This window comes from Mixophyes fleayi, chromosome 4 (assembly GCF_038048845.1).
Source record: "Mixophyes fleayi isolate aMixFle1 chromosome 4, aMixFle1.hap1, whole genome shotgun sequence".
Lineage (NCBI taxonomy): Eukaryota > Metazoa > Chordata > Amphibia > Anura > Limnodynastidae > Mixophyes > Mixophyes fleayi.
Window position 1 is genome coordinate 229,385,485 of NC_134405.1, and position 67,187 is coordinate 229,452,671.

The following is a 67,187-nucleotide window of genomic DNA, read 5'->3' on the forward strand; positions in this document are numbered from 1 at the left end:
AGGGGGGTTGTTTAGTAATTGTGAGATTAGAGAAGTGATGGTGAACAACAATAGCTCTAGTGGTGTGAGGGCGGCTGGGGAGATTGTAGCAAGTGAGACTATGTTGCACTTAAGAGAGGGATAGCTCCATAGTGATTTATCCAAGGTGACCAGACCATCCAAAATATAGCGGGGTACTGTGTCAGTTCTTAACATTTCCTGGTGTAATGCCTGTAGCGTAAACCTAAATCACCTCTTGGTTACCCCAAGGGTTCTCTGGACACTGAAAGCAAATGTAACTTGGGATTTCTTACTACACCCACTTCAAGGGCAGCTACAGTCATGGCCAAAAGTTTTGAGAATGACACATATATTAGTTTTCACAAAGTTTGCTGCTTCAGTGTTCTTAGACCTTTTTGTTAAATGTTGCTATGGTATACTGAAGTAAAATTATAAGCACATCATAAGTGTCAAAGGCTTTTATTGCCAATCACATTAAGTTTATGCAAAGAGTCAATATTTACAGTGTTGACTCTTCTTTTGAAGACCTCTGCAATTCACCCTGTCATGCTGTCAATCAACTTCTCGGCCACATACTGACTGATGGCTGCCCATTCTTGCCTAATCAATACTTAGAGTTTGTCAGAATTTGTCGTTTTTTGTTTGTCCACCCGCCTCTTGAGGATTGAGGGAGTTTCCTGGCCATGGACCCAAAATTTGGATGTTTTGATACCCTGACCCTATAGTTATCACTTTTGCCTTATGGCAAGATGCTCCATCATGGCATTGTTTGTCACCAAACTGTTCTTGGATGGTTGGGAGAAGCTGCTCTTGGAGGATGTTTTGGTACCATTCTTTATTCATGGCTGTGTTCTTTTCACATGCTGTATTGTTTTGCTTCTTGTCTATAAAATGTATTTATATTACCAAATGGATGTTGCCTTAGTGGTTAACCAATCCACCTTCTAACAATGGAGTCATGAGTTCAATTCCTGATTCATGACCTTTATCTGTGTGGAGGTTGTTCGTACTCTATTATGGAAAAGTACGGTATGCATTTTGAAATGTCAATAATATACATTTTTATAAAACACAAAGGTTTATTGTAATATGCGTTTATTCATGTTAGCGATTTATTATGCGATAAATTTGCATCCACATTCTTAGTTCAAAGCAAACACATTACACAATCTTTCTTGTAGGCGTATAAGAAGTTGTGTTGAATTAGCAGATTACAAAACACTGCAAAGTAATTTTTCCCAGGGTCTCTAAACATGAAAGTGTTAAAACAAATAATTATATTATAATAGGCCTGCATAATACACTCTGATTGTGTTTTAACATTTGCAAACAAACCCTTTGCACCTCCAACATTTGTTGTTACGTCATACTTTCTTAAATGAGAAGCGGATCTTAACATGGACTAAACTACTTAAGATCTCCTCGTCTTCATCTTTCAAAGCTTAGTCTGCAGGGGTCAGCGACACACCTATTTGTTTCTCAGGTCTCTTAGCTGTTCTTTAAACTGGACGTATTTATCGTCTTGCCTCAGGGCCTCCTCTGTATTATTCTTCTGAAGTGCAGTGTATCTCTCGTGTACAAGCTCTCTTTAATCCGGGATCTCATCCAGTGGGTCACATTTTAACTTAAGTACGGTCTCCTCAACTGTATCTATAAATTGCTTTAAATCTCTGTTTAATGCAGCGTATTCCAACATGACAGGTTCCATGTTGCCCATGTGTTCCGTGTCACAGTCTGTCTGTAGCAGATTTAATGGCACTCCAGTAATATCCATTCCTGTGTCTACAGAAGTTGTGTGGCAATGTTTCCTAGATGTGCTATGAACTGCCATGTGTTTGTGTTATTGCTCTGTCGCTTAGCATCCAGCCAGGTCGCTGCAGCCTTTGTCCGAAAGTGTATGAAAATAATATTGTGACCTGTGACGTGGTCAAACTTGACTGCAAATGACTTCTTAGTTGTGTGCCATCTGGGGCCTTCTAAGATCTCTGAGATATGTGCTCAATCCGAGCCTCCAGAAATATTTGCTTAGTCCAAGCTTAATCATTTGGTTCCTATTCCTTTGGACGTGAGCTTAATTGTGGCCTTTTGGCAAGATGTCCTAGCTACCATTCTAGTCTGGGATTAATGCTCTGCTGTCCCAGTCTTGGACTCCTGTCCTGCCATGCCAGTGAGGTACTCCTCTCAGACTTGAAGGTCCAGAAACTGCTGCCCAGCTTGAGCGTCCAGAGTCTGCTTCCCAGTCTGGGCCTGAGGACGGTATTTACCTGGCCTTCGGGCCTGATGATGGTATTTCCGTTGTCTCCGAGCCTGAGGATGGTACTTCCCTGGCCTCCGAGCCTGAGGATCCTGTTTCCCTGGCCCTGGGCCTGAGGACTCTGTTTCCTTGGACTCTGGGCATGAGAAGCCTGATTTCTTAGCCTTGTGCCTCAGGTGCCACTGATGTCTGCTCTACCAGAGCTGCCACCAATTTCTGCTCTGCCTTAGGTGCCACCGATGTCTGCACCGCCTGAGATGCCACGGATGTCTGAGCCGCCTGAGATGCCACTGACTACTGTTAATAAATCTTGCAAGGACCAGTTAATCATTTTTGATGGAGACATTACTCAATTTGTGACATTGATGCATCAATCTGTGAGTCAATTTATAGATTTTTTCCAACACCACTCAGCAGGACTTAATTGCCTTCATAATTATTTTATATTATTAATTATTTTAATGGAGAGGCTGTAAGGTGGGAATATTCTCTCATAGACTCCAAAGATTCCATACTGCAAGATCTTACTGCTTTTAATTCTGCAGTCATTAAAACGTTTTGCCCATCACCGGTCCTCACATTTTTTGAGGAAACTGCTTTTTCTGTACCCACCTCAGACCATAAGGATCATAAGAAAAAGCATAAAAAGGGAAGAGCCTGGATTTTGAGACATTGTAGAATCTACTCCTTAAAGGGGGGGGGGGGGGGGGTTGGGGCTATGTTAGGACTCTGCTTATTCTGCATCGTGCCTGCAGTACTTCTGTGTCACCAGAGGTGCTGCTGTTATGACTTTGGACATTTTCTTATCACATGCAGAAGTTAATCTTATTCCTTTGTTGGATCACCTGATCCCCTGATTACTTATTTCTGACCCTCACCATGCATCTTGCTAGTCATTGTTTTTTATTTGCTTTTTCCTGTGCCCTGGACACTCAGTTTATCATTGTTCCTGTGTAATCCTAGTTCTTCCTGCTACCATCATTCCATACAGTTTGCCTGGATTCATTCAGCATCTCATTTGCAGCTTTTGCCTATGCCTTGTAACCTATTTCATTGTAAGTTTCCTTCCTTCCTTGTTCCTGCAAGTTACCTGGTTTCCTGTTTATGTTCAGAGACTGTTTATTTCTATCCAGCCACATTCAAATTCAGTTAAACCTGGACTGTATTCCGATTACCTGCTATTCCTGGATTGTGTTTGTTTATTGCATTGCTCAGTCATGTTCTGCAACAGTGTGTTTGTGCACTGCTATGTTCTATACCTATTCTAGACTACTTTGCTATCATTCCAACACAAGTTAATCATAACAGTAATACAACAGTTAATTATTGCTTGTACATTTGTGTCTGTGTTCTTACTGGTGTGCCACCATTTATTGAAATCTAGACTAATTTAAAAAAAATCCACCTACGGCTGTACTGCATATATTTTTAAACTGATGACACACAAGTAACACCATGACTATTGGCAGATGCAAATAATACATAATAATGAGCAGATGGTTTAGCGTGAAATTTGGATGTATGAAAACGTCTAAATAATACTGTTCCTGGGTCATAATGTAGGAGGACAGAAAACCACCAACACTTCCAGGAACAAAAATATTCAGTAAATAGCAATTATTTTCTTGTGAGTAATATAAAAGACATTTCCATTTGAATAAACAATATTGCTGGCTTACTGGCCTGAGAATAAAATAATACTCATTTAAAATATGCACTTAGATATATAATCCTCAAAAAATTATTACATGGAAGGTAAACAAACCGCAAGAGAGGGCTATATAGATATTTCAAGTCTAAACACAACTTAATATAGATGTCAGAATTTACAGACTCATGGAATTGGCTACAATTCATCAGATTTTATTATAAGAAAACTTTTGTACATATAAACTTGATAAAAATATTAATACAAAATAAAAAAAAATAAAAAGAGGCAAGATATAATATGAAACAAATCTCTTATTAGGTACATATATTATCACAGCATGAACTCTTACACTTAAAGTCTTAAAAAATCATCTTTATTTGGAACTCCAATATAAAAACCACTGTAATGTAGGTAAATAAGAAAGAAAGACCCACTTAGTCACCTATCAGTACAGCATCCAATGGGAAGTCTCTCTAATCCTGATTGTAGAGCAACATTAGCATGCAAATATGTTAGTGTTAACAGTATTATACTGAACAATCATATACAAATCTCAGGATTGCATATAGGATGGAGTTACTAACTGGTTTTGGTGCAACTGAACAGGGAGGCGTGGAGTCTAACACACCTCCTGGTTTTCACCAGAGACCCCCGCAAGGAGGTTTGGGCTTGGGCTTCACTGCAAGAGAGGTACAGGTCACGTTCCTCTAAGACGGTTACCAGTGTAGTAGTGGTGAGAATAGTCAAACAGTCCGGATCAAGCCATTCAAGAAACGCAGTATCAAGGGAGATCCAGAGAGGGAGGTCAGAATAGCCAAGGTCAAACCAGAAGAGCAGAAGTATTAAATCACAATCCAGAAGAAGAGTCAAGGAACATGCTGGGTCAATAACTAGGAACAACAACAGGATACCGGATGACACAAGGAATGCTGGCGACAAGTAAGACCTGATACTTTGGCACCCTAATGGTGTGAGAGCCAGGTTTTAATAGAGGCGGCTGAATGCTGATAGGAGGAAGATGGAGGCCAGTCAGTGATGACACTGACTGCCGACAGGTGCTGATGGTAGCGTCCCTTTGCCTAGCAACAGGGCTCATTACTGCACATGAGCCCTATAGTGCCCCTAGCAACAGGACTCCCCCAGCCAGAAATGACAGGCAGCCGTATCTGCTGCATATAGGAGATGTGGGGACGGCGCCTGACAGTACCCCCTCCCCTCTCTCCATTCAATGTGGACTGGGACCAATTTTATATAGGAATTCAGGTAGCAGATGAGGAGCATGAAGGTCATCTTTATCCACCCGAGATCTCTATTCAGGACCGTAGCCCTTCCAATGAACAAGGAACTGGGTCTTGCCCCGAAGAAGATGAGAATCCAGAATACTTTCCACTTCATATTCATCTCTTTGTGAAATCTTGATAAGGGGAAGAGCAGAGAATTCCTTAAAAAATTCACTGAGGATCAGAGGCTTGAGCAAGGAAATGTGAAATGAGTTGCAAATTTTAAGAGAAGGAAGTAAAAGCAGCTTATAAAAGACAACATTAATGACCTGAGAGATGGAAAAGGGACCAATGAACCTTGGGGCCAACTTCATTGAGGCAACACGAAGGTCAAGATTACGAGTGGATAACCACAGACTATGGGTTTAGACAGTCAGCTGATAACTTATAATGTTGGGAGGCCTCAGAGATTTTGCTTGAGTTTGTCTCCAAATTTGAGAGAAATAAGGATATGACTAGGGTATTGACAGAAGGAAATATTGATATTGGGGCTTCAGCAAGGCTGGGTTAAAGGGGTGTCAGCTGAATATTGGAAAAAAGGTATGTATGTGACTATTATGTGTGAACGCGGCCTAGCAGAGGAGGTCATTCCAGGAAGATTGTAGTTCAGATGAGAAGTTGCGAACGAAAGACTCCAAGTCCTGAGTCACCCATTTTTTTGCCCAGTGGTCTGGGGATGATATCCTTAGGAGAATTTAAGATTTATTCCAAGATTTTTACAGAAGGAATTAGAGAAATGATCTCTTTGAAAGGACTGCACCTATGCCTACCGAGGATGCATTAACCTGCAGAAAAAACAGTTTACCTTGGTCAGGTTGTTTGAGAACCAGGGCAGAGATGAAGGCTTCTTTTAAGGTTTTGAAGACAGAGACTGCGTCCTGAGGCCAGACTTTACACAAATCTCCTTTCCTGGTTAGGGAGATGATAGGAGCAATAAGTGTAGAGAACCCTTTAATGAACTGGCGATAGTAGTTTGCAAAACCAATGAAACTGTCAGGCGCCGTCTTCGCGCCTCCGCTGGGTGCCGGAGACAGACGCCCTCTGGCCCCAACTCACGTCCCATTGCTAGGCAATGGGATGCGATCACATGATTGCGGCGCTCACACCACTTCGGTTGCTAAGCAAACCAGTCGCTTTGCGGCGATCAGCTGAGACTGATCGCCGAAACCTCCCCTCTCCATGTCTTCCTGTTGGCCTCTATTTAAACTCCACTCTGGCACCATTAGGGTGCCAGAATATTGGTTCCATCCAGCTCCAGCATTATTCTCATTGTTCCTGAATATCTCCTGTGTACTGACTCCTTGGCTTGTTTGACTTCTCTCCCGGATCTCCCTTTGTACTTCGCTGCCCGCACTGGTATTGACCCTTGGACCGTTCCTGATTATTTTGCCTTCTCTCCGTGGTACTGCACTTCTCTGGTTTCGACTCGGCCTGTCTGACTACTCTCCATTTACTGCTCTTGTAACTATCTGGGAGAACCGCAACCTGTGCATTACACGCAGCAAAGCCCAAACCTCCTTGCGGGGGTCCCTGGTAAACACCGGTGGTGCGTTAGACTCCGCGCCTCCCAGTTTAGTAGCGCGCCAATACCAGTCAGTGATATTCCTAGTGAAAGACGTGACAGAAACATTGAATGGCTGTGATACCACTAGGTTGAGGCCAGTTGAGAATAGACTCCACCTTCTTATGGTCCATTTGAAGACCAGTACCCAAGACAAGATAACCAAGAAAGGGAACCAAGGGTTGTTCAAAAATGCACTTTTCAAGTTTAGAGTAGAGGTGATTGGCCCGTAGTCAAGAAAGTACCTCCTTAACTTGCTTGCGATGGGTGGAAAGATTAGCGTAGAAAATGAGAATGTCATTGAGATAAACTACCATGGACTGGTAAAGATCTCAGAATATTTTGTTAAAGTTTTTTTGAAATACTGCAGGGGCATTGCAAGATATTCGTAATGCCCATCACGAGTATTGCAAGCGGTTTTCCATTTGTTTCATTGGTGGATGCGTATCAAATTGTCAGCTTCACTGAGGTCTAGTTTAGAGAAAATCTGGGCTCTACAGATACGGTCAAACATCTCCAAGATAAGGGGAAGAGGATAATGATTTTTGACTGTGATGGCATTCAGACAACTATAATCTATGCAAAGTCTTAAGGAGCCATTCTTCCTCTTGACAAAGAAAAATCCTGCCCCCGCTGGGGATGAATATTTCCATATAAAGCCCCGCTGAAGGGTCTCAGATATATATTTGGACATGTCCTTGATCTCAGGTAAGGATAGATGATAAAACTTGCCCCTGGGAATAGTTTTGCTACGAGCAAGCTCAATGGGATTTGCTAAAGACATCAAGGAAATTTGTATAATGCTCTTGGGGAACCACTTGCAATGAGAGGGAGAGATACAGAATTTGTGTACCAGGATACACAATTACCATTGACTGCGGTCAGAACCAGGAGTTGCTGCAGGGAATGAAAAGGTAGATGAAGTTTGGAGGCAAGAGTGGCAATATGAAGCTCCCTGCGGATCCAGATTCAACAAAGGCAGAACATGTGAGGAGACCATCTGGAAAATTGAGGGTGACTGGTATAAGAAAGTTAGCATTCTTTAGAGACCAAGGAGTGTAAAAACTGGTCCAAGGATGACTTTTATCACCTAGGAGGTGGCATATCCTGGTCTCTTGTTGCAAGAAGATAGCAGATGTCCAGCTTCACCACAGTAAAGGCACCAGTGACTTTTAATGCGCCAGTCACGCTCTTTATGAGAGAGATAAGAGTGGCCAATCTGCATGGGTTCCTTCCTCTACAGGAGAGACTGGACTGTGAAAGTGGGGAGACAGGCATGGAGGGAACCAGTGGCCCTGGTCCTTCTCTTGAGAACATTCCTGATGAAGGATGTTCACCTTGATACTATGAGAAACATGATCATCTAGGTTAGCAGGCAGGTCACGAGAAGCCAAATCATCTTAAATACTATCGGTTAACCCTTGCCAAAAGATGACTACTAGGGCTTCATTGTTTTCCCTGCAACTCTGAGGCTAGTGTCCAGAATTTGACTGCTAGTGCTAGGAGAATAGAAGCAGCAGAAGAAACACAACCTGGTTAGTTAGAGACCTTCCGGAAGTTCTCAATGAAAACCGAAGAGTTGTGCAAGGTGATATCATCCTGTTCCCATAAGGGTGAGGCCCACACAAGGGTTTGACCAGTAAGGATGGAGATAATATAGCCTACCTTAGATATCTCAGAATAAAAATTTCACTTGGCTAATTCAATATGAATGGAGCATTGATTATGGAAGCCCCTGCAGCCTATTTCTCAGGAGTTGGGATACGCAGACTCCTGGAAATTGTGGTGTTAACAGTGCTGGTAGAAGCAGAAGAGGAGGCCATAATAGCAGGAATAATCTGTTGGGTGGTTAAAGGTTCCTAAAGGAAATCCAGATGAAAGACTACTTCCTGGATGCATTGAAGTAACTGTTAGATATATTAGGTGTTGGTGAGCGCTCCCTAGTGTATGGGGGTTTGGAAGAGGGGGTTTTGCTGCTCAGGGGAATTGGGATCAGCAAGGGTAGTTCCAGCCCTTAAGTAGATATATAAAGCGTAGAGTGTCCCCTTAGAGCACATATGTAACAAATATAAAAGATTGATTTATTCCAAATAGTATTAAATAGTTACAAATGGTACAGTGATATCACAATAAATGGTTGCAACCTCGACATTGGTAAACAAATATATAGATATATACATTGCACACTGGTAAGCATATATTTACCTTGGCTCAAACAAATAGCGACATTCCCGTTATATTGGACACGGAGGTCCCAGAGGGAGCTAAATGGATAAATGAGTCCAATAAATTGTGCAATGATCCAAGTAATACTCGGACTGCCAGTCTTTGACAAAACAGTACACCAGATGGTGCCTCACAATGAAATGCAATATTCAGAGATTTCAGAAAGCAAAACACATGGTCCGGAAAGCAGGCTCAAAGTCCTAAAGCTGTAGTGTAGGTACAGTTTCGGTGTTCATAGTAGATGTATAATGTGCCAGAATGATGCTGGGCAAATCAGCATGACAATCCCATCCAAATAATGGTTTATATAGGTGCTGGTGGCAATAGACTTACCCCTAAAGGGTTGGTGCACTGTCATGCCTCCCGAGATGACTGCCTCTGTTAAAGAGAGCAGTGTGATCCAAGATAGACTGGTGTAGTCGCGGCCGTGGCTAACACCAAAGTACGCATGCGCATGCGACGGGAGTAGAGCCGGGTGTTGATGCTGTTCCTCGATCGGTTCTGTCCAAGATCAGAGACGGATTGGAGATACAGCTACCCTTCCAACGCGTTTCGCTTACCGCTTCATCAGGGAAAGTGGGTGGATCTTGTAGAGAGGGTCTCGGTCTTATAAAAGCACCCAAAAGGGGATCTATTGCGTGATTGGCTATTCATAGGTATCCTCCCAATTGGTTAGGCATGATGATGGATTGGGAGTTAGACCAATCAATAAGCTGTGTTTCTTACAACAATGGAAAAGAGGCTGTTAAAAATCCACAAGGATACATTGTGTATGTAAAAGAATAATACAGTGCTGGAAAATTGTAATGCATACAAAAAGTGCTGAAATAGTAGAAGCCAGAGTTCTTTAGAGAAAATGGTTCAATTCAAAATCAATGTTTAGACCTCTAGGGACTAGGGTCTGCAGGTTGAAAATAAATTTTGATTCTTCTTGCGAGATTAATCTAATGTAATCCCCACCCCTCCATGATTTCTCTACTTTTTGAATGCCTATAAAATGGAGAAGGGAGGGATTTCTTTCATGATGAGTGAGAAAGTGCTCAGACACACTGTGCTTGTCAAAGCCATTTCTTATATTCCTTTGGTGCTCACTGATACGTGTGTGAAGTTTTCTAATAGTTCGGCCAACATACTGCAGGCCGCAGGGGCACTGCAGTAAGTAAATTACACCTTTAGTATCACAGGTAATCCTACTTTTGATAGTGTGCTCTTCTACAGTACTGTGGGATATGTAGGAGATAGTCGGTTTAGTATTACGTATATGACTCGTTTTACACGCTTGGCATCTATTACAATGATAGAACCCTTTGCCTTTTTCCCCTAACCAGGTGCCTGTAGTGGTTGTGTTCCTGGGGGCGATGGTACTGCTGACTAACTGTTGTTTGATATTATTGGCTCTTGTGTAAATAAATTTCGGTCTTTTTGGGCGAATATCTTTTAGTTTCTCATCTCCTAGTAATATACGCCAGTGTTTGAGAATTATACGTTCTACCTTTTTCGAATCTCTATTAAACTTGGAAATGTAGGGAACTGACTCAAGGGTTGTTTCTCTCTCATTAATTTGTTTTTCTAAAAGTGTATCTCTATTAGTGTTTCTAATCATATGCTCAGCTTCTTGTACAGTTTGTGGGTTTACATATATGGAAAAAAGGTTTTACTACCACACCAACTCTAGAGCCATATCCCAGTATCGAATAATTATATCTCTTAGGGTAATTTAATTCCCTTCTCTAATTAAATACATATAAATATTGTCCTATAACTGGGGTGCAACCTAAAACTAAAGTGACTTAGTAATTGGAGAAAGAAAGAACAGTAGTTGGTTAAGGCTAGGTGCACTACGGATCTATATCTTCATAATAGTATTAAACCATCCCCTTAAAACATAACTTTTATTGGATAAGATTAAAAGCGAAATAAAGGTTGATATCACTCTATTGGTTTAAAATAAAAATTAAAACTGGGAGCACTGTGTGTCTATACCTATATGTTCTAATCCCAAAGAACATATGGTAAGGAGACTATATAGATATAGGTAATATGCAGATATGGTACTCAAGAACAGTGGTCCGTGATCTGCCACTAATACAAATGTAATCAGGGTACCATTAAAAAGAGAGGAGTAGAAACTGTAGTGTTGTATATTCAAATCCTGCTCAAATCATTGTATAGTCTCCATCTTGGAGTCAATTAATATTAGATCATAACTGCTTAATTGTATAACAACAGATCTAAGCTTACACTACAATCAAGATAAATATCTGGCTGGTGCAATACACTGGGTACCTAATAGATACATACATTGAAGGCTGTCTTATAAATTCCCTTAATAATATTAATAGGGATCAGTTTATAAGTGTCACTATAAGACACCAGCTTATGACCTCCGTATAGAACAATATTATGGTTAGTGTATTGCTAACTACCTAACAGTTTCCCCTCTAGCTCTGGAGTTATAGGGGTAAATCTGCATTATCAAACTTCTCCAAATAAATAAACAGAGTGCTCCCAGCGATAATGCCGACGCGCGTTTCGCTGTGTGTTGCTTAGTCAAGGCAAGCCGACAGAATGAACTAACAGTTCTTATATACCGTCAGTTCCGAGCTAACTGAATGATGTCACTAATAGGAGCCAATCAAAAGTGAGTATCTAAGGATGATTGACATCGGCATGCACCAATAAGTGACAAATCCTCCTTAACTCCGCCCTCACTATGTGTACGTTAATTAAATTACAATCGGGTATTTGTATAGCACAGTTATCTGCTCTCTCGGATTACCATAATAAGTATTTATATCAGCCAGTCAAAATCCTCTGTGCCCATTTTAGAGCTATATATAGGGTTATGATTCAGATAGAAACTGTTTTCATACGCCGATCACACCGATCAGATATCTACGATGTACCTTCTTTTCTTACTTAGCAGTTATATCATCGCGAGTACATGTTTCTCGCTCATCTACTTATAGGAACAATTAAAGTTAGCATAATATAATAGGGATTCATCATATAGTGTCAATTTCTTCACAAAATCACTAGATGATATCCTTTAAAGAGGAGTATAGTATGGTTGACAAAGTCGATTACCAATGGTATTCACGATGATAATAAGACCTCCCCATCTTAAATCTAAGCCAATCAGAGAAGAAAGCTCAGTATGATTGACAGTATTGGCCACCAATGGAAATAAATCTCATTTATCCCCAACTTATATTCATTCATATTAGTTATAGCTAACAGAATTTGCGGCCAGATTCGCTATTATTTATTGATATAGAACATTAAGACATCAGTGGTGTCAGAAGGTAAGTAATAAATGTAAATATATATAAAGAAATCTCTCTATATTTCAAGTAAATGTCGGATAATACATTGTCACCAAATGCTAATTAATAAACTATAGTGATTTGACGTCTTATTTGTCTTATTACGATTCCAGCAAATAAAATAATTCTCTCTTTAAATTGTGTTGTCTCTCTTATGTGAAATAAATTTCTCGATCACCTCGACCTTCCGACTTCTATTAACTCAATTTTGTAATATCCATATTTTGTGAGAAAGCCTGTGTTTTGTAACTAACTTTATGGAGTGTCCGTTAGAAATATAACAGACACTCTAAAACTTTATTATGTAATCAAAGTGATTCAAAAAAATTTAATATATGAATATTGTATAGCTAAATAATAATTAAGATGTGACTTGTGTAAGGTCCGTTAGGACTAATAATGTGAAAATAAATAAAGACAACAAAATTACCCTTTTATAATCATCACTTGATTTGCATGTTTAAAGAAATTATTTATTAATACTTAATTCTATCAAGACACTTTTACTGTTGTTTATTTATTACATCCCTATATATAATGGTGTGGATTGAAATTACACCCAACATAGATATGGATATATATCAACAAACACTAGCAGAATTACTTGTTGAATTTTTGTATCTAGTTCTTGATAAAAAAGGACCTTACATGAGAATATCTATCGGTTATTAACCTAAAGAAAGATAGTATAGTTGTTATTCTCATTCAGCCCCATGGGATGTATAGTTCCCATTAAAAATATCATGCGTGCTTCCTTCTTCAGTAATTCTGATCTTATATCACCTCCTCTTACCCCTAGTTTAACCTGTTCCATTCCAAAGGCTGTAATATGTTGTGGATTACTGTTGTGAAATTTAAGAAAATGTTTTGCAACTGTAGTGAGCGTCCTCATTCTTGATATATCTTGAGTTGCGTTCCTTATATTGCCGACATGTTCTAAGATACGCTGTTTCAATGGTCTGTTTGTCATGCCAATATAGCTCATATTACAAGAACATGTCAAGCAGTAGATAGTTCCTTGTGTGTCGCAATTAATGAAGGATTGGATGATATAGGACTTATTAAATCTGTCATTAAATTGTTTGGTTTTCTTAGTAAATTTACATGCCCTGCATTTCCCGCAGGGAAAGAAGCCCTTAGCGGGATTACCCATCATATTGGTTCTCAAAGTTTCTTGATAATTGCTGTGTACAAATAAATCTCGCAGATTTTTAGATCTTCTCCAACTTGTAGATATCTTGTCTCCAATTATTTCTTTTAAATCGGGGTCTAATTTGAGGACATGACTGTGTCTTTGCAAGCACTGTTGGATTTTCTGCCTAGTGAACCTGATTGTGTCACTTTTAGATTTAATGCGACGTTTAGGATAAATTAGTTCTTCACGATCAATAATCTTGATTTCATTAAAGGCTTTTTTTACCAATTTGTGGCTGTAGCCTCTCGTACTTAATCTTTCTCGTAGTTCACATGCACGTTTCTTGAAAGTGGATAAATGACCACAGTTACGCCTGGTGCGCAGAAGTTCACCTTTTGGAATACTCCGAATAGTCGACGGGAGGTGAGAACTAGCAGCATGAAGTATGCTGTTCGTTGCTGTAACTTTTCTGTACATATCTGTAGATAGTTCTTTTTCATCTGTAATAAATATAGTCAGATCTAGGAAGTTTATTTTTTCCGCACTTCTATCATATGTAAGTCTCAAATTCATATGATTGGTCTTAAGTTGATTCAACCATACTATACTCCTCTTTAAAGGATATCATGTAGTGATTTTGTGAAGAAATTGACACTATATGATGAATCCCTATTATATTATGCTAACTTTAATTGTTCCTATAAGTAGATGAGCGAGAAACATGTACTCGCGATGATATGACTGCTTAGTAAGAAAAGAAGGTACATCGTAGATATCTGATCGGTGTGACCGGCGTATGAAAACAGTTTCTATCTTAATCATAACCCTATATATAGCTCTAAAATGGGCACAGAGGATTTTGACTGGCTGATATAAAAACTTATAATGGTAATCCGAGAGAGCAGATAACTGTGCTATACAAATACCCGATTGTAATTTAATTAACGTACACATAGTGAGGGCGGAGTTAAGGAGGATTTGTCACTTATTGGTGCATGCCGATGTCAATCATCCTTAGATACTCACTTTTGATTGGCTCCTATTAGTGACGTCATTCAGTTAGCTCGGAACTGACGGTATATAAGAACTGTCAGTTCATTCTGTCGGCTTGCCTTGACTAAGCAACACACAGCGAAATGCGCGTCGGCGTTATCGCTGGGAGCACTCTGTTTATTTATTTGGAGAAGTTTGATAATGCAGATTTACCCCTATAACTCCAGAGCTAGAGGGGAAACTGTTAGGTAGTTAGCAATACACTACCCATAATATTGTTCTATACGGAGGTCATAAGCTGGTGTCTTATAGTGACACTTATAGACTGATCCCTATTAATATTATTAAGGGGAATTTATAAGACAGCCTTCAGTGTATGTATCTATTAGGTACCCAGTGTATTGCACCAGCCAGATATTTATCTTGATTGTAGTGCAAGCTTAGATCTGTTATTATACAATTAAGCAGTTATGATCTAATATTAATTGACTCCAAGATGGAGACTATACAATGATTTGAGCAGGATCTGACTACACAACACTACAGTTTCTACTCCTCTCTGTTTAATGGTACCCTGATTACATTTGTATTAGTGGCAGATCACGGACCACTGTTCTTGAGTACCATATCTGCATATTACCTATATCTATATAGTCTCCTTACCATATGTTCTTTGGGATTAGAACATATAGGTATAGACACACAGTGCTCCCAGTTTTAATTTTTATTTTAAACCAATAGAGTGATATCAACCTATATTTCGCTTTTAATCTTATCCAATAAAAGTTATGTTTTAAGGGGATGGTTTAATACTATTATGAAGATATAGATCCGTAGTGCACCTAGCCTTAACCAACTACTGTTCTTTCTCTCTCCAATTACAGTTTGTGGGTTGTAATTCCTTTCTAGGAATCGTTCCTTGAGAGCAATAGCTTGTTAATTAAATTGGTTAAGTTTAGAGCAGTTACGTCGTAGTCTCGTGAACTGGCCTTTAGGTATGTTTTATAACCAGTTCTTATGATGGCTACTGCTCGCAGGAATGTAGGAATTAGAGTCTACTGTCTTAAAAAAGGTTCTGGTCTCAATGATGTTATCCTCTATGTAGATCTCTAGATCAAGAAACGGGACCTGTTTGTCACTATAATTGGCTGTGAACTGAAGGTTTAAGTTGTTCTGGTTTAAAAAGATCAGGAACAAGTCGAGATCATTCTTGCTTCCCGTCCAGATAAACAGAACGTCGTCTATAAATCTGAGCCAGAAGAGTATGTGATGGGAGAACGGATTATTAGTCCAGATGGTGAGGTTCTCCCATTCAGCCACGAACAGGTTTGCGTAACTGGGAGCGAATTTAGCACCCATTGCTGTCCCGCGAACCTGTCTATAGAAATACCCCTCTGACCAGAAGTAATTGTGGTTAAGTATGAAGTTGATGCCTTCCAAAATAAAGTTGATCTGTTCGATGGGAATATTACCATCTTGGGTAAGGATGTTTTTAACATGTGCACAACCTGCATTATGCTCAATAACTGTGTATAGCGAGGTGATATCGCAGGTGGCTAGGGTATTACCAGTTTCCCATGTAACATTTTTCAGTACCTCCAATACATGGCTTGTGTCTCTTAAGTAACTTTTTTGTTTTGTTACTATCGGTTGAAGGAAGAAATCTATATAACTTGATAGATTAGTGGTAAGGGATTGTATCCCAGAAACAATGGGTCTCCCCGGTGGGTGGTCAAGCGTTTTATGGATTTTGGGCAATTGATATATTACAGGTAGCCTTGGAAATTTGATGTATAAAAAATCCAATTCTGTTTAGCTAATGATGCCTTTGTCAAAGGCTGGTTTGAGGAGATCCATTAGTTCTTTCTGATAGGTTATGGTGGGGTCACTAGTTAGTAGTTCATATGTACTGGTGTCATTGAGTTGTCTATTTAATTCTTCAAGATAATCTTTCCTATTTAGAATGGTGATCCCACCACCCTTATCTGCAGGTTTGATGATTAGTTCTGGGTTGTTTTTCAGTTCGTTTAGAGCTTTTCTTTCTTTAAAAGTTAAATTGGAGCTGTTTTTGGATTGTTCGTTGATGGGTAAACTATCTAGATCTTTTTCTACCATCTTTTGGAATGTAGTTATAAATGGTCCTTTTAGATGATTAGGATAGAACTTGGATTTTTCTTTCAAGTTAGTCCTCAAATACTCAGTAGTTCTATTAGGTAAGTTCTATTGTGGATAATTGACTCTCTTCTATTTTTGGCTTCATGAAGAATTTTTTGAGGGTAAGTTTCCGAATAAATTGGTGTAAGTTGATGTAAGTGTTAAATTTATTCAAAGGTCTATCAGGAGCAAATTTCAATCCTTTCTTAAGTAAATCTACCTGAGGTTTCGTTAGTTCAGTATCACTGAGATTGAATATACCTTTATTGGTGTTATCTATTTTCTTATTTTTGGTCTGAGCCTTCCTCCTCTTCTTCCTCTAAGGGTTTTGGTCTTTTTCGTGTGTTGGGAAGAGAGGGATTTTCTTTGCTCTGGTGTGGTAAGTCTTGAAGTAACTGTGCCTGATTGGATTCTTGTTGCTCCACTCGCTGAGCCAACTGGAGTAGGAGATCACGTGCAGATGGTTCACCCTGTCCATCGATGGTGCCAGTATACTGTCAGGTTTGCATATAGAATGGAGATAAAAACTGGTATTGGAGCAACTGAGTTTGCCCTTTGTAATATAACTTGATTTATGTTACCTTTGTTGTATTACTACTTGTTTTTGTTAATATGCTTTTCAGTTCTACTTGTGCAATGCAAATTTTTGTTTGCCTGTCTAACCTATGTCTGTTTTGTTTGTACTACCACCCCATAGGACACTGTGGAAATTTGTGACGCCCTATAAATGAATGCTAATAATAATAGTAAATAATAGTAACAATAATAACAATTAACAGCTTAATACCACGATATCCCATTATTTAGAAGTGATTATATCTGTATTTCACAATCTCTTTAGTAAATTCTTGAACAATATAACAGAACAGCATTGTTTTCATGTACAGGGTTGTTCGACACATCTCTAACTGATAAAGCTATATATATATTGTGGCAAGAGCACACTTCTGGTGAAACACACACAAACAACTTCTTGCTTTTAGCTATGTTTTACTGTCAGGATGGTAAAAGTACTTGATAATATAAATATTGAACACACAGTTCTTGGTACCCTAAAGACTATATAAACAGAGGCCAGCTCTCTAGACACCAGCCAGCTTCTCTGACATCAGTCACACTGAACAGTTTTGGAGTCTTGGTTTTACTCGTCTTGTTCTGTACTGTTGTCCCACTGTTCGTACTGTACTTTGTATTTTGTACTTTCTGCGGAAACCTTAGTGGAGCCATATAAATAAAGAATAATAAAATAATAATAATAACAACAGTAAAACAAACAGAATTTTATACATGACACTCCTCCGACAGCCCTAGCTTGATGGGCAGGTGACTCTCCCACCTTTCCTTTAAAAGAGAGTTCTCATCACTTGCTTCTGTTTAATTACTCGTACTGCAGGCACACCCTGTTAGCTTGCTGCATGGAAACAGACACCTTCAAAGCATGCAAGTTAAATCAAACTCCAAACCAGGGGTTTGCAACCTTTTTCTATCAATATGGCGGCTAAAATCTAGTCAAGCACAGGTGTACCAGTTGCGTGTGTGCGTGTGGTTGTACATATATGCTACAATAATAGTACTTTATATTGTCCGTGATAACTTGTATTCTCTCATGAAAGGATTCAACACCAGCAGAATCTGATCTGCGCATCCTTCCCTTCCACAGCCTGATCTCCATAGGGAAATTAATTCCTAAAATGTATAAATAGACAGGGGCGCTTCCATAGTGAGTTATCCAAGGAAAAATTTATTGAAAAAACAGAGTTTGCACGTACCAGATAAAAAAAACAATTCAGGCATAGATCACACAATCCGCTGACTCCTATTTTCCAATAACAGACACCATATGAGGAGCTGCTCTTGTGAAGATAGATCCACTTTCACCTCTACGCGTTCCATCTATTAAGACTTCATCAGGAAGGCATCTATATATATATATATTGTGGCAATTGGGACACTTTGCCACCTTCTAATAGATGAAAGACACAGCCTAAAAGTTCAGAGAGGATTAAATCCACACACACACACACACACACACACACACCCCACCCTCCGCAGGAGACCAGGTGGCACACCTGGTCTAAGTAGTTAAGGAATCAGCCAGAGCAATACCTGACAGGAATTTTAAAAAGTTGGGTTTGAGCTGTGTGTGGAAGACTGGTGTCAACAACTGGCCAGTGACCAGTTAGGGACCTAACTGTGATAGCCAGCGTTTAGGGCTTTGGAACTGTGTTTATTTCTGTGAATATGTTTGAGTTAATTGCTGAAGACACTGCCAAGACTATTTATCCATCCTGACAAGTAAATAAACGTCAACGTGGTTCAGCAGAAATCTGTGTGAGGAGCCATTTGTTTGCACGCTTTTCACAATATATAATGTAACAATTTCTTTTTTTATTATATTAATATCCAGATAATATCAATAGTATTGGGACCAACAAATAAACATTCAAATTATACACACAAATTATTACATAGTAGTACCCTAAATTCATATTATGCTACAGTAGTGCCCCCAAATCATATTATGCCACAGTAGTGCACCCAATTCATATTATGCCACACAGTAGTGCCCCCAGTTCATTTTATGTCCTATAGTAGAGCCCACAAGTCATATCATGACACATAGTAAGGCCCCAGTTAATATTATGCCAAATAGTTATACCCACAATTCATAACATACCACATAGTTGTGCCCCCTGTTCATATTACGCCACAGTAATGTCCCCAGTTAATTTTTTGCCACACATAAGTGCCTGCAATTCATATTATGCCCAACATAAGTCCTCTCAATTCACATTATGTGCAGTAATGCCCCCAGTTGATATTATGTCACACATAAGTGCCCCCAATTCATACTATGCCACACATAAGTGTCCCCAGTTCATTTTATACCACACATAAGTGACCCCAGTTCACATTATGCCTCACATAAGCGCCCCCAATTAATATGATGGCACATTAGCCAATGGCGTGCATGACTTACCTCTTGCAGACACACAAGTCATCTGTTCTACAATGAAGCCCGGGAGGAACTGCTGCACATGTGCATCAGTTTAGTTTCGGCGATGTGCTGCTGTGAAAGTTGTTCCAGTGTGCCAGATTACAGGGTTGCTGACCCCTGCTCTATACCATTATTTTTTCCCACATATATCCTCCACCTGTTTATCTTTAAACTAGGTGCACTGTTGCACAAATGTGTTACTCTGCTTGCATCCTTTCTCTGCAGATTGCCAGCTAAATGTCTCCTTTTGTTACTATATATAGTGACTATTGCCATCTGTTATAGATTCATCTCTAAGGAAAATCACGTACTAAAAACGGTGATTGGCCCAATAATCAGCTAAAAACCATGTGGAGTGTAACCAGCCTATTTTTGGTCACTGCTTACATACTGCCTAACATGGTACAGGTCAATGGAGGCCACCTGCAGTAATTAAATATGTCACTTTTTTGTTTTTGAATGTTGAACGTTTTTATTACATTGATTTAAGCTGCCTAGACATGTGCTTTCCAGCAAAAGTGCAAGTGGAAGGTGAAAAATGTGTCCTGTAATAAGAATAAGTGAAGGGTTGGGTACGATACGCAACAATGAAAATGCCGCCATTCAGAATGACAACACCATACTGTGGACAATCAGGATGTCGACATTCACAATAATAACATGCTCATTATGTCGACATTGTGACTGTTGACAGACTGTAATGTCGACAGTCACCACCACCGGCAATACATAATAAAAAAATTAAACAATCAACCCCACCACCACCAAATGAAACTCTGGATGTTGAGAAAACTTTAAAATTTATTTTTAAAACAGGTGTGTGCGTGTTTTACTTACATTTGTTTTGGTGCACAACAGGTCTCAGCAGGCCCTGGGTGCCAGGGTAAGCTTGCACTTGTGGTCAGCATGTCCTGGCAGCCATGGGTATGCTGATGTTTGTAGTACTACAAGCACCAGCATGCCCAAAGAGTTAAGCAGCCTGGGCTTTCTGGGACCTGTAGTGTGTCAGGGACAAAATGGTTTATTACTATTAATTTTATTTTATTTCCCTACACCCACCGCCCAGAGATGTGGGAGGAGCCCTTGTACTTTCAGCACAGGGCTGCGGACCCCAGCTCCATAGGGAATGCAGCCATTTCCACTACATCCCTAAGTGCAATGTTGTATTGCATTCAATATAATGTCTAGGGTGCAGGCTACAAATAAGATAAAATATCATCAGAGACCTATGAAATCTGCAGTCAGCTAGTAATCCCAGAATGTCAGATACTGACACAACCATCACAAACATTAATTAGTGTTTATCACTCACTAAGTGTTGAAGGAGAGCTTACTGACCATAGCAGAGTTTCTGACTCAGATGTCAAGAGGTTTTCAGCAACACTGAATGTGTGAAACCGTGGCTAGATATCTAATATAGAAATCTGACAGTGCTGGAACCATCTGTGTGGAATGTGAATGGAGGAAGTCACTAATAGCTATGCTTAGTAAGCAGGACAAACTCTTCATATCATCAAAGGTGAACACCTGAGCAACCATCGCTGCATATCAATGTCTCTCCATCCTAAATATCACAAGAGATGTCAACACAATATCTAACACCATATGGAATTATATCTGGCCAAAAAAATGAGTTATCATGTGTCAAGAAGCAACAGCATGCTCTGTCATCCACATAGATAAGTACTGTAAAAAGCACACAAACAAAAATCCTTATGAGAAAGCTCTGATTAGCTAGACCCCATGTGGGGTCTCAATGAACTACATTGTATCAATGAGGTTCAATGAGTTCCCAAGTACAGTTTAGCCGCAATTAACCAATCAGAGACTTTACACGCTCTGACCAATCAGAGTGAAGCAGCTCTATTTTGGTTCGTTGCTGACAGGACTCCTGGCCCGCCATTCACTTTGGGGCTGCAAGGCGCAGTTCTGCAGCATTCATATGTTTTTGTATTTTTCTTCCTTTTGCTTTTTTACAGTATTTTTCTGTGAGGGACTACATGTCACAGAGGGCCCTGGATGCCAGGGCATACTGGTGCTTGCAGGCATAAGGATAGTCAGGTACATGCACAAATCTTACTACAGAAGTATGCTTGTGTATTTTGTCGAAGTCAGTAAATTGGATAAAGTCATTTCAATTAAAGTCTAGCAAACTTGGTTGTCTTTGTCTGAAAAGATGCGTACGGTACGCTACGGCGTACAAGGGCACGCTACGGCGTGAAAGGGCGTGCGCATCTACTACACGTGGCAGCAACAGTAATCGGTCTTTTACCACACATTCGCACTAACACGCATACTTATAAAATAGTACACATTAATGGTAGTTGCAACACATAGTCAGTTATGTCGAAATATAGTTGTATTTATATGTTATATCAGAGTTACATGCATATTAGTGAAATACACGGAATGGGTTGAAGGAATAACATCATGAGTGGTATCATAATGAACCTTGTCACATATCCTACTGTTGGTTCACTCTGCGAGGGAATCGCAGAGTGCATACGCAAGTTATGAATGATAGGGAATTATGAACTATTTAAGACTAAGGAATCTTGGCGGGAAGAGCAGAGCATACCCCCTGCTGAGATGACCCCCTCCTTTGGATTCCTTTGTATGAACTGGCCAATGATGACGACCCCTTGGACCTTCCTGAGACCTGGACCAATAGATGCAAGCTATTCCATCTACATTGTATTACTGTATGAGATTGTGTATATAAGCAGCAGCTTGTGGTCCTGAGTGCAGACTTCTTGTCCCCAGACTTCAGGATTGAATGACTGCACTGGATCCTGAGCGCCTGCGATAAGTAACGGCTGTATTTACTATTACTTCGCTTGAGCATATTATTCTACTTATTTGCGAATAAATCTTTGTGCTTTGGAAACACAACACGAGGTTCGACAATCGTTATTGGTTAGCGACAAAACGCACATAACAATTTGGGGGCTCGTGAGCTTTGGAGGTTTCGTTGCCGATGATACGCAAGACCAACGGATTTCGGTTCCTCAACAAAGGGTGGAGACGCGTCATAAACGGGTAAGAACGCATGGTGTTCAAAACCTGAATTTTACTCTGTGTTGCGAAACCGAATGTCCTTTTTGCATTATCTAGGGCACGCTAACTAGAACCTAGGGACAAAAGAGAAAACTGTTTCTTTTTACTGTCATTGTGCTTTTTAACTGTATTGCACTTATGTGTACTTCCTGCTGTGCGTATGCGAACTTCCGGTAAACTTGCCACGTGGTTAAACAATAGTTTTGATAGTTATACATGCATAGTATAATCACTTGTGAAAGCCTCTGAGACATTATTACTATTGTTGGGAACTTTTGATTTTCTGCGCAGAAAAGGTGTATAGTGTGTGATGTTGTAACGTAGATACACTGTTTTATTGTGGATTGTGCTCAGTTGCTGTCTGACGAGGCGGATTGCCCAACTGAAGGACGGTATACAGGGCAGGTATACCGAATGCGAAAACGTGTTTTTCGCAAAGCGCTACCAATAGATCGCAAGGTTTGCTAATAATTAGTATTGGTAGGCAGTGCGATCCGATCGCACCGTTAGTGCGGATTGGTGAAGCAGCTAGGAGGAATTATACTGGAAAGACAGGTTGATTGTATCGACTTTGCGCTCCCAGCGATAATAAACTCAGCAGATTTTTGTGGTAAAGCCAGGGTATCGAGGAGCTGATAGCCCTTGGGGCCCACAAGTGATATTTCTGTATTAGGGATCCTCGCCTGGTGCGAGAAAAGCGAGTGAACGCGGCTAAAGGAAATACGTTCAACGAGCATTATAGATCTCTAGCGGTGAGTATAGCAACAGAGTTGAAATCATTAGGTGGAAGGAACAGAGCACTGCGGTGTGTCTGTGTTTCACATTTGGCCGGAAGGAACAGAGCACTGCGGTGTGTCTGTGTTCCGGGTAGAAGGTATATTGTTCAACATGGGTGCTAAGCATACGCTAGAGATGGTCAGTGTACTGCCTAAGGAAGGCCCTATTGGTTCAGCGAGGTTTCTCATGTGTAAGAAATATGGTGCATACGCAACTGTGTATTGTGACACGTGGGTCGGGATGACCAAAGCTTGTGATAGGCCTTTCCCAACGATAGGGAGTTTTAATGAAGAGGTACTAAATACTGTAAAAGATAAAGTATGGTTGATCAAGTCAACGAAAAAGAGAAATAGACATAATGATTGTTTAAAATTGTGGCAAATGGAAGGTAACACGTGGCAGAGCAGCGAATGCAAACCGGAAGTAGGCGTGGCGAAAAGCGCGCGCGAGGCAGATGTAACCATTGAGAAGCGTGGCGAACTCAGCGCAAGCACGCCCCCGCCACCTTATGTGGCGGGAGGGGTAAGTACAGCCGTTGTTAAAACTGAAAATAGAAAAATTACTAAGTTGTACCCTGTTTTAAACCAGTTTCAATCAAGTGCATCTGAAAATGAAGATGAACCCACTGTGATTTCGGCCATTGCCCATGCTGTTAGTGTACTAGAGGCTCAGCGCAAGTATGAGAAAATGGCTGAGATAGGTGAGAGTAGCGTGATCACTAGGAGTGAAAGTGTTCTAAATCTAGGGCCTGTAAATCCTGTAGTGTCCCCTGAAGTTAGTGTACCAGAGGGTGTGTTCCCGGTCCGCACAATATCGGTTCCCAATGGGAAACCGGATAAGGATGGTGTAGTTCCTTTAAGAAATGTTACAATGCATTGTCCCTGGACTAGATCAGAATTACGTTCCATTATGACTGAATTCCCAGATCCTAGAAAGGAGTTAGCTAAATGTCAGAAATTTGTTAAAGACTTAGGGAACGCTCACGAACCAACCAGTAAGGATTGGCGGGTAGTGTTGAGGGCGTGTCTTCCTCCCAATACTAACATACAAAAATTTATTGAAGATTGTTTGTTGAAGGAAGATGACACCTTGACTGATGAGATTAACCAACGGAATATAGAACAAATTGTCAAACACTTAGCCATCTATTTTCCAGTAGTAGTAAATTGGAGTAAGATTTTCACCATTAAACAAAAGGATAGTGAAACTGCCTCAGATTACTTTTCTAGAGCTATAACAGTGATCGCACGATTTACTGGGATATCCAACATAAGTGAGGACCCACATCACAGAGAGGTAGCTGTAGGGGTACTGATGGACGGCCTTAGAGAAAATTTAAAGACGAGAGTACAAACCACATTACCTAATTGGAGAGGCGTCACGGTAGACTCTCTTAGGGAGTCTGCCGTGGAGCATGACAAGAACCTTTTTAGAAAAAGGGAAGAGAAAAGTGATAAGTTAATGACGGTAAGTATACAGTCTCTAGAAGGGGTGCATACATGACCACCAGCATACAACCCATATAACAGGAAACCTAAAGTGATCAGGTGTTTCAACTGTAACGAGGAAGGACATTACAGGAGAGATTGTAATAAAGAAAGACTCAATACACATAGGGGTGGGTCACATAGATATCCTCCAAGAAAGGATTCACATAGACTAGAAGACTCACATCTACCCGCGCATATTACGGCAGCAAATGCTGCGCGGGAAATCAATAGTCAGCGCTAGGGGTCAGGTCATACCTGTAGTCTACAGCCAGTGAGGTTAACTGAGAGTCAGAGAGAACCAACAATGATAGTTGACATAGCTGGTAGGAAACAAACTTTTCTTGTAGATACAGGGGCGGCCCGATCTGTGATAACCTCTCCTTTCAATCTACAGGTGACCAGTAAAACCATTCCAGCCATGGGGGTGACGGGAAAAGTGTTACATTATCCTCTAACTAAACCCGCTGAAGTTACTATCGGCCCTCTGCATACTAAGCATTCGTTCCTCTTAGCTGCAGCGGCTCCTACTAACTTGCTAGGGAGAGACTTGTTATGTAAAATGGGATGTGTCGTATACTGTACTTCAGATGGTGTGTTCCTAGATATACCCGAGAAGGTTGCACATGAGGTACAGGACATATTGGACACCCCTCAAATGTTAATGTTACACTCTCCTGTTATAGAACATAGTCCATCTCAAGTAAAGGGGATGTTGCTGGAAATACCAGGTTCCCTATGGACCAGAGATGGACAGGACACTGGACTGATGGCAAGCGTAGCCCCTGTCATGGTCAATCTAAAAAGTGGTAGGATAGCTCCAAAAATCCCACAGTATCCAATAAAACCGGAGGTAGAACTAGGGGTATATCCTGTTATTGAGAGGATAATACAACAAGGGATTTTAATCCGTACAGCTAGTACAGCAAATAGTCCCATTTTCCCTGTGAAGAAGAGTGGGGGGAGGGGCTATAGATTAGTCCAGGACTTAAGGGGAATTAACAAAGTTGTTGAGAGCCAATTCCCCGTAGTGCCGAATCCAGCTGTCATCCTCATGCAGATTCCACCGTCTGCCAGCCATTTTACTGTCATTGATCTATGTTCTGCTTTCTTTTCAGTCCCTCTTCACCCTGACTGCCAATACCTTTTTGCATTCTCCTACAGGGGAGTGCAATACACATGGACCAGACTACCCCAGGGGTTCATTGACAGCCCCAGTATTTTCTCCCAAGCCTTACATGACTGTTTGCAATCCTTTCAACCCCACAATGGGTCTGTTCTAATTCAATATGTGGACGATTTGTTGTTGTGCTCTGATTCCTTTATGTCATGTTTACATGATACTAAATTGTTGTTGCTTCATCTTTCACAAACAGGGCACAAGGTGGCAAAGGATAAATTACAGCCATGTCAGACTAAGGTCAAATACTTAGGACACCGCCTCACTAAGGGGCTAAGACACCTGACAACCGACAGAATTGAGGCCATACAACACATGACCCTGCCACAGAGCCAGAAGCAGATTCGTACTTTCTTGGGGATGTGTGAATACTGTAGGTCCTGGATCCCAGGTTTTTCTATTCTGGCATTACCATTGCAGGAGCTAGTCTCTTCCTCAAAACCAGAACGTGTTGTACACACAGAAGAGTCAGAGCAAGCGTTCTTTAATCTTAAAGATAGTCTGACAAGAGCACCTGCATTGGGAATACCTGATTATGAAAAGCCTTTTGAACTATTTTGTACAGAAGCTGATGGTTGTGCAGCAGTTGTCCTCGCACAGAAACATGGTGACGCTAGCAGACCGGTAGCATACTACAGTGCACATTTAGACAATGTGGCAAGATCACTCCCAACATGTCTCAGAAGTGTAGCAGCAACGGCCCTTCTAGTAAGTAAGAGCGAGGATGTAGTATTCGGACATAATTCAACCATCTATACACCCCATGCTATATCAGCTCTGTTAAATTCAGCCCAAACCAGACATGTTTCTTCAGCTAGATTCACAAAATGGGAACTAGCCCTGATGGCACCCTCAAACATCACCATCAAACGTATGGCACCTTAAATCCAGCTACATACCTTCCGTATGTGTCTCTAGAGACACAAAGGGTGGGAGGTGAAGAGACCCTGGTTGATGAGGAGTTAGGCAATAATACTGACACGCATGACTGTATGGAACACCTGAATCAGACCTTTACTGCAAGACCCGACATACGTGACACCCCCTTAGAAAATGTAGATTTTACGTTTTATACAGACGGAAGTTGCCATAGACAGACAGAGACAGGAGAGCTATGTACTAGTTACGCTGTTGTTGACGATCAGGATGTTGTAGAAGCTGAACCCCTTGGCCCACCTCACTCAGCCCAGGTGGCGGAACTAGTAGCACTAAGGAGAGCGTGTGAATTGGCAGAGGGTAAGTCAGCCAACATATATACTGACTCTAGGTACGCCTTCGGGGTAGTGCACGATTTTGGGGCCCTTTGGCGTCTTAGAAACTTTACGACAGCAGCAGGTACACCAGTAGCACATTCACAACACATAAAAGGACTTCTGACAGGGATACAGTTACCCAGAACAGTAGCCGTCATAAAGTGCAAAGCCCATACCTTTGAAGAAGACCCAGTGTCACTGGGCAACAACAGGGCAGACGAAGCTGCTAAATGGGCAGCAGGCCAACCTATGACTGTATCGACCGAGACTATGATGGTTTTTCAGACATTAGACATGCAGAAATTAATTGAAATGCAAGATTTGTGTTCCCTGCAGGAAAAGGCGGTCTCGAAGGCAAAGGGATGTGGTCAAGAGTCCTCAGGACTCTGGAGGGATGGACAAGGTAACCCTGTAGCTCCCCGAACATACTATCCAAGCCTGGCTGAAGCAGCACACGACCTGACTCACCTGGGTAAAGAAGGTATGCGCAAACTGGTGAGAGCATACTGGTGTGCTCCGGGATTTTCCTCTCAAGCTGGTAAGAAAGCAATGTCATGTCTTACTTGTTTGAGGAAAAATGTGGGGAAAACTATTCCAACTGAGCCATCCCACATCCCTCCTACAGACGGACCTTTTCAGGTAATACAAATTGACTATATCCAATTACCCCCGTGCAGGAATCTAAAGTATGTGTTAGTGTGTATTGATGTGTTTTCCGGTTGGGTAGAAGCATATCCAGCAGCCACTAATACTGCTGTGTTCACTGCAAAGAAAATTGTACAAGACTTTGTGTGTAGGTTCGGTATCCCTAGGATCATTGAAAGTGATAGGGGTACCCATTTTACTGGTGATATTTTCCAAAATATGTGTAAACTCATGGGAATCAGTAGCAAACTTCACACCCCTTACCGACCACAAGCCAGTGGTAAGGTGGAGAGAGTAAACGGTACTATCAAGAACAAACTGGGTAAGATAATGGCTGAAACTGGGTTGGCATGGCCTGAGGCTTTGCCGTTGGTCCTCCATAGCATTCGAACCACTCCTAGACCTCCTCTTAATCTGTCCCCCTTTGAGATACTGTTCGGACGACAACCTCATTTGATCGTGAGTCCACAAGACGACTTAAAGTGTAATAATGAAGTGACTGTACAATATCTTATAAGAATGAGTAGACAGCTGAAACAACAACAACAAAAACTAAAAATGCTGTCACCTGGTATGCCAGAGACGAACTGTCATGATGTTGAACCTGGAGACTATGTTATGATCCGCAATTTCTGACGTTCAGGTTGTTTAACAGACCGTTGGGAAGGCCCGTACCAAGTGCTGCTGACCAGTACTACATCACTGAAGGTTGCAGAGAGAGACACTTGGGTCCATTCCACCCACTGCAGGAGAGTCCATAATCCGGAGAAAGTGCAAGACAAAACTCAGACCGACGACATAGAACTGTCACTTGTGAGCCTGTTTCGGGAGACCTAAAGCCTGCAGTTGAGACACCTGAACCAGAGACGTTGCCTCAGAACTATCTTTCCAGCGATGGAGTGGCGGTTTTTGTTTTTCTTTTGTTCCAGGATTTTCCTTGTTTTTACTTTTTCTAGGACATTCTATTTTTGTGAAGGAGGATGGATGACGGAGGAGAGTTCTGGGAGTGATACGGATGAAATGGAGACCGAAGAAAAGTTAATAGGATACTCTGAGCAGCCCATTATCAAACTTGGTCCAGGGGTTATGAAAAGGTTTGCTAGCTCAGGAACTCGGAGGCAGTGTGAGGTGCTATTGTCTGATGAGTATTGTATCTGCAAGTTCTGCGACTCCCTAGTTGAAGAGAGATGCATCCAACAATGCCAGTCCCCCAGTACTCTGAATATAGGCGGGCATTATCACTCCCTGGTGGGTAAGGTGCTAAACCAAACCGAGTGTTGGGTGTGCTCTCACGTGCCTCAAGGGCAGCATAACATAGGACTAGTGCCATTCCCTCTAAACATATCTGAAGTACTCGAATTGAGGGGTGGGAGGCCCATAGAAGGGAGGTACAATAACACTAGGTCCCCTAGTCTGACGCTTCGACAATACTCCATAGGCAGATCTTTGCTGTGCCTAAACATATCTCATGCAAAGCGCCTGGAGAATTGGGAGGCTGACCTATCAGATCAGACAATGGCTCGCCACACTCATTTTAGAGGAAGACTCACAAGGTCACTACTAGGCAGGAATGTTGATGGAAGTCACAAGTTAGGGCGTATAACCAAACATAAGAAGGTATTCATTGGAAAAGTCTCTACAGATAAATGTGAAAATGTCATTAATGCCGACACGTGTCTAGAGCAGATGAAGACACTAGGCATGGGTAGTTTTATCAAAACTCTGTGTGATATAATTCATGGGCATACTGTTCCTTATGTTCTCCCTGAGGATGTGTATTTTGTTTGTGGGAGAAAAGCTTATTCCTGGGTGACTCCGAGTTCCAAGGGCTTGTGTTTTCTAGATAAACTGGTTCCTGAAATCATGACTATTACTCATGAAGAAATGGTTGATATTCACAAGACTACATCATCACCATACATACACACACAGTATGAACACCGTGGCAAGAGAAATATGATTCCTGGTGAGGAACCCATAGCTACAAAATTGGACCGCTCGGGGAACATTAAACTTTAAATATATCCAAGACCTAGCCAAATTAATAGATAATATCACCGAGATGTATGATGACACTTTCAGGTATACTGGAAGCAGGCCCGGCGCTCCCATTAGGCAAGGTTAGGCACTTGCCTAGGGCGCCGGGCTCTGGAGGGCGCCCTCCAGAATGAAAATTACTTTAAAACTGTGCGGCGACCGCTGACCATACCTGGGACGGCCGCCGCACAGCATTCAGATGCACGGGGGAGGGGGGAAGAGGCTATTGCTCATCACCGCCGCCTCTCTGCTCCGTCTCCTCCCCTCCACTCACTAGTGTCAGTGAGAGGAGGGGAGGAGACGGAGCAGAGAGGCGGCGGTGGTGAGGTAAGGAAAGACGGGGGGAGGAGGGAGGAGGGCGCCGATTGTTGCGGGGGGGGAGGCTGGGGCGCCGATTTTGTAAAAATGCCTAGGGCGCCATGGAGGCTAGCACCGGCCCTGACTGGAAGGGAGCTACAAGCGTACAAGAAAGAGTTGGTGCAACATAGACTAGTACTAAATTATCTCACCTCTATTACTGGTGGGTACTGTGTGACACTGGCCACCCAGTTCGGTGTCAAATGTTGCACGTACATTACTAATAATACGGATGACCCTAAAGAGGTTATAGACCGGAAGATGGATGAAATTTTGCAGCTGAAATGGGAATTTCGAAAGAGCCATAATTCTTCGTTATATGAGGTCGGGGAAAAGGTGGCGGGTTGGTTCTCATGGTTGAACCCAGCAAAATGGTTCTCCGGTCTGGGGGAGTGGGTACAGGAAATGATTGCGAGTGTAGGTAAGCTCCTTCTCCTGATACTGGGTGTCATCTTAGCAATTGGTTTAGTTGTCAAATGTGTTCCTACTGTGTTGAAGTGTGGAAAATGGTCTCATAGGAGTAACACTGAGCAAGAGACTGAAAGGGTGGTACCAGATACCGAGATCATGGTCTGTGGAGACGTATTGTATAATCCTGAACTTGAAACGGTGATTGGGTGATAGTTTATTACACTATCAAAGGGTGGAACTGTCGAAGTCAGTAAATTGGATAAAGTCATTTCAATTAAAGTCTAGCAAACTTGGTTGTCTTTGTCTGAAAAGATGTGTAAGGTACGCTACGGCGTACAAGGGCACGCTACGGAGTGAAAGGGCGTGCGCATCTACTACACGTGGCAGCAACAGTAATCGGTCTTTTACCACACATTCGCACTAACACACATACTTATAAAATAGTACACATTAATGGTAGTTGCAACACATAGTCAGTTATGTCGAAATATAGTTGTATTTATATGTTATATCAGAGTTACATGCATATTAGTGAAATACACGGAATGGGTTGAAGGAATAACATAATGAGTGTTATCATAATGAACCTTGTCACATATCCTACTGTTTGGTTCACTCTGCGAGGGAATCGCAGAGTGCATACGCAAGTTATGAATGATAGGGAATTATGAACTATTTAAGACTAAGGAATCTTGGCGGGAAGAGCAGAGCATACCCCCTGCTGAGATGACCCCCTCCTTTGGATTCCTTTGTATGAACTGGCCAATGATGACGACCCCTTGGACCTTCCTGAGACCTGGACCAATAGATGCAAGCTATTCCATCTACATTGTATTACTGTATGAGATTGTGTATATAAGCAGCAGCTTGTGATCCTGAGTGCAGACTTCTTGTCCCCAAACTTCAGGATTGAATGACTGCACTGGATCCAGAGCGCCTGCGATAAGTAACGGCTGTATTTACTATTACTTCGCTTGAGCATATTATTCTACTTATTTGCGAATAAATCTTTGTGCTTTGGAAACACAACTCGAGGTTCGACAATCGTTATTGGTTAGCGACAAAACGCACATAACAATTTGTATGCAAAAAAAGGGGAGATATTTGTAGAAATAAATAAGTGCCTGTTTATAAATGTAATTATTTATTTAATTTTTTTTTTTTTTTAGTGTGCTTTAGTTAGTGTGCTTTAGTTAGTACCATATGGTTTTATGTGTGGTAGCAGCCAGCAGTGTGGGATGTGGCAACTTCTCTGGATAAAGTTTAATACAAGTATTATATAATTACTATTATATTTTCCCTTTCTCACACCAGTATAGGGTATATATTATACTATATACATATAAATTTATATATAAGTGTAGTGATATGCTAATATTTTAGATCCTGTAGATTTCATTGCTGTTTTGAGGAGGTTTATTCTGTTATTTTTTTATTTATATCTTTATGATGATTTTTACCTGCTATAATTTATTATTCTTCAGGAATAGCATCTTAATAATTTATATTTCATCTATTTTCTTCCACAATCTTTCTTCCCCAATTCTCAATCCCTTATCTTTTGTCTTATTATTTATTTTTCAGCTAGATAAATAATATAACATGTTATATTACTTAAACCAGGATTACAATTAACCACTGTTATTTTGGTGCATTGCATAGTTGGAGAAAAATTATGAAGTCTATTTAATAAGAATCCTATGTAGTAATTTGAAGGTGTCACTGACCACACACACTGTGCTATTGCAATTGTTATCTGGCAGCTCCAAAAATTTTGTAACCATCGACAGTAATCTAGCAGGAATCGATCAGATCATTATTGAGCATGTTGATAAAAGCATTCAAAAACTGACAGAGGCCTGTCATGTTCTGCCCACACTAGTTGCCCCAGTATTGCCGGACATGACATGCTACATGAAAAAATGTGCTACATGAAAAAACAGTCAGTATTTAACTTGTGTGCAAAACAGAAAACTAATTTTCACCCCTTGCATTGTAACATGGTTTTGTCCAGGAGACTTAAATAAGAAACTTCTTAATTTAAGTTCCTTAATGAATCAGGCCCTATGGCTAGATTTACTAAGCTGCGGGTTTGAAAAAGTGGGGATGTTGCCTATAGCAACCAATCAGATTCTAGCTATCCTTTTGTAGAAGGTACTAAATAAATGAAAGCTAGTATCTGATTGGTTGCTATAGGCAACATCCCCACTTTTTCAAACCCGCAGCTTAGTAAATCTAGTCCCTAGTGTTTTGTTCCTCGTTAGCCTGTCATGTGTGGTTTAAACTAGACACTGATGCAGCCTCTTGGCGCTTAAGTCTAAAGCTGGCTACATACCCTTTAAGCCTGTCATCTGTTTTGATAAATAGCCAGATCTGTGGTTGATTTGGTTACACCCAGAAAGCACACATTTTGAGGTTCTGATTAATAATATTATGCACAGGACAAAGTGACTGGCTGACTACATTTTACATTACGACTTGACCAAATAAATTACAATTGATTTGGATAGTAAAACACCAGAAACAATACTTAAATTCATCTAGTGTCTCTAGAGGGCCTGATTCATTAAGAAACTTAGGAAAGAAATGTATTACTTAAGTCTCCTGGACAAAACCATGTTAAAACGAAAGGGGTGAAAACTAGTTTTCTATTTTGCACATAAGATAAATACTGACTGTTTTTTCATGTAGCACACAAATACTTGATAGCTTATTTGTACACTGAAATTTAAAGTTGATATTTGTGTGCTACATAAGAAAAACAGACAGGATTTAACTTACGTGCAAAATGGAAAACTAATTTACACTCTTTTCATTTTAATATGGTTTTGTCCAGGAGACTTAAGTAAGAAATTTCTTGCCTAAGTTCCTTCATGAATCAGGCCCAGTGCTCTTATAAGCTTTTTTATTCACCATTGTCTTCCCACTGTTTTTTCTCTTTGCCCTTGAATTTCTGTTGAGTTTTATGTTGTTCTGTTTCTTATGTCGTTGTCCTTAGCTCCTTACCTGTCCATTGTGTCTTCCTTCAACCATCTAATCTCATATAAAACATATTTTACCATATTAATAGGTTCCTGAGGGGTATATTTACTAAACTGCGGGTTTGAAAAAGTGAAGATGTTGCCTATAACAACCAATCAGATTCTAGTTATCATTTATTAAGTACATTATACAAAATGACAGCTAGAATCTGATTGGTTACTATAGGCAACATCTCCAATTTTTCAAACCCGCAGTTTAATAAATATATGTCCCTTGTGGATAGGGGTACAAATAAGGGGGGCATGTTTCTGTAAGAAATCAGTTGTAGAAATGCAGTTCTCCTGTTTTAAGGGAGTAAAGAGTTAAATTCAGTTTTGTGATTATTTACAACTACTCAGAATGAGATGCTTTCCAACTGTTACGAGCCGCGGCGGGGTCCATAGCCGCCACGGCTTGCTCTCCTCTATGTATGGCGTCCTGGGCTGTCTTTTTGACAACCAGGAAGTCACTTCCAGTTTCCGTCCGACCGTTGCCAAGTCAACGGCCATACGCCAAGCTGATAAACTGGGAAATTAGCCGGGCCGCATGTGTATTAGGGGGGAATTCATTATCAGCCTCCTGTGACTGATTAGTTTAGGCTGGGCTGCTTGGGGTCCATTGGCTGCTCTGGGTATTTAAGGCAGGGAGGACTGGACCGCCCTGCCGGTTATAGCATTTCCAGTCTTGTGCTGTGCTGACCTGCTGATGGATTCCTGTTTGCCTGATCTACTATTGTCACCCTTGCCTGCACCTTGCAGCTTGTCTGTTTGTCTGTTTTCCTGACCGTTGGCTTGTATTCTAGACTTCGCTGTTTTGCCTGTGACCCTGACCTCTTCTTGGATTACGATTTGCCTGTTTGCTTCGGACCCCTGACCTCGGCCTGCCACTGACCACCCGCTCCAGTCTGGGCTAGCGCCCCAGTTCCATCTGCGCTATGGTCGTCTTTGATGAACTTTTACTACTCTGAACTTAAGTCCTGGGGGCATCTGAGTACCTGTGAGCACCTTAAGCTCTACGGGAAGGGTGGTTGCTATAGGTGAAGATCTGTACCTACTGTTCTAAATGCTCATCTTGGTGGTCGTGGGCCATAACACCAACATATATGTTTATAAATCTGTGAAGGAATATCTATAGAACAGCAATGTTCTATATATCTTAATAGAAGTTTAAAAATAACATTCTCCAATTTAGTGCAAAGAATAAAAGGAATGCTCTGGAAAAGAGGAACTATGAGATTCTATTCCCCTGCTGAGAGTTCCATCCGCCCCCTATGTGCTTGTCTAAACTGCAGGAGCCAAAAGTACTTTTCTAGAAATGTGCAGTGGCATCATTGCACAGCATTCTGAGACAGAGATTTAATATATGTCTGGAAATAATGGAGATATAGAATTTTGTAAATTGTTACTCAACAAAAAGGTAACATGCAGCATATTTGAAATGTTTTTATCATATACTTATAAGTATTTATACTTACATCTTATGCTTTCATGGGAATCCACCTACAGTATAAGTAGACCTCGCATCGGTTTAGATTTCATTCTGCGTCGGATGGTCTTCCATAGAAAATCATATTGTGGTTGTTGTTAAGGGTTTCTTGTTTTGTCTAACCAGATCCTGATGGATTATTATGGGGTCATTTTGATTGAAGGAATAAAATTGTTTTCACCCACATTTGGATTATTTTGTTGGACTGCTCCAGGACCTGGAATGTTATTTCTTTTGGACAGCAACAGGACCTTTGGAGTATTATGGTTTTTTTCAATCCTAATGGAGTAAAAACATACAAGATTGTATCCCTTACAGATGAAGATATCAGATGGTAAGAAACTAAAATGGTGTTTTCACTTTTTTCTTAACTTTACTTCACTTTATTGCCCTACACCCACCACCCCAAGGATGTAGAATAGCCATAGAGCTTTCAGCACACTAGAGGAGGTTCACACAATTTTTTGCAGACCCCACTCTCTAGGGAATCCAGCCCCGTGCTGAACAGCCTGGGGTTGGTATGTCCCCCTGCCGCGTGTCCCCCTGTTACAGTGCCAAGAACCCTAGCTGGCTGGCCTAGTGCTGGTTTCTGTAAAATCATGGGGAACCCGGCATGTTTTCCCCCTGATTTTGCCGAAACCAGCACTAGTAGTTTGGCAGCACTAGGGTTAATAGCATTAGAAGAGGAAACACCATACTTTTTTTTACAATCTATTTTTAACTCTTTATAGAGCCGACGGGTCAGTATACTTACCTGCAGCAGCCCAGCTCCCGAATTCAACAGGCCACGGATCTTGAGATCTTGAGATCGGATGTCACTGAGTTAGGGTCAGAGGACTGTCCGTACAGCCTTCTCTCGTGATATTACCTCCAGAGAGGTGCGGAATCTAATGGTGAGGTGTTCGCCAGGGACTCCCGCAAGGGAGTTTGGAGTTAGCTGCTCCCAGACTGCAGGTCGCGGCCCTCTTAGGGGGTGATGAACGAGGCTGTATTGAGAACCAAGATAATAACTGAAGATGCCACGGATGAGAAGTAGCTCAATGACTGAGAGACTAAGAGGCAGTTTCCCAGGGCAACAGCAGGCGAGTATGCAGGTTTTACTGGAGACTGGTAGCGATGATCTGCGGGTAGATGTGCTGGAGACTCAGAGAACAGGTAGCAAACAGGAGCCAGGGAACAAGACATCTGAACAGGAGAGTAGACCTGAAGATCTGACAACTTGGTAGAGAACCAGGTGCTTTAAGTAGACAGAGCTGACAGGCAATTACCCAATCAAGAGGATGCAGGAAGTATTGAGCAAACGAGGTGTGTGCATGCTCTGTTCAGACCAGCAAGTGAATGCAGGAAACAGGTGAGAACAGTGACCATAATGCAGGTTTAGCTGGTGCAATGTGTAACATCGGGTTCTTGATGAATTCGGGTTCACGCAAAGCCTAAATAGGTGCGTAGAATACGGAGCGCGAGTTGCACTCAGAATATGTGTCCTAATGAATCAGGCCTGTAATGCATAAGCTAAGGTACCAGTAATTAAAAACTGCACCAGGGAATCTAGAATTTGTCAGGAGCAAGTCACTAAAATGTATAATTTGAATACCCACTAGTTCTTGTTTCCCAAAATGAAAATTATATTTCAGACAGATTGATAGAAAAATGTACTAATAAATTAAGAATTTGCCAGCCTTCATTGTATATAGAGAGTCAGAAAGCTGATGCTGCATATTAAAGCAAATTCACTGTTTGATGTGTTGAAGAAATGGAAGCTGTCTGTGGTTCGTTCCAGTTCTGTGCTGAAGAGGTAATTAGCTCCCTCACATATAGTGGGCTGTTGTGATTCATGCTGGCATATAGAACACAATTCCACTCTGCATCTGTCTCTCCTGTTAAGTCTGAATCCTATTTGCAAGGCTCTGATCATCATGTTACACCTAAAACATAACATGTAAGCAATGACAGTATCATTTAATTCAGTAATTCAGAGAATGTTTCACGTGAAAAAAAGGATTATTGCCTACTTCATCATTTGTAGAGAAAGCAATGCATGCAATAGCTCATGCAGGATGTAAATAATTTTGTGACTATAATGATTAAACAGTTTTTTTATCTTACTAGGCCTGATGCTCAGATTATTAAACAGAGTCCTGCTATATTCAGCATTCACAGAATCTACATTTTTGTCTCTCTTCTTGGCTAGGATATATCAATGCATGGTTTGTAATCTTTTTTAAGCCACATTGCTTTCTAGAACTGTACGTGAATGAAAAAGCAGATTATGCTTACCGACAATTCCTTTTCCTCAGAAGACTCCACAGCAGCCATAACTTTGGGTAGATTCTCTTTTCAATTTAAGCAATTACAGGTTACAGAAATACACCCTGAGTGGGTATATAAGAGCTGCTTCTCTTCTGATATGTCTTTGAGTGGCTTTCCAAGCATACCTATGGAAAATATAAACAAGGTATTGCAAACATGAGTCAGAAATCGGGCTGCCATGGAGTCTTTCAAGGAAAAAGAATTATCAGTAAGCATAATCTGCTCTATTCCTCTTCAAACTTCCATGGCAGCCATAACTACGGGATGTTTCAGAGCAATACAGGGAGGTCCATACAAGAAAAACAAAACCAGCCATATATGCTGCAAATCAAGAATGTATTTAATAGCTAAACTGAGAACATCTCGCAAACTGAGAATATAAGGTAGATAAGTAATCCAGCGATAATAAGTAGTGAAAGAAAAAATGCATGACCAATCAGCTGCTTTGCAAATCTGCACTGTGGAAGCATAGGCCTTGCCAGCCCAAGATGTTGCCGCTGCTCGTGATCAGTGGAATCTGTAGATCTCTAGCACCTTATGTCCATTACATTTGTATGTGTGTATAATAACTTCTGTAATCTGTCTTGAGATGGCTCGTTTAGAAGGAGCTTATGCTTTCCTAGGCCCAGTCTGACACATGATAGCTCTGTGTTCCTAAATCCCTTAAACCTGGATAGATAATTATATGGAAATTGTCTCACCAGTCCAGTAAATGCAGCTTTCTTACATTCTCATCATTCAGTTGTTGACAATAAAAATGGCAACACAAGCTCCTTATTAATGTCGAACATATACACCACCTTGCATAGAAATTCCGGATTGTCTCTAAGCACCACCTTATCCATACAGTCATTGAGAAAAGGCTCCTTCAACCACAGAACTTGCAATTCTCCAACTCTACGAGCAGATTGTAATTCCTATCAGGAAAATCACTTTCAGTGTCATCCATCTCAATTTAACTTTTTGTAGTTGTTTAGTTGCAGCCTGTTTAGCACTAGTATAAAATCTCATGGTACTACAAAGGCTCTGATGGGGGGATAAATCCTCTTCACTGTTTCGAAGAAACAAATAATAAAATCTTCCGAAGCTAATTTGGTTTCTAATACACTTAATGCAGACACTTGTACTTTAAGTGTAGATACAGATACTGTTAGAGCATCTATTCCCTCTGATTCTGGATCCCTGTGGCGAGAAAATAACCTAAGAACTTTAGCATTTTCTCTTGTTGCCATGATGTCTCAAATCTTCCTAACAGCAGGTAGACTTCCTGATGAAGGGATCATTTTCCTGGGTAACTCTATTCTCGACCGAGGTAATCTGCAAACACATTCTGTTTTCTTGCTAGCTGAGAGTGACAGGTTTCACTCCACACAGGATATGATCTTTGCTACCTCCACAACCAAGGTCCGACTTCTGGTCCCTCACTGCTGATTTAGAGGCTTCTACTGGGATGCTGTCTGAGAAAATTCTGAGATACTTCCCTTTAGATGAAGATGAAAGTTTTGAACTGCATTCCACACTGCTCTCATTTCCAAGACATTTGCATGAAGACTTTTTTCGTTTTGTGACCAATTGTCTCTGAAGATGAGCTCCCTAGCCTGTGGTAATGGCGCCTGTCTCATCATTCGGGCTTCAAATGTGACTCTCCTTTTGTCTATTGCCTCATCCACGAGCTGAGGAGCTGTCTGGTGGTTTCTAACAGGGTGATGGCTGTCAGACAGTCATGGCGGCCACGGGCACCGCCGCGACTCACTGTGTCTCCTCCTGACATCCCGGCCATCACTATGACGACTGGGACGTCACTTCCAGAATTCGGCCCGACCGTTGCCAGGGCAACGGCTGGACGCCAAAAACTGTCTCTAGGCGCTCCGGCAGGCTGAATATCCAGGCGCATGCGCAACAAATGTCAGAACCTGTGGGCTGATTTAGTAAGCTTATTATATGTACTAGCCTGTAGACTAATTAATCTATTTTGTATATTAGGCAGGGGCTGTGAGTGATTCCAGAGTTACGCTCTGATTGGCTGACTGTAGTATTTAAGGCAGTGAGGACTGAGCCTCACTGCCGGTTATAGCTTTGCTGTTCCAGTCTTGCTGACCTGCTCCTGTTTCCTGTGGATACTCTGTTGGATTTTTTGTGTATGACCCCCTGCTTGGATTTTGACTCTGCCTGTTTTTTTGTGACCCTGACCCTGCTGGCCTGTACCTCAGATTCTGCAACCTTGCCCGTGACCCCGACCTCTGGCGTGTTAACTGACTATCCTGCTTGCTTGTGACCCTTGACCATGGCTATTGTTTGACTACCTGCTGCTTTCTACCAGTCTCCTGGCCTGCCGTTGTGGTCCTGCACTACCAACCCACACTACATCTGGAGTTAAGTCCTGGGGCATCTGAGTACCAGTGAGCGCATCTAGCTCTAAGGGAAAGGTTGCTGCTAAAGGTGAAAACCTCCATCATGTAGTTGGGTTGGTGATCAGGGCCAGCAGCCTAACATTATAACCAGCCATACTGAATTTCCGGAGACAGTATACGGAATGAATGAAAGCGGAACCAACTTGTCTCCAGCTCAGGTTCTGGCTGGTCAAATTCAGACACTGTCACAGATGGTTTAGGGATTGTTCCAGCATTTGTCCGCTCAAGAAGAGGCCTCAAGGACCACACAAGCCACTTCAGGTCCTGCCTGTGAACCCAAGTTGAATCTGCCGGACTGGTTCTCCGGAAATAGAGCCTTGTTCCGGAACTTTAAGAAGAGCTGCAAGCTCTACTTTCGGCTGAGATCTCGGTCTTCTAGTTCGGAACAACAGAGGGTCGGGATTGTCATCTCTCTCCTTCAGGGTGACCCCCAGTCTTGGGCCATCTCCCTGCCCCAGGCAAGTCCTATCATGCAGTCGGTGGAAGCCTTCTTTAATGCATTAGGTCTGCTATACGATGACCTGGATCGAGTGGCCTCCGCTGAGGCTCATTTACGGCCTTAAAGCAAGTCCAGCGTTCGGCGGAAGAATACTGCGCTGAATTCCGCAGATGGTCGCCTGACAGTGAATGGAATGATCAAGCGTTACGCAGCCAGTTTCGCCTAGGACTGAAAGATTCACTTGTGCAGTATCCTTCCCCCACCTTGTTGGAGTGCCTTATGCAACTCGCCCTTAAAATTGACAGGAGAATTAAGGAGAGGAAGACAGAGAAAGAGGCATCTTTCTTTTCATCTGCATTTATTCCAATTCCCACGGATGTTGAGGAGCCTATGGAGTTAGAGGCATATCGCCTCTCTCCTGAGGAAAGAGACAGAAGACGGTCACAAGGCCTATGGCTCTATTGTGGTACTAAGGGCCACTTCTCCCGCTCATGTCCTAACAAGCCAGGAAAAGAGCATGCCTAGGGAACGAGGGAAAGGTCCACGTAGGTCTGCAAATTGTTTCCCCAAAGAATGCTGTCCTGATTCCCGCACAAGTCACTTTCGGTGCCAGTTCCGTGGCCTTGTCAGCCATCATTGATAGTGGAGTTGCGGGCAACTTCCTCGACATCGGGTTTGCCTGCTCTGCCGGGATTCCGACTGTGAAGCTCAAATCTGCTATTACTGTCAGTGGCTTAGATGGGAGTCCATTGCCTGGTGGCAAGATTATGTGGGAGACCCCGCTACTGCAATTAATCATAGGGGCTCTCCATTCAGAGTCCATGACCTTCTTCCTTATAAACTGTCCGTCGGTTCCGTTGATTCTGGGCCATCCCTGGCTTTCCCGTCATAACCCTGTTGTGGATTGAGAGAAAGGAGAAATTATCCAATGGAGCTCTTATTGTACACAGTCTTGCTTAACTATGCCTCTGCGAATTATTCAGTCAATTCCTGAGCAGCTTCCCTCACAATATCATGAGTTCTGGGATGTGTTCTCTAAAAAGGCTGCTGACACTTTACCACCTCACCGTGACTTTGACTGTGCTATCGAGCTTATTCCTGGTTCCAAGTTACCCAAGGGACGCTTGTACTGTCTTTCTGGTCCGGAGACCAAATCCATGCAGGAATATATTGACGAAAACTTAGAGAAAGTTTTCATCAGGCCATCTAAATCTCCAGTAGGAGCTGGATGCTTCGTCGTATCCAAAAAAGATGAAGCACTAAGACCCTGTATCGACTATCGAAGACTGAATTTCATTACAGTCAAGAACACCTATCCCCTTCCTCTTATCTCCGTATTATTCGATCAATTAAGAGGCGCTACAGTCTTCACTAAAATCGATCTTCGTGGAGCATATAACCTCATCCGTATCAAAGAAGGAGATGAATGGAAGACGGCGTTCAATACACATTCTGGCCACTATGAATATCTGGTCATGCCATTTGGTCTTAGCAACGCACCTGCAGTGTTCCAAGATCTGATTAATGAAGTTCTTCGGGAGTTCCTTGATTATTTCGTCGTTGTCTATTTAGACAATATCCTCATATATTCCAAATCATTATCTATACATTGGGGTCACGTCAAACAGGTTCTACAGAAATTACGAGAACACCACCTTTACGACAAACTAGAAAAGTGTGAGTTTGAGGTGCAGAAGGTATCCTTCCTGGGCTACGTAATCTCTTCTGAGGGATTCTCCATGGATTCAACCAAGGTCCAAGCTATCCTGGATTGGGTGCAACCAAAAAATCTCAAGGCGGTGCAGAGGTTCCTGGGCTTCACCAATTATTATAGAAGGTTCATTCGTGGCTTTGCTGACATTGTGGCTCCTATTGTCGCCCTGACCCGCAAAGGAATAGATTCAACCAACTGGTCACCCCAAGCAGTAGCCGCATTTGAAACCTTAAAGAAAGCTTTTGTATCTGCTCAGGTCATTAGACACCCAGATCCCTAAAGTTCCGTTTGTTCTTGAAGTCGATGCCTCCGACGTCGGTGCCGGTGCCATCTTATCTCAAAAGGACCCTCATACTCACCGCTTGCATCCATGTGCCTACTTTTCCCGTAAGTTCTCTTCAGCAGAAGCCAACTATGATGTGGGCTACCGGGCACTATTGGCGATCAAATGGGCTTTTGAGGAGTGGCGACATTGGCTGGAAGGTGCTACACATCTAATTTCTGTTATAACGGATCACAAGAATTTACAATACATACAGTCGGCCAAATGCCTGAACCCCAGACAGTCCCGTTGGTCACTGTTCTTCACCCGTTTCAATTTTGTGATCACCTACCGACCAGGTTCTAAAAATGTCCGAGCAGATGCTCTGTCTAGAAGCTTCTTGGCACACCATGTTCCCGTTACAAATCCAGAGCCTATCATTCCCTCTTCCATAATCCATGCTGGGCTAACCCAAGACCTGAGCATCACACTTCAAAGGTTTCAAAGATTAGCTCCTGATAATACTACGAAGGGATGTTTATTTATTCCAGTTCATTTAAGGAAGGCGGTTCTTGCAGAAGCACATGATGGTAAGACTGCTGGACATCCTGGAATTCAGAAAACATCAGAAATCCTCTCACGTACTGTCTGGTGGCCATCAATGTCTGCTGACGTCAAGAGTTATGTCCTCTCTTGTGAGGGTTGTGTCAGGAATAAAGTCCCCAGGAGTCGTCCTGTAGGCCAATTGGTTCCATTGCCCATTCCTGCAAAACCCTGGACACACTTGTCAATGGACTTTATAGTCGATCTGCCACTCTCTACAGGACACAACACCATATGGGTGGTAGTAGACCGCTTCAGCAAAATGTCACACTTCATACCACTACCCGGGCACCCTAGTGCTCGAGATTTGGCTATCCTGTTCATTCAACATATATTCCATCTCCATGGACTTCCTACCGACATCGTTTCTGATCGTGGTTCCCAATTCATAGCACAATTCTGGAAATCCTTTTGTACCCTTCTTGGCATCAAGATTAGCCTCTCGTCTGCGTACCACCCTCAGTGTAATGGGCAAACGGAGAGGGTTAACCAGTCCTTGGAGCAGTTTTTACGATGTTACACTTCAGAATTTCACATCAACTGGTCCTCCATGTTACCCTGGGCAGAATTTGCCTATAATAATTCTTGTCATTCAGCTACTCAAATTTCTCCATTCTACTGTAATTTTGGTTTTCATCCCAGGCCCAATTCCTTGTATTCTCTCAAATCCGCTGGTATTCCGGAGATTCGTTCCACAGCCATTGATCTTAAAGCCATTTGGAAGAAAGTACAGTCCTCGTTAAGATGAGCCTCATTTTTTGCAAAAAAAAAATTCAGACCGGTTGACCGGTGTCTGAACTGGAGCGATTCTCTGGATGTTTCGGATAGTAGCTCCTAGATCCTGGGTGAGTCCGAGATGAACAGCAGTTGCAGGAACAATAGGCAACGGGTCAGAAGAATGAAGATGATGGGCCAAAACACTTCGGGACAAGGAATCGGCCTTAGTATTTTTAGAACATGGACGGAATGTAATAATAAACCTAAATCTGGTGAAGAATAAGGCCCAGCGGGCCTGCCTGGGATTCAGAGTTTTAGCGGTCTGGATGTATTGGAGGTTTTTATGGTCCGTGAAGATGGTAATGGTATGTGCGGCTCCCTCTAACCAATGTCGCCATTCCTCCAATGCCAACTTAATGGCCAACAATTCACGATTTCCGACATCATAATTACATTCAGCAGGCAGAAACTTTCTAGAGAAAAAGGCACAGGGATGTAACTTTTTACTCCGTGGGTCTTTCTGTGAGAGGATGGCGCCGGCACCGACATCCGAGGCGTCCACCTCTACAATGAACGGAAGTTCTGGGTCAGGATGTGTCAGCACTGGAGCAGAAATGAAAGCAGCTTTGGGTGCTGAGAAACTTGCCAATGCTTCCAAAGACCACTTTGCTGGGTTAGCTCCTTTTCGGGTGAGGGTAGTGATAGAAGCCACTAACGAGGAAAATGACTCAATAAACCTACGATAATAATTGGCGAACCCAAGGAATCTTTGGATCGCCTTCAGGTTAGTAGGGAAGACCCAATCCTGGATTGCCTGAACTTTGGCAGGGTCCATTGCGAATCCCGATGAGGAGATGATGTACCCCAGGAACGACACTGTGGACACCTCAAATTCGCATTTCTCCCTTTTAGCATATAGATGATGTTCCCGTAATTTCAGTAAAACCTGACGAACATGCTGACGGTGCTGAGGTAAAGATTCGGAGTAGATTAAGAGGTCATCCAAATAAACAACCACTGTTTTTCCCAGGAACTCTCATAGAACATCGTTGATCAGGTCCTGGAAGACCGCCGGAGCGTTGCATAGCCTGAATGGCATTACGAGATATTCGTAATGTCCCGACTGAGTATTGAAGGCAGTCTTCCACTCATCCCCCTTCTTAATTTGAATAAGGTTGTAAGCCCCTCGGAGGTCAATCTTCGAAAATATAGTAGCTGTTCTCAATTGATCAAACAGAACAGAAATCAACGGTAACGGATACATATTCTTAATTGTGATGTTATTTAGTCCACGGAAATCAATGCAAGGTCTAAGACTGCCATCTTTTTTTGAAACAAAAAAACAACCTGCGCCTACGGGAGATTTAGAAGGACGAATTAATCCTTTCTTCAGGTTTTCCTCTACGTATAGCTCCATGGCCTGAGTTTCAGGAATGAACAAAGAGTATAAACGCCCTTTGGGCAACTTGGAACCTGGTACTAAATCAATTGCGCAGTCGTATTCTCTGTGTGGTGGAAGTGAATCAGCTTTCTTTTTGCAGAACACATCACTGAAGTCCTGGTAGGGTACCGGCAACAAGTCTGGACTAGGCCGTAGGATTCTAAGCGGCAAGGTCAAGCAAGACGTAGAGCACTCGGGACTCCAACGGATAATCTCTCCACTTTTCCAGTCAATAAGGGGGTTATGACTGCGAAGCCAAGGATACCCCAGAATTAATGGAGCAGAGGGACAGGTAATAAGGTAGAAGGAGAGTTCCTCCGTATGAAGGGCTCCTACAGACAACCGAACCATTGGGGTCCTAGCGAGAATTCTTCCCCCAGGCAAGGGGTAACCATCCAAGCCACATGTGGTGATGCTTGATCCTAGCTTGATATGTGGAATATCGAGCGTCAGAGCCAAATGTATATCCAGGAAATTACCGGCCGCACCACTATCAAGAAAAGCTGTCAGATCCATGGATTTTCCACGGAAGGCTAATCGTCCAGGGACTAATAAGGAATTTTCTGAAGAGATAATCTGAAGACCTAAGCGCACCTCTTCATCTGCACTTAGGCTTTGGAGTTTCCCGGTTTATTGGGACAAGAACGTACTAAGTGGCCCGGTTGGCCACATAACATACACAGGCCTAATGAGCGTCTTCTGGAGCGTTCTTGCGGAGGCAAGCGGTAAGCGCCCAACTGCATGGGTTCAGAGGAATCGGGCAAAGTGGTACCGGAGCTAAAGGATAAGTCCATAGGAACAGAAGATTCTCTTCAGTCTTCCTTTCTCTGATCCGACGATCAATTTTAATGACGAGTTGCATCAACTCCTCCAGTGAGTCCGGTACTGAATACTGGACTAAGGAATCCTTAATCTGCTCGGTAAGACCTAAGCGAAATTGACTTCGCAGTGCTGGATCGTTCCAGGCACTATCTGTGGACCATCACCGGAATTTCCGCACAATATTCTTCAGCGGAGCGACGTCCTTGCCTTAATGCTCGGAGAGGAGACTCAGCTGAGGCCACCCTGTCTGGGTCATCGTACAGTAACCCCAGAGCTTGGAAAAAAGCATCCACGGTCTGCAAGGCTGGGCTCGTTGAAGGCAATGAGAAGGCCCAAGACTGAGGGTCGCCCTGCAGTAGGGAGATAATGATCCCTACCCTTTGTTGTTCAGAACCGGAGGAGCGTGGTCTCAGGCGGAAGTACAACTTGCAACTCTCTTTAAAGTTACAGAAGACTGACCTGCTTCCCGAGAATCGGTCCGGCAAGTTCATTTTGGGCTCTGGTGTGTCACCAGCGGTTGCTTGCTGAAGCTGCAGGTCTCTGGAAGCCCCCTCTTGGACTGCCAAGCGCTGGGATAAATTCTGCACCACTTGGGAAATCGCCTGTATCTGATTCGCCAGGATCTGGGCTGGAGACAGATTCGGTTCTTCGTTGTCCATGGCCGACTAATACCAATCTTTCTTGGCCGGTTATAATGTAAGGAACTCCCAAGCCAGTACAATGAAACTCGGGGAGTACTCTGAAGGCCCAGTGTTCGCTGGAACCCCTAGTGGTGGGGAGAGACTTGGCTGCGGGCTGACCGAGGGTCGAGTAACGTATACTGACTTTAAGGAGAACCCAGAAGAGGAGTGATTGGTAGACAGTAGTGAGCAGGAGAACCAAGGTCAGAGGTCACAGGCACAGGTACAAAATTCAGGGACAAGCAAAAAGGTCAGGTGCACTAGCAAAGGAGCAGAATCCGGTATTCAGGCAAATGGTCAGAGTCAGAAGCGAAGGTTCAATGGTCCAGGAACAAGCAAAGGTCATACACGGGAAGTCAATCAAAGGTAACAATCACCAAGCAGAGAGAGAACAAGCAGGCAGCAAAACTGAGGACAGGACGCTATAACCGGCAATGAGGCAGCAGTCCTCATTGCCTTAAATGCAGCCAAGAGCCAATCAAAACCTGCCCCTAAATAGAGCCACGCTTGTAGGCTAATTGCCAGGCACTAAAAGGCCAATCAGGGCTTAGCCCTGAATTCCCCACCTGCAGGCTAATGCCTGCTAATTCAGCCACAGGCTGAATCTGACAGTTTGCCCCTAGTGCGCAGGCGCTCCCGGCTGCCGAGACGCGATGCTGAGGGGACGTCCGGCCGTTGCCTTGGCAACGGCCGGGAGCTGAAGGGAAGTGACGTCCCGGTCGTCATGGTGACGGCCGGGACGCTGGGGCAGACAGGAAGCGAGCCGCGGCGGCTGTGAGTACCGCCGCGGCTCGTGACACCTGAGGGGAGAAATGAGGCATATGGGCATGAGGGGAGAAATGTGGCATGGGTGCAGGAGGGGAGAAATGTAGCATAGTGGCATAGTGGCTTGAGGAATGAAATGTGGTATAGGGGAAAGAGAAGTGCCATGTGACATAGGGGCAGGAGTGGAAACATGTGGCATAGGGGCAGGAGGTTTATTGGTGACATACTGGGCAACGGTTTAAGGTAATGTCCATGTTTTGGAAAGTGTAAAGGATATCGGTGAGGGTTGTGTTAAGATAATCTGTGTTGACTTCCAATTATTGATTTGTGGCATAGATATGGGAATAAAATTGTTCAAGATTTGCAGACTGTCCCCTGCCCCCGTTTCCTCATCCAGGGGTTACAAATCTGCAACATCGCAGGTGTCCTTCACGGTGGAATCATCTTCATCCTATGTATCTGCATCTCCAGCTAACATAGCGGATGAAAAAATTACATAAGCATCTATGTTTGAGTCCATAACATCCATGTCTTTGCATCACATTAGTAGATTTCTATTTTTATTTTATTTTTTAATTGGAAGTCTGTGTATAAATAGCAAAAAATTATTGTACCATATTAAAATAAAACCCTGCATATCTTTGACTTGATGGGAATTTTAGCTGGATATCCATTGTAAATCACTAATGATCTTCTCTGAAAATACTCAATATTCTTGAAGACCAAGGGCCTGATTCATTAAGGGTCTTAACTTGAGAAACTTCTTATTTCAGTCTCCTGGACAAAAACATGTTACAGTGAAATGGGTGCAAATTAGCATTCTGTTTTGCACATGTGTTTTATTACATAATTAGGAATTGTAAGGAGGGAATTGCACGCCTGCTCGCTCCTCTGTCAATCGGCAATAGAAATGCATGTTGTACACAAAATTATGTCTGAAGGTGAATTAGAGGAACAAATAAAAACGGACCACTACGTGCATTCAAATTTACATCACATAAGTGAATTGGTCCCCTATTCATCAAGGAACATATTGCTTATATACACTTTGAATACGGACATTCATATGCTCGATGAACATGCGTTTTTTAAAAAATGCGCTTTAGTTCATTTTGCATCCCTTAATGAATCAGGTCTCCTATGTGATTCTTTAAGTTCTCCAGATTCCAGAGGAATTATGCACATCCACTGGGGAATCACATTCTGATTGCATGCAGATGTTGTTTAAATTTATGCCTATCCTGGACCTTGCTTTTCTTAACCCTTGTATGGCACACAAATCGTTACTCACCAAAGTCTCATTCATCCAAGTTATAAGTTCCTTATACTGCTCGGGTGGCTGATTTCATCCCTAGTGAACTGTGTATTGTGCAAAAAACTCCTTCCACTAAATTTTTCTCACAGGCTCCACAAACTTTATGCACCGTGCTGTCCCTTTTCTCCACGGCTCTACAAGAGTACCAAGGAGACAAAGTTACTAATTTAACTAAAAATGCTAACATAGGTAATGCAGGACCTCTATCTTACCTACTGCAGATGCCCTTCGGCTGTTTGAGGTGCACGTGCTTGCATAGACCGCTAAAGTCCAGGAAATTGGAACCAAATGTGAAGTTAATACACCGGATCTGTTCCTGGAAGTAGTAGACAAGTTTTCCCAGGTAGCAGTCCTAATCCTCGACTTGCAACAGAGACTGGTGCAGCTCTGTCGGTGGTAGTCACATGCCCAACTACCTTAACCCCAATAGCAATTAGACCTACATGAGAACAGTGATGGAGGGCATGCCAATAGTGGTTTCGGGTGCCGGGTGTAGCGCCAGTACAATGGAGAATTCTTTGAGGAAAAAAAAAACATTGTACTGGCGCAACACCCGGTGCCTCCTTAAATGAACAGCGTAATAGCAATAATGACAGTGTCGCATTGTATACTTACGTCATTTTGGCCGGACGGCCTCTTTATGCGCCGCATTTATGTGAAGTCTGTTTTGCAAGCTATCGGGGGGAAACCACTATCGGTATGCTCTCCATCACTTTTCTTATGTAGGCCTAAATGCTGTTGGGGCTTAGGACCTCGTTATTTAGTACCCAACCCAGCTATGTGACCTTTAAAGAAATTAAGCCCCTACCTAGAGAGAGAAACTAACCACTACCTAGCCTACCTATTCTACAGACAGGAAAAGACATAGAGAAAGTAGAGGAGCGAGCTTATAGAGGGTGTTTTTCTAACCTGTCTCTACCTAAACTGGAAAGGGAATCTATCCAGAGCTATGGCTGCCATGGGGGATTGAAGAGCAAATATAATTTTTATGTGTGTGGTTTGTGGTACCTTATCAAAATGACACCTGCCCAGTATAACAGCCGGACAAGTGCCTTAGTGACAGGCGAACCCTTTGCAAAAAAAATAATTGGGCAGCATGGCCACCCCAACACAAATCCTGGGTTGGTTTCAATTATAATATGAAGAACACAAATGTGGGTACCCATGTCCTAATGATCAAGTTTGGAGCCACTGGGCTGCTCCGTAAGACCCCTGAGTATTATACCAAAATAGTAAAACAATAAGTAAAATGGACACAATTATATAATTAAGTTTAATTATGCTCCCTTAACTTTTTTATTCAAAAATAAAAGTTTTTTTTATTTATGATCCCATATAATTCAATTAAAAATAAAAAAAATTGTTTTGGCCCATTGTAGTCCAAAGAGATAAAAAGCAACAAAAAACAAAAACATAAAAATTCCAGCATGAAGAAAGTGACGCCATCAGATACTGCAAGTGTCCAATAATGAATTAATATGATTGAAATTAATTTGGACTCAGCCAGTCACATCAGGCCAGTGTAGGAAAATATTTGTGATTTGCTGGTGGCCGGATTGCTCTTATTCGTTCTCTGCACATTAAACCACAGGAAAAATGGTGCCTTCATGTAAACTGTCCATTAGACTTTTAGGTGACTATTTCTTTTCAGGTGTGCTTTTCAAAATCTGGAGATACTTTATAATTGATCTATTTGTCTATCCACATGTACTTAAAAATCAGTTCTAGCCCATTAAGCCATTTAAAGAGTGGATTACCTCTTACACTTAGCTTGTTTTTTTAGCCATTCACATCCAACATTAAACTCAGCAACTTTTATTCAATAAACCGGTTAATACTATTGTTATGAGCCAAATAAAGATACAGTTTGTACCCTATTCCTTCTAATCTCGATGTTCATTTCCACTAATTTGGTGAAGTCAAGATAAAATACACTTGCCAGTCACAATCCAGCCCAGTAAATATCTAAATAAGTAAACATAGCAGTAAAAGTAATATATTTTCATGATTCACACATTTTCCACATTACCACTAATCATATTGTATTACAAATGAAATTGTATTATAAAGAATTATGCACAACTACAGAAGCATTTTCATTTAATAATATTCAAATCAGCATACATATTAGTTTAGTACATTGAAACCTCTTTATTTAATTCAACTCTTCTTCTCAACTACATTTCCCAATCTGTACAGTAATGAGATGAATATACAGATAACAAGCATGTGATTTGCAGTGCACAGTATTAGTATGCACAAGATAGTATCTTGCTGTCTATTTTCCTCTAATTTCCTCAAAATAAGTGACTCACATATAGCAAATTTCATCAATGTAATCGCTAGGGAGTCACATGGAGACACCCACCATTGCACACCCCATGATTATGTCTGCTTATCAACCACTGGGCAAGTTGCCGAGTAAATTTAGCACCATGAACAACACAGGGAAGATGTGCTACATGCAGAACAAAGTGATACTTAACCACTTGTGACTGACCACTAAGTTTAAGAAGTTGTACCTTTCTTAGATGCAGCCTGTGATATGCCGTTACAGGCAAAGTTATTTCTTGGCCCTGAACTGATTCCTTGCATAGGCGTATGGTGCCAGAGGACTAAATTACAGGTGTGTCTATATACTCAATCCAGCATTGTTTATTTTCATCAAGCACCAAGTTATCACTCTTTCTTTGTTTTCTCTACTAACAACATTTTTAGCAGTTGAGTACAAAAGCTCACAGAAATTTAGAAAATCTGAAAGATGACGATAAACTTATAGATAACAAGATGAGCTGTAAAGCACTGTTACCACTGAATACTGCTTCATGTATCTAACAGTGAGAACATGACACCATGCCACATATTATAACTAATAGACCAGAACTTCTACAATCATCGACAATTCATTATGCCTATTACATATGAACTGTAACCTTTGTCCTACATTTTTCCCAAATTGTAGGATAGTACATACAGTATAAATGCATCATTACATTTTATATTAAAATAGTTATTTACGTGATTTCAATATACATTTTGTAGGTGTGGAGTGATATGGTTATATGTAACATCTTGTAACACTTCTGAAAAACAATATTATTATTATTATTATTATTATTATTAATATTATTAAATGTATGGGGTATAGCATATCAAACAAATATGTTTGACCCAGAATGGGTTCATCCTGTAAACATGCATAGAAGCTTATAGGTATCTGGAATCTCCCTTTAGAACAGCTTGGCGAGTTCAATTTCCTGAGTTAAAGTTTGAAATTGTGCTTTTCCCTCCCCACCCAGCACCGCCTCCTTATAAAATACTGGGCTCCAGTAATATGCATAACAAACACAGAAATAAGCTCAGACAGCAGTTTGAGGGTGGAAGTAAGGTATGATAAGGTCAGTTGGACAAAAGTAAAGTTGCTGCTGTTTTTTGGTGATTTTTTTTTCCCCTTCATGGTGCATGACCCTCATCACTGTCCCTTTATGTAACAGGAAGACAAGGGACTCCTCATTTAGAAATGGGAACTATATACACTACACTATAAAATATAATAAAGCCCAATGTCCAAAAGAAATATACATGAATCCAAAGAAGTCCAGAGCCTCTGATGAAATGGACACTAGTGTGTGGTAGGGAACACAGGTTATAGGCTAGCCTGGGGCAGGGACTGATGTGAATTAAATATTCTCTGTAAAGCGCTTTGTAATATGTTCTCAGTCACCATCACTCATTGTGTGTAACCTATGTGGCCTCCAACCATCACTTCTAGAAGTATTAGAGGAAAAAGTGCAGCAGGGCATCAATAGCATTCTTCTTAAATGTGCATTTATCAAAAAGAATTAATTTAGAAGGATGCCTTCCAAATTTGTTGAATATACAGAATTTTAGGAATAGATGGCAAATACCCTACATTTTAAACAACCAAGGAGTATATATTTTTCAAGTGTATATAAAACAATGGTGCATATAATGGTGGAGAGAGTTACTGTAAATATTTATTTGCAATGACAGAGATCCCATAAGTTCCATGGTTGTAAACATATATTTATAGGTATAAAAAATATAGGATAAGAATAGGATTGCAATAAAAATTTGTTAGGATCTACATAGAGTAAGTTTCAATATAGATAGGCGAATATGACTGCCCAGTTACTCTGCAATCACTACATGTATTCCTGTTTACCGTGTGGTCCACAATAGATGAATTTATTACATGGTGGCCAAGTTAATGTGTTCCAAATGTTCAGGAAGACTATAGGGGTGTGTTACGATTTAACGATAGTGACCACACCGACAGTGACTACACCAACATTTAAAACCCGAAGAGCGACACCCCGACATGACAGAAACAGCGACTTACCATTCCACAGAGACAGTAAATTCCCGACCCGATCTGTAGAAGCGACGTCTTTTGAAATGCGACGGGAAATTTTCAGTTTTAAAGCGGCAATACACGGACCTGGCTTTTGACGGTAACCCACTACTTACATGAGATTATGGTAAGCTGGATTCGTTCATTGGCGCTTTAACAGCAGTCACATTTTCAAGTGACGTCATTTTAAACAGTCGGGAACAGATCGGTCTACGGATTTTAAATGTCGGTGTAGTCACTGTCGGTGTAGTCACTATCAGGAAAGTGACTACCATCCGACTATTGCCTATTCAACTTGCACTAATAGCTTAAAAGATGACACTACTCATTATGAGGGATACCACTTGAACTACTTTTCCACTATACTGTTAGGAACCCCTCCAGCCGGCACAACACAACCCGGAATCTACTCTGCCAGTCAGGTGTTCACTGGAGCCCCTGATGGTGGGGACAGACTGGGCCGCAGACTGACAGAGGGTCGTGAAGTGCGTACCAGCTGGGGAGAACCCAGGCAAGAGGAGTCAGGTCCACGCAGAGGTCAAGGGCCGGCAGCAGACAACAGTATCGATGAACAAGCTGAGGTCAGGGGTCACAGGCAAATAGCAGAACGGGAAAACAGGCCAAAGATCAGGGTCACAGGAAACACGAGCAAGGTCCAAAATCAAAGCCAAGGGTCATACACGGGGAGTCAAATAGAGATATCAGGATACAGGACAGGAACTAGCAGGTTAGCAGACTGGAACACAGGAGCTATAACCGGCAATGAGGCAGCAGACCTCATTGCCTTAAATACCAGTGGCCACCAATCAGAGCCTAGCTCTGAATCAGACACAGCCCCCAGCATAATTAATAGGTTGCATTAATTAGCCCACAGGCTAGAACATATGGTGAGCGCTGCGCCCGGCTTCCTCTCATTGCGGGGACACAGCGCTGAAGCGTCCTCTCGTTGCCCCGGAAGTGACATCCCGGTCGCCATAGCGACGGCCGGGACGCAGGTGAGTGAGTCGCGGCGGCTGGGCACCGCCGCGGCTCGTAACAGTACCCCCCCTTGAGGAGGGGTCGAGGGACCCCGACATCCAGGTTTTCTTGGGAACCTCCTGAAGAATTCCTTCAATTGTTTAGGGGCATGGAGTTGTCTTCGCGGAACCCAAGATCGCTCTTCTAACCCGCGGTTTCTCCACTGCACCAGGAAGTGCACCTGTCCTTGCACTTTTTTGGAATCTAAAATCCTTTGAACCACATATCTTAGTGGCTTACTCGAACTTCCCCCAGGCGCAGTTGAGGATTGGCTAGGATACAATACCGGCTTCAACAATGAACAATGAAATGTGTTCGGAATTTTTAGTGAGCTAGGAATCTTCAATCTAAAAGCTACTGGATTGATCTGTCTGGTAATCATGAACGGCCCAATAAATTTAGGCCCTAGTTTTTTACAAGGCTGTCTGAGCCTAAGATTTCTAGTTGATAGCCATACTTTCTGGCCCACTTTGAATGGGCAGGTGGTACGGTGGCGATCCGAAAAAATTTTGGCCGACAATGAGGATTTTTTCAAGGAGGACTGAACTTTCCCCCAAATTACTTTCAGATCAGCAGCTGTGGAATGAATCTCCGGAATACCAGCAGATTTGAGAGAGTACAGAGAATTAGACCTGGGATGGAAACCGAAGTTACAGTAGAACGGGGAAGTTTGAGTAGATGAGTGAGATGAGTTATTGTAGGCAAACTCTGCCCAAGGCAGCAAAGAGGACCAGTTGTCATGGAATTCTGAGGAATAACATCGGAGGAACTGTTCAAGTGCTTGGTTAACCCTTTCAGTTTGCCCGTTAGACTGAGGGTGGTATGCAGATGACAGACTGATCCGAATTCCGAGGAGGGTGCAGAAGGATTTCCAGAATTGTGCTATGAATTGTGAACCACGATCAGAAACAATATCGGAAGGAAGTCCATGGAGCCGGAAAACATGTTGTATGAAGAGAATGGCCAGATCTCGAGCTGTAGGAAGCCTGGTTAATGGGATGAAATGTGCCATTTTACTGAAACGGTCCACCACAACCCAAATAGTATTATGTCCTGCAGAAGGTGGCAAATCAACAATAAAATCCATGGACAAATGTGTCCAAGGTTTTGCAGGAATGGGCAATGGAAGCAATTGACCCACCGGGCGAGTCCTGGGGACTTTGTTCCTGGCACAAATTTCACATGAGAGGACATGACTTTTGACGTCAGCGGACAAGGATGGCCACCAGACCGTACGGGAAAGGATCTCCAGCGTCTTATAAACTCCAGGGTGTCCAGCAGACCTACTATTATGCGCCTCTGCAAGAACCGCCTTCCTTAGATGGACTGGAACAAAAAGACGTTGCTCCGGAGTAGTATCAGGGGCTAATTTCTGGAATCTCTGAAGTGTGATACTCAGATCTTGGGTTAATCCAACATGGATTGTGGAAGGAGGAATAATAGGCTCTGGGTTCGAAACTGGAACGTGGTGTGCCAAGAAACTTCTGGACAGAGCATCTGCCCGGACATTTTTGGAACCCGGTCGATAGGTGATCAGGAAATTGAAGCGGGTAAAGAATAACGACCAACGGGCCTGTCTAGGATTTAGACGTTTGGCCGATTGTATATATTGCAAGTTCTTGTGGTCGGTAATGACAGAGATCTGATGTGGAGCACCCTCCAGCCAATGTCGCCACTCCTCGAAGGCCCATTTGATTGCCAACAGTTCCCTATTCCCGACATCATAGTTGGCTTCTGCTGAAGAGAACTGACGGGAGAAATAGGCACACGGGTGTAGACGATTAGTATGAGTGTCCTTCTGTGATAGTATAGCCCCAGCACCGACGTCAGAGGCGTCGACCTCAAGAACAAATGATTTAGCTGGATCCGGGTGTCTAAGGACCTGAGCGGAGACAAAGGCTTTTTTCAGGCTTTCGAATGAGGCTACTGCTTGAGGCGACCAATTAGTTGGATCCATTCCTTTACGGGTTAGGGCGACAATGGGAGCCACGATGTCCGCAAAACCTGGAATGAACCTTCTATAATAATTGGAGAAGCCCAGAAACCTCTGCACCGCCTTAAGGTTGTTTGGTTGCACCCAATCTAGAATAGCCTGAACCTTAGTTGGATCCATGGAGAATCCCTCAGAAGAGATTATGTAGCCTAAAAAGGATACTTTCTGCACCTCGAACTCACACTTTTCTAGTTTGGCGTAAAGGTAGTTCTCTCGCAGTCTTCGTAGAACTTGTTTAACGTGATTCTGATGTACAGACAGAGATCTGGAATAGATGAGGATATCATCTAAATAGACGACCACGAAACTACCAAGGAAGTCCCGATGAACCTCATTGATTAAGTCCTGGAATACTGCAGGTGCATTGCTGAGACCGAACGGCATAACCAAATATTCATAATGGCCAGAGTGCGTATTGAATGCCGTCTTCCACTCGTCTCCCTCCTTGATACGGATGAGGTTATACGCTCCACGAAGATCGATTTTTGAGAAGACAGTAGCACCTCTCAGCTGATCAAATAATACGAAGATGAGCGGAAGGGGATAGGTATTCTTGATTGTAATAAGATTCAATCCCCGGTAATCAATACAGGGTCTTAGTCCTCCGTCCTTTTTGGATACAAAGAAGCATCCTGCTCCTACGGGAGATTTAGATGGCCTGATGAAGCCCTTCTCCAGATTTTCTTCAATGTATTCCTGCATGGACTTGGTCTCCGGACCAGAGAGAGAGTACAGGCGACCCTTAGGCAACTTGGAACCAGGAATAAGCTCGATGGCACAGTCAAAGTCACGGTGAGGTGGTAAGGTGTCAGCAGCTTTCTTGGAGAACACATCCCAGAACTCATGATATTGTGAGGGAAGCTGCTCCGGAATAGTCTGAATCACCCGCAGGGGCAGTGACAAGCAGGACTGTGTACAGTAAGAGCTCCACTGGACAATTTCTCCTTTTACCCAGTCCATGACAGGGTTATGACGGGAAAGCCATGGGTGGTCCAAGATCAAAGGAACTGATGAACAATCGATAAGAAGGAAGGTTATTGACTCTGAATGGAGAGCTCTGATTTTTAATTGTAGTGGCGAGGTCTCCCAGGAAATCTTGCCACCAGGCAACGGACCTCCATCTAAGCCACAGACAGTAATATCGGACTTGAGTTTTACCATCGGAATTTTAGCAGCGCGGGCGAACCCGATGTCCAGGAAGTTGCCTGCAGCTCCACTATGCAGGTCCATTGAACGAGCACTAAACATGAGCTGTGCAGGGGATCAATACGGCGTTTTTCAGGGAGACAATCTGCAGACCTAGGTGAACTTTCCCCTCGTTCCCTAGGCATGCTCTTTTCCCGGCTTATTCGGGCAGGAACGGGAGAAGTGGCCTTTTGTGCCGCAATAGAGACATAGGCCCTGTGATCTTCTCTTGTCTCTTTCCTCAGGGGAGAGACGATACGCCCCCAATTGCATGGGTTCCTCACCATCCGGGGGAACAGAAATGAAGCTGGATAGAGGTGATGATGTCTCCTTTTCGATTTTCCGCTCTTTAAATCTCCTGTCGATTTTAATGGAGAGGTGCATCAGATCCTCCAGAGAGGTAGGAGATGGGTACTGCACCAAAGAGTCTTTGACCTGTTCCGACAGGCCAAGACGGAACTGACTCCGCAAGGCAGGATCATTCCATCCACTATCAGGTGACCATCTACGGAATTCAGCGCAGTATTCCTCTGCCGAGCGCCGGCCTTGTTTCAAGGCCCGTAGATGAGCTTCAGCGGAGGCAGTACGGTCCGGGTCGTCATATAGTAGACCTAACGCCTCGAAGAAAGCGTCTACTGACTGTATGGCAGGACTGGTCTGCGGCAAGGAAAACGCCCAGGACTGGGGGTCACCCTGTAGAAGGGAAATGATAATCCCGACTCTTTGATGCTCTGACCCGGAGGAGCGGGGTCTCAATCGGAAATAGAGCTTGCAGCTCTCCCTGAAATTCCGAAACAGGGACCTATTTCCAGAGAAGTGATCCGGCAAGTTCATCTTAGGTTCACAGACGGAACTTGGAGTGGGTTGTGACACTTTTGTGGCTTCTTCTTGAACAGACAGACGCTCAGCCAATCCCTGGATCATCTGATATAAGGACTCAACATGGGCTGCTAGGGCTTGTGCCGGAGACGGTGAGGATCCACTTGCATCCATTCCAACCTCGTCTCCGTGAGTGGGCCGGTTATAATGTTAGGAACCCCTCCAGCCGGCAAAACACAACCCGGAATCTACTCTGCCAGTCAGGTGTTCACTGGAGCCCCTGATGGGGGGGACAGACTGGGCCACAGACTGACAGAGGGTCGTGAAGTGCGTACCAGCTGGGGAGAACCCAGGCAAGAGGAGTCAGGTCCACGCAGAGGTCAAGGGCCGGCAGCAGACAACAGTATCGATGAACAAGCTGAGGTCAGGGGTCACAGGCAAATAGCAGAACGGGAAAACAGGCCAAAGATCAGGGTCACAGGAAACACGAGCAAGGTCCAAAATCAAAGCCAAGGGTCATACACGGGGAGTCAAATAGAGATATCAGGATACAGGACAGGAACTAGCAGGTTAGCAGACTGGAACACAGGAGCTATAACCGGCAATGAGGCAGCAGACCTCATTGCTTTAAATACCAGTGGCCACCAATCAGAGCCTAGCTCTGAATCAGACACAGCCCCCGCATTATTAATAGGTTGCATTAATTAGCCCACAGGCTAGAACATATGGTGAGCGCTGCGCCCGGCTTCCTCTCATTGCCGGGACGCAGCGCTGAAGCGTCCTCTCGTTGCCCCGGCAACGGCCGGGTCAGGGCCGGAAGTGACGTCCCGGTCGCCATAGCGACGGCCGGGACGCAGGTGAGTGAGTCGCGGCGGCTGGGCACCGCCGCGGCTCGTAACATATACACAATCAAATACAATGAGATTAGGTGTTATGTGCTCACACAGCGCACGTATTAGTGAATGTATTCATGTGTGGCCTACCTAAGAGACAAGCTGCTACTTCAAGTCCCTTTATCATTTTTATTTTTTGCATCGAATCAATAATAAAATATATTTAATTCAGTTGTTTAAAGTAACTTGCATATGCAAATTAAGCAAGTGTGTAAAAACAAAAGGTTGTATGTATAGACATTGTATCTTTGTTTGATACCACATACTGCATCTGTGTAACAGGAGTCTCTTCTCATCCTGCCACTATCAGGTCTGTGGCCTCCTGCTTACTTCCTTTTCCCTTACATGGTACTCCTGCCCCATCACATGCAGCTCTGTCCTCACTGATATAATCATACAAGTGGATCAGGTCACTGTCTCCCACACTCATCTCCTGCTGCTGTGAATATTCTAATAATTTGTTAGATGCTATGAATGACATTCTCCTTAACTAGATCTACAGTACATAAACTGTATATTATATTACATCTACAGTTCTGATGGAATACCACAAAACAAAAAATATGTGTTTTGTTATATAATGGGTTATGTTTCAGGCTTGTGTTTCTCTGATCATCAGAATACAGTCCCCTATTTTTTGTCATTTAGTAATACATGAGAACTAAATGTGCCATGCTAGCATTGCTGTTCAGAAATTGTAATTTTTTTAAATGATAGAATCATCAGTTGTTTAGAAAATGTCATGTATAAACATGGTTTCATATAGATGCGCATTTAACATTACATACAGTTTTCCTGCACCAGTCTGATAGGAGTGTCACATCACAGCACTTTAGTGTAGGGGTTCTCTGCCTCCTTCACAATATGACTAGCAAAATATGTCTTCCTGCTTAACTCCATTTCCCCTCCCCACATCCCCACACTGCACCTTCCCAATCAGGCCTGCTAACATAACCATGCCAATGGACAGGTCACTGCCTCCCACAAGATCAGACAATAATGATAGTAAAAACTTTTTTTTTTTGTTTAACTTTGGGACATATACGAGCAAATGTTTGCTGCATCTCAGTGGTATTGGAACCCATGTGAGGATATTGATTTACAAGTAGAGGAAATGAAAATAATGGGCTTAGAACCAAACCTTGAAAATTCCAATAGGAAGAGAGAGGTATTAGACAAAAATGTTATCCAGAAGCGTATAATTCTCTCCTCGGTTGGGATAGGTAAAGCCTGTAGTACTTTTTTCCTATCTTCTGCTGAGGTTGTTATATTGGGTCTATAATGGTTAGAGAAGATATGAGGAGACTCTGCTGCTTTGTACAATTCCTCTTTTATGGCCTGTGGTCTGTAGGGTCACTTTTTACAATCTTAGGGGCCTTATTCCCTTTAGTTTTTTAAGCTCTCACAATGCAATCTCTTAGCCACCTTTCTAGATTTCCTTTTTTGTCCATGAGAGTCTTTTCTGGCAGAACAAATAGCCGTTTAGTCGTTCTGATTCTTTTGGTTCTGTCTACATATATAGTAAGAGCCTTTACGAATTGTGGAGTGTGTAAAGCTTTCTCCGTAGAGTAATTCTCTTTAGAATTGGATGGCAGCACAAGTTTCAGAACAATATGGAAAGTTGAAACAATGTTAGGTAAGAACTGGGGGATTGGTTAGGGTGGGGTACGTTATCCTGATGCTTGGGATACCGACAACCACTAGTCCTACAAAAAAAAAATGAATGGTTAAAAAAACAACATGATTAAATTATACACTTACCTTCACTGCGTTTGCGTTGATTTCCGAGGAGTCTGTTATGCGACGTCTGGAAATTCCGAAGATGCTGCATGCCGGCACACGCTGCATGCAGCATCTTGGGAATTACCAGGCGACGCATAGCAGATTCTTCGGAAATCCACGTTATCAGTAGTTTAATCCAAGGGGAATTTCCATACGTCAAAGCATTAAAGACACATTAGGTTCAAGGAGCTTGTCACAAACAAGCACTCACCTGAGCCAGAGTGATGTTATCACAGCAAACTAACCTGGTCTATCTAGCAATGATTAAAATTCCATTTTTATAGCACACATTTACTACTAATTCCAAAATTCTGCCACCAGCATTTTTTTCAAGAGCTGAACTCTTACTCTGAGGATTTGTGTGGCATACAAGACCTTGCATGCAACGGATATGGGCATGGATCCCCTACTTCTATACTTATGAGAACCATGCCCTAGTTGGCCAGAATGGAATTATTGTCATGACCTCTGCTATTGTCCACTTGATTTTGAATCTTAGCAATAATTAGCAATTTTGTTATTCGGGGAAAGGGAGGGAATACATATCACAGACTGAAGTTCTAGGGCCCTGACAGTGCATCAAACTTTTTGACCACTGAACTTTTCTATCCTGAGAAGATCCAGGTTAATTTTGTGTATGCTTTTTGCTCTACCTGTGACTTCGTATACTAGGCCACTAACTGCTGGAACACTTCTAGACACAACTACCACTCTCCTGGCTTCACCTTCTTCCTGCTCAGGAATTTTGCCATCACATTGTGTTCAAACAGCAATATAGATCACACAGGTTTAAAGATTTTTTGCTCTGCCCATTGAAGGACTACTTTCCTTCATCAATGACCAACTCACTGGTTTAGGAAGGACATTACTGTTCTGTTGTTCAAACGTGCCAAACTGCCCTCAATTCTGGTAAATTTGAAAATGAACTTTGTGTCAACTTTCCTCTATTTACCCTGAATTACCCTTTTCCCCAACCTACCTTGCAAACATCTGTGATTATGCAGACCCAGTCTGCTTACTTCAGATTCCTTCCATGTCTCTAAGGCACCATCACAGAGACTATCTTGCACTGCTGTTAAATAAATGTGATTATGTAGCTGAACCATTTTCAGTTTCCATTGAGCAATTACATTCTTTTGGGCCAAAGGTAATATACTTTAATAGTGAACAAGAACATCCCCAGCACTTCCAGGCATGTCCTTAGAGATAGTCAATTTTGTTTGGCCAAGTCTTTGACTTCTGCTCTATCTCCAATCTCTGTGAAATTGACACTTGTTCTGAATCTATAATTACGGAACATTCTGGTTGTGGATGGGGATAATTGGCTCTTCTTACAATTAATTAACCATGCATTCCCCTTGAGGATTGCAATGACTTTTGCTGTGTGCTTCTGTATCTGAGGTATCTGAAGTTGTGACTTGTCTTTTACTAGAATATCATCCAATTCACGCTTTGGACACAACTCCATGGATGGATCGGTTGACTCCTTCACAAAAAAAACAAAAAAACTTTTTGTGTGAGCAGACGTTATCTATGGTTTTCTTTTGAGACAATTTGTTTAATTCTGTTTCTTCATGTGACTTCTGGTTATCTCAATCCTTTTGAAAGTTATTTCAACTGCAAAATTATGTTATACACAGGGGAAAAAAATATTATTCAGATTACCTGTTACTTACACAAAATATCGCACATATGTATGAAAAGCAACCAGTATGTGCCCAAACACAACGGACAAACGAGATTTGAGTTCATACTTTCATTTTTTATTACGTTGTTGTTTTATTACATTGTTCCATGTCTTTCTTTTTGTGTTCTCATTGCCATAATGAATATATTTTAAAAACTAGATCATCCAAGTAAGAATATAACTCAATGCCTTGCAGTCTACCTCTACTAGGAACTTGGTAAATGTGTGTGTGAGACTGTGGAAAGACCAGATGGGAACAACTGGAAATGCTGACTAAAAATGCCTAAGCTGAGAAATCTAATGTACTGTTAGAATAGAAGTAGGCATATTTTAAGTCTATGGAAGTTATATATTCACCTCCAGTTCCATAGCTGCCAAGCCAGACCTGAGAGACTTAATTTGAACGGAATTTGCTTTGGTGAAGCAGTTGATGCATCGGAAATCCAATATGGTTATGAACCCTGCCATGCTCACTCTCATAAGAAACTAATTGAATTAAATATTCTGGGAAGGAAACTTCTGAAATTACTTTTTTGCCTTAAGAGAGACATAATACTTTCTATCAGTGCTGTCCTTTTCTCCCCACTATCATGTGATGTGGAAAACATAGGAACTTTTCCCTGTATGGTCTCTTCCTGAATTCTAATCCATACCCTGTTGAAAAACTGCTGAACCCATAGATGCCCCATCGCTCTAGCCCAGGTTTCTTTGAACAGAACTAGCCTTACACCTACTGGCTGATTTTCTGCCCCCTGGACCCACCTTATTTTGATGAGGGTACCTCTGTTATGCCCTTTCCTCCTACAAGCATGAATGTTTTGTCCAGTACTATTGCCAGTCTGTAGAACCTACCTTCTCTGTTCGCTGGTAACCTGTTCCTCCTCTCCTGTGGCAGGACTGCGAGTTACCTCTTGATATTTTCTGTATCATGGCAACTAACCTATGCATGAAAATAAAGTCCACTTGAAAAGGAAGGGCAGTAAGTTGATTTTTTTTTTTTTACTTCAAATCTGATGCTTTACAGAGAAAATCTATTTGTTCTCTTCATTTTTACGCACTGTTTTTAGTAACATTCCGTGGCTCACAGCGTCCTGCATTTCAGTTGTTTCCTTAGTCCTCTCTTGACAGACTGTAGAGACAGCTGAATGTAATGTGTGTTCAAACACCTCTACATCTTCCTCTGTATAGGATCCTTAAGAGGCCTCCCATCCATAAATGGGATAGTAGCTCTGGAAGAAAGATTGGAAGTATGCACCCATGTACAATGTATTTTTAGAAAGGATTATACATTGTACATGGGTGCATACTTACCTCACCACCTTAACAACAGCGATAATGCTGTCGGCATGCTCACTGACAATCAGCTGCAGCCGAGCTTCATCATTATTGGCTGCTGTCGGGATGAAGACGAGTCATCATCGGGCATGGTCGGGAATCAGCTCCTTCGGAATAGTCACGTCGGGGTGAGTCTTGCTGCTCTTCTCGGCATCGATAAGCAGTATCACACCCACTGTAACATCTCAGTTAATGTACCAGCTTGCTCCTGAATAGCTGCAGAGAACATCCTGTGTTGTATAGCAACTGGAAACATTGCTCTTTTGGGCAATGTTCACACTGTATAGAGTGTGGATATTCCAGCATCACCTGTAGAGCAGAGATCTATTCTGGATTGTATGTGGGTGCCAAAGCACGCCGCATCTTGCTTATTTTTACTTCAGCTGTCCTGAGCTCTTGATAGATCAAATCCTTCAAGATCTAGAAGCTGAGGCGAGATCCTAGGTTTCCAGCTTTAGATAATATAGTGTCTGGGGTGGGACATTCAGTGAGTCTTTTTTGGTATACACGAGGAGTGGGGTGCAGGAGAACCCCTTCAACCCAAGCAGAATCATCAGGAGATTATTGCAGAAAATGCTTTTATTTTATTTATGCTATTTCCATAGAAGGGAAGATTGACAATAAACCAGGTATTTTATATTGCACATCAGTACAGTAACAATCTCAGGTTCCGACACTGCCATGGTAACAGTGCTAAGAGCTCAGAACATGTCAGTGTAATTTGTAAGTAAGAAGAGCAGACTCAGTTGTATGGTGACACAAGCTTTTGACATTGCAATCAGCTTTTTTTAAGCTAACACACACACACACACTGGTTCCTTTAGTCGCTGTTGTGCTAGAGGGCTAAAATGTCAAGTATATCTTCCAGTTTTTATATTTGCTCCTCAGACTACCATATATTGCACTGAAGGAGCCTATTTATAGTGGTTTCTTTTTCCTTTCAGCAAATTATGGAACTGAAAACACAGGATTAGACAACAGATAAGAGATACACAGTAGACCTCCTTTGCAAAAACACACCGGATGCACAGTATAAAACACATTAGAACCATTACACAAAACTACTACTAAAACACTACTCGATTTAGTTTTTGTATTTAAAGCTCTTTTATTTTGGGGAAAGCACACCCAGAAAAGCACTTCTCTGCTGAAGTGCAACAGGAAAGAGCAAAATACATCCCATTAAAAGTATCTGATGAAACCCAACTCAGAGAAGGAGATTCAATTGTTGGCGATATGCCGCACAGACAACACCGTGATGTCTGGCGGCGCACTTTGCTAGCCGCTACGGTAGGATCCGGCACTCATTTTTCTCTGATGCACCTCTATGGGGGGCAAGTGAAAACGTGCAGAGATTCCTGCTTTAGCATGGGCACGACACATTTCCGTAGACGTTCCGGAAACACATCATGCTGAATTGAATCTCCCCTAGAGTTTGTGCACAAAATCAAAGCCAGTGTGGAAATGGCTGGTCGCCTTTCTGCACAGCAAGAAACACTTCTAAAAATTGCTCCTTCTCTACCTGTTCTCTCATTTCAATAGTCTCTCTCCATGAAAATTAAAACGTATTTTTGCACTGCTCCACAACTAGCTGCAGAGGTGCACCTACTTTGTACTTGGCAAACAAAGCCTTCGCCTAGCCTATATCCTCCCACTGGCAATTGCAAACGCCTGCTCAAATCTTCCTCGGTAAAGCCATGCACTTTGGTGGGACTTTTCTTCTAGATTTCCACCAAAGAGGACTTTGCACTTCATCTCATCTATTTTGCAGTTTGCAAAATGTAAATGTCTTTCTTTCTCCTGTTGAAATCTTGTAATGGGCAAGAGTCATAGAAATTAATTTAGGAAAGTATTTTTCTGTTTAAAGTTTAGACATATTTAAAGAGCTACCAAAACAATTGAAGGAATATATATTTAACACATCTACTAACATGGGTTGGTCTCCAAGCTGGTCCCAGACTAGGCTACTGTGGGCTGGGTCACCTGCATTTTTTTGTTCCTTTAAAATGTTCCTAATAGGCTGCTGAGCAGAGTCTCGCCCCCCAGGCTAAAATTTGCCAACCCCTGTCTACACATATACAGATCGCTTACAGATTCTGGATTCAGATTTATACTGCCCAGCGACGCACGCAGGGGGGGGATAATTTCTGGTTCTCCAGAAACCCCTCCGCAAAGAACAGTGTCCCTACATAGCGGCATTGTACTATACAACAGCCGCTGCGCTGTCAAAGAAGCGTCCGCGGCGGTGCTGTATTGTAGAGCGCAGCAGCTCTATGTTTTTTGGGGGGGGACACCCCCTTAAAAATCCTGCGTGCGCCCCTGCTGCCCCTTTACTTACCATTTATTATCTGAATTTTACAGTACTGTTTCACATCTGTTTCTTATTTTGTCACTGGCTTATTATAAAATCGGAGAGTTTAATAGTGATGATAACAATGGAAATAAAAATCACTAATGTAAAAAATCTCAGCTCTTACAGTTAGCAATGACCTGCCAAGCGAGGTCAGCGCAATTGTTTTTTCACATATCAGTCTCTTTGGTGACAGATAAATTGCACCTCTTGTTTCGGGTAACCATGGTGACAGAACTAAAGGCCAACACTGTCTGATGCTCTGATCATTGGTTTACATTCTGTAAATATTTTACAATGTTGAAGATGCTGCAAATCAGAAAAAACTGATGCATTTGTATTGCAGAAAATGCAATACAAGCAAATATATAGGATTAAACATAAAAACAATATATATAAAAATAGTCTACATATATTTAATGCAGCTTTTTTTTTTTTTTTTAAAGAGATTGGATGCTGTCCATAGTGAAAGGGTTAATTACATATGTTTACACATGCATTCATTATTGCACGACTGAAAAATAGTATTAAATCTAGAAAATTAATTTTAAGTCTGCTTGGAGCGGATAGGCGTGCGCACTCAGTCCTATTGCAGTGTATACACTCTGATATCACAACATTTTCTTGGACAGTCTCATCCCATTAGTATTTTGCATACATAAAAGAAAGAAAAGGGAAGAGGGATCCAAATACTGAAATACCGCTAACACAATTCATTACATGAAATGTTTAAACACACACTCACATTTTTTTGTGAATGGATGCAAAGCTCAACACTGGTTGATTCCAAACCAACACTGGTTGATTCCAAACAAACACTGGTTGATTTTTAAACCAACACTGGTTGATTCCAAACAAACACTGGTTGATTCCAAACCAACACTGGTTGATTCCAAACCAACACTGGTTGATTCCAAACAAACACTGGTTGATTCCAAACAAACACTGGTTGATTCCAAACAAACACTGGTTGATTCCAAACAA

The 67,187-nt window shown here is 42.2% G+C and overlaps 1 long non-coding RNA gene across 1 annotated transcript; it reads right to left on the bottom strand.

Moving 5' to 3' along the window:
• Positions 1-17,140: 17,140 nt before the first annotated feature.
• LOC142150087 (uncharacterized) lies at positions 17,141-53,442 on the bottom strand. Its single transcript, XR_012691006.1, has 3 exons — positions 53,131-53,442; positions 48,744-48,901; positions 17,141-17,793 (listed from the first exon to the last, which is right to left on the bottom strand). It is a non-coding gene; the product is annotated as an uncharacterized LOC142150087 (long non-coding RNA).
• Between the last annotated feature and the right edge of the window lie 13,745 nt (positions 53,443-67,187).